This window comes from Glandiceps talaboti, chromosome 15 (genome assembly GCF_964340395.1).
Source record: "Glandiceps talaboti chromosome 15, keGlaTala1.1, whole genome shotgun sequence".
Lineage (NCBI taxonomy): Eukaryota > Metazoa > Hemichordata > Enteropneusta > Spengelidae > Glandiceps > Glandiceps talaboti.
Genome location: NC_135563.1, coordinates 12,894,684 through 12,966,772, shown reverse-complemented (window position 1 = coordinate 12,966,772; position 72,089 = coordinate 12,894,684). Strand labels below are relative to the sequence as shown.

Sequence of the window (72,089 nt, the reverse complement as noted above, 5' to 3'; positions counted from 1 at the left end):
ATAGTGCGAATTACATTATAGAAATACATATAGTTCTTCGATTTTACTAGGTGTCTCGATTTTACTAGGTACCTCGATTTTACTAGGTATGACCATGACATCAATGACATTGGATAATACTCACTGTTGCCTAATCAGACCATATCTTGGATAATCAAGGGACTCCAACTACGATTTCTCTTCTCCCCAGCCGTAGAATGCCTTATTTTGCTTAAAATATAGATTTTTTAAAACTATGATCTATCAAACTTGGTACGCACAATAACATATATATTGTAATTACCTGCATCACAGCATGAAGATCTGCAAATAATATAGTCTTACCACAGAACATAAGATGTGAGACATCGCGGCATCCATGTTGATAATCTCGACCGTTGATGGTAAAATAATCATAAATACATTGGTAACTGTCAGCAACACATGTACCATCTTTGCATTTAAGATCATTTATGTCACACTCTGTATTGTCATAGTAGGCTGAAATTGTAAGTGATGGAATGATGTTACAAGTTGGTTTACAATGACACATTGGTAGTTGATGTAAATATGTCGTGTGATTTAAGAGAGACTAAGAATTGCGAAAGACGGTTGGATTGAGTTGCCAAGTTAGGAGTTAATACACCAACTACACAGGTTTTCATGGCACTGGGGTGGGACTGTAAACATGTTTGCTTATTTTTCCTTTGTGGAACTGACTTGTTACCCCCCCCCCGCACACTATCACTATAATTTTAAAGAGAAGGTGCCGTGAAGGTTTGATAGTAGTAAATTTTCTATATTTCGATATAGGAATAAGAAATACAGCTACGATGAAACAGTCTTACTGGTGTTGTCCTTTAAAAACAGTTTCAGACCTGAAAATGCTCTTGTGTATATACATTGATTACCCTAGTTAATATAGTGACATCAGGTTCATGTAATTCGTTGCCATTTAAGCTGATGTTTATGATTTGGAAGCTTTAGCCTGTGAGAAGACTAAACAGTAAATTACTACTCACCGCATTGTGTATGCTCGTCTTCATGGTTGCTTCCCTGGCAGTCTATCATTCCATCACATTCAGCCGACAGAGGTAAACAATGATTGTCATAGCAACGAAATCCAGAACAAGCTTTACAACAAATGGAGACATGTAAAGTTCTCTTATGAGATATCTTTTACAATTGATTATGAAAATGATATCCGGACAACGACAAACACTCAAAGACTCTTCACATTCAAGTACAAGACATTCATGAACAGAGACCATGCCTAGAGGATATTACAGAAAATCAACATACGATGAACAGTACTTGAGTGAGACAGTTTAGAACAATTAATAGTGTTTTCCACTGAGCCTTTAATTACTTATTGCCTGTGGAGTGATTACTTGAATGAAACATTAGATGGTTTGTTTTTCTACTTTCATGACTGCTTGAACGGAAATATCGAGTTCTTCATCTTAAATGGGACATATGAGAAATTCAAATAAGGTAATAGAAATCCAATATTGTCCTCATACGAACCATCTGCACACAGATAAGGATTCTCGTCTGATTCATCTACGCAATTAGATTCTAGATTACACTGCAGACTTTGATTGATGCATTGACCATTAGTACACTGAAAATCTTCGGAAGAACACGCAGGATAAACTATGGTAATAGAAAAAAAAGACACTGTCAACAGCTTCCATAATCTCTCCTGTCAGTAGGGTTTTAGTACACAACGTGATTTGACATTTAGATATGAAATCATTAATAAGCTTCTATTACTCATGATTTTTACATATCAGGAGATTCAGTTTTGAATGGTGGCCATGTTGGCTATATTTGTTTTCATAATCAACACACTGAATGGAGTGCTCTTGCTAATCATCTTTTGAACGATTATGCCACCTCATCATCTGCTGCACTATTTCAACACAAATAAAGAGGTTTGAGGTTAGGCAGTTCCATAATTAATCGTGGAAAACAGTCAGGGAAAACACTGGAGATTAGGTAAAGAACTTGCTAGATGTCCAATGTGGCTCGCCGCCAAGTCGTGCGTCATGGGTAAACTAAACTATTTGTTTGTCGACAAACAGAATGAACCTCGCAACTGCGCATGCTCGAGGTAACACTTTAAATTTTTCCTTTTGAAAGAGTGTATTCATATTAAGCATTTAATGTTTTTTTTCTTGACTCAGCAGAGTCAACTTACCACAATTGTGTTCATCTGTACCATCGTCACAGTGTTGGATAAAGTCACAATAGAAAGATATAGATATACACTGACTGTTGTCACAAGTGAACTGTGTATTTCGACACTGAGTGCCTGAAAATGATGAGAATGTGGGGAAACGTGTGGTGCAACTAACGTGAAATAGATCTGTTAGTCTCACATACGGGGTACTATACGACTAAATGCAGAGCAAACTACGAGATCCAATTAATTAGACAATATAAACCAACTTCGTTCCCATTACTAAAGTAACACATTTATTTTGTAAGCAATCTCAGAGGTCAGTAAGCAACCATTCGCTTTCACTTTACTCGAAGTACTGATTGAAGCAGTAAATTATATGTTTGACATCACAGAAATCAAGAACAGAATATGAAGTGATATACGTTATTCAGAACGCGAACGTACCACAGTTATCTTCATCCGTAGCATCTCCGCAATCAACAATACCGTCACAGACAAAGTCGATGAGAATGCACTCTTGAGTTGTCACACACTGGAAGAGCGTATTGGGACAGTCTGCCAGGGTATGAGAACAATGTAAAAAGATCAAGACAAACTTGCACCATAAAGTTATTCAAATTCATAGACAGATGCAGAAACTATCAAATGTTCATAACTACTCGCAGACTATTAGTTGTAGGTTGATTAAGATAATGTAAATAGCACACTAGACGTTGGTACAAAAAGTAGATAATTCCAATGTTTCCTCGTTGATTCAACTTTGATACATGTATATGTATATACTACCATGATTATCAATCACAAACATATTTATAGCAAATGTATATATATGATGCATTATGCAGGATAAACAAGAACATTTGCTTTTGGATGAAACTCGGCTTGTATGTCTCATGTATATTTAGTTCCATTTTATACTTTACTTTTGTCCCTCGGACAGGACGTAAAATGGAGTCCCGTGTATCGGAGTGCAATACCAAATGCACGTTAAAGAACATGCTATACTTTTCGTAAAGAGTAGGGTGTAAACCCGATGTAGTGTTTTAAAACCGGTTTATGATTATTTATCTGTATTTGTTTTAAAATTCTTGCAGTCACACACTTTCTGTTATTCTGCGCAGTAGCGAACCAATTTGATTAGCCATTTAGAAGATCTCTTTGTCATTTGTTACCTGAAGTGGCTATTGTTCGTACTTGCACAACATATACGAAAAAAATAGACAATCACAAAGGCATGTACATTGACATAGGCCCTAAGGATATCAAGATGTATGAGCCATTAATAGAAGGTACTGCATGTTACTACTCACCCTCAATAAGTACATCTTCAGAGACTTTTAGGTCATCCAGACTTCCAGAAAGATAGCCTGAAACATATAACACAGAGAAGACATATGGTGAGCATTGTAATTATGACGTAATCATCTTTAATACATAACGTCGAGACATGCACTCGGAAAACCAATTCAGTAGTAATGACAGTGAATTATCTATATTTGTCACACATACCCTTCATAGGTGCTTTGCATATGTACTGTCTCACGTGATCTGTGCCACAGGCTATGTCGTGCCAATTGTTAGTTGAATGAATGGCGTCTAGTCGGATAATTGTGCATGCCTCGTAAACACCGCCAGATGGTTGTCTTACAGGATTACCTCTAACGTGGGAGACTTTCCTGAAATGTACGTATAGAACATGTAACATTAGTTTTTACGTTTAATTAAGCAACCATTAGACTAGATTCAATAAAACCTTAGTCGAATTATATCTTATCCATTCAACATGGTTTCTTGCGAGGAAGTTTGAACCCATCGACTAAATGTCTTTGTTCACTATAAATGCAAATAAAGATCATTGTAGGTAAAGAGAAGAGAACATGCAAAGGATTTCTACACGATATATTGAGTAATATGTCATTGAAAAGCTTTATTCAAAATAATAATTGATTTATGGACTAGGGTTACACAATAAGTAATGTATTGCATGTAACTAATTCACTTATGTAATATTATTAAGTAAGCTAATGGCTTAATCGAATTTAGTTCGTATGATATTTAAATATGTATCCATTCAGCGTTAACCCTGTTCGTTCATGCTTATAGAGACATTTCATAGTCTAGTTAGTAGTGTGTGTTCTCTGTTGAACATTTTTATGTATTATTCAAAGAAATACATATCAAAGAGTGGGATACTCACTTGGGAAATTGCTTTACTTTCATAGCAGTTGGAGTTACATCTTTATTGAACACTTGTTTGTAGAGTACCTTTCAATGTAATGTAATGTAAGCAACTCTGCGAGTGCTTGTGGGTTGCTTTCTCTTGTGCCAACACAAAAAACCGCACGGTGCGTACCTGTTACTTAACACTGACATCATCACCAGCTGCATGCCATGTCACAGAATTTAGACCACCACGAAAGTTACTTTGTGAGCAACTAATCATTAAGATATACAGATTCAACGAGTGAATAAAAAAGTATTTTACATCAAAATGCTCTAGCTCATTCCTTCATAGCACTACGTGCAAGCTAGTGCAGGGTATACAACATACTATAAATTACTGCAGTACATTCAGCATTAACCTGACCGGCAAACTTACCTTACCTTTGTAATTCTTATGATATGGACCTATCTAAACACAAAACACTATTATTTATTCACCCATTTCTGGACAAATCTGTCCTAACTGCTATTCCTATAAGTTGCATTTTAACCTTAACATTTAATGACAAATTAGATACATGTTCGCTAATAGGCAATGTTACCCTGAAATGGTCAACCAGGAAAGGAAACGGTTGACCGTTTTAAAGCAAGCCTGCGTAGGATGGCCGCGGTTATGAAATGCATGTCGTTATTCTACTTACCAATCAGTATAGGTGAGAGAACTGCCATCAGTCCAAACATATGTGCCATCTCTTTCATCATGCAGACCTGCATATGAAAAACCCCATGTGATGTGATTTGATATGTGTGTGACATTGCGGCTTGTGCTTACATTCTACACCTGTTTGGAAATACCTGCAGATTCTGTGAAGTGTAAGTTATTGCATATGGGATCCTTTTCCCTTTTCGTCGATACTAGTATCTCTCTGTACACAATACTGTAGTGTTCGAGTGAAGTTATGCATACTATGCATGGCTACTTAAAAAGCATAATGTCCAGATGGATAATACACAGTTCCATCTGTAGCAAAATTTCACCGACGTATCAAATTTGTTGTTCAATTCACCAAAACGTGTGAGTTTTTGCATTCTAGTAAATGGAAGTTTGATTAGTTCCCATATTTTACCATGGTAAATTAACAAGAAGTAAATGGACCCGAACATAAAGAACTTCACTCCATCCGCACATTAGTAAAAAGTGAGGCAATGAACCAATTAACAACAGCATAAAATAGATCTTACCAATGAATGTGTTTCTGTCATTACTATACCAATCTGTAGTCATCCTTTGGTGAATGAAGACTGTTTCTTTGTAGCGTTTGATGCTAACAAGGTGTCCACCGTCTATTACATGACGACATTTCTGTTCAGCTTCAGGCCAGGTTAGGGTTTCAGTGTTGATGAAGAACTTATAGCAGTATTTGTCAAAGAGTGTCCATCCTTCGCCAGTACACATTTCAGCTGGGTAGTAATAATAGGATCTACTTTGATTTTGTGAAACGAAAGATCTGAATTGAAAGTTACTCTTTAAATTATATTCAAACATTGTCGTATATAAGGAGCAACCCTTGAGGTTCAGGATATTTTCACTAAAACGTAATCAAACATGTTACATCATTGCCACACAAAAACAGCAAGTAATTACATGCATGTGAAGCAGCTGGTATCTTAGGGTGAAACGTTCGATCGAATAAAAGTTAAATCTATGAGATTATATCAATCGGTTCGATCATTTGACAGACGAGTCCATTCATTGAACGACTGCTCTTTCTAAAATGCGATTGATCATTGAAATATCAAATATCATCATGTAAGCAGGGAATATTTTAAATCTTCCCACCATCCTAATGATTAACTAACTAGTAAGACAACTAACCAACCATCGGAAACCAATCAACCAATCAACCAACTAATGCATTCCAAACAAACAAACAAACAAACAAACAAACAAACAAACAAACAAACAAATACGTACCATCATTTCTTGAAAAATCTACAGAAAATGGCGCCACAAAAGTTTTGAATTCGTAAATAAAATAGAATCCATGTTTGTGACTAGGAACATATTTTTGATCTATGTTAACATCATGTGAACATGTTGAAAATCGAATTAACATTTCATGAAGTGAAGATGAAATCGTTCTGGGTTCATTAGTCCCGAGGTAATATTTTCCAAGACTTAATGATTCTTCTGACAGTCCATCAAAAAATTCCACAAAATCCATGCAGGCTTCAAGAGATTCTAGAGTAGTATTAGGGTATGAGCCGACGGTAGCATACGTTCCTGGAGGACCACTCAGTTGCCATGTCCACTCCGTATGTGAAGGATAGAGGTAGGGATAGTTTGGTGAAGTGAGAATACCACAACCTATGTCTGTAGCACAGCGGACATTAGCTGATCTTACCATTCGTCCAACATAACAACCAGGGCAGTCTGAAATGAATGAAATGCATAAGACTTTGTTTGTGATTGTATCTAATGTTTGTAACAGTTTCAAACAGTGCCATATATTTAAATGGCAGGATGGTCATATTACTTAGGACATATGCATACATTTTGAGAAGGATGGTTCAAACCAAATTTTCAACCATAGATTCAACAATCATGTTCGATGAAAGGACATGAAAGGGATGGATTAGTCAGCGAGGATAAATGATATTTGTACTCGATATTTCTTTGCTCAGATATCGTGATTTTAGGGTTGAAAAAAGTGATGCATGAGCCCACAGCAAAATCCAGCCACACTCCTAGCTCGTGTTGATTGTATATATAGTATGTAAAGATACAACATATATCATATTATTTCAATAGTATACAGGCCCATATATACATATATACATATATATAGATAGTTAGTCATGATTTTAAAATGAGATGTCTTACCGACTGTGTGGTACTGTATCGTGAAATTATACACCGTTTCCTCAAGATCACTTGGCATACGGGAACTTGTGAGAACAATCATTACGCTGTTTGTTGGGGAGATAATGACAGGTGGCTGACTGACGCAGTAAGTGTCAATTTTCGTGTTTTCGTCAATACGGCTTCCCGCGTAAACGGTGATGTCATCGACACAGCGGCCATCTTGTCTCAGTTTTGGTAAATTCGTCTTCACGAATTCCAGGTGGAGATATCTATTTTCTTGGGTAATAATGGTCCATGAACATCTACTATAAGCCAGATAATTTCCACTAAAAATCTCCCCATCTTTATCAGTCCGAATACTTGGTCCAAAACAATGAGAGTCTTCAAAATTTGTCGCGTTACCATCTGACAATCATTGAAATTGAACATATGCATAAATTAGTGACAAATAAAAAACAAACAACAATGTCATACCACATGCACAGTGGACAACAGTGAGTAAAACTTTCAAAACGTCATTTAATGTCAAGTGTCAAGAATATGCCAATATAAATATCTATAGATCTTCCTTGGTAGTCGACTTCATTTTCCAAATAGACATAAACATTGGATGATATAATTGCACTCTATCACAGCCAATATGGACGATGGAAATATTGCTACAACAGTGTTTATTGCGACCAATCTTAGAAATTGTTGACCTCTGATCTAGTTGGATATTTAGAATTGTATTAAATACCTGCTTCAAAATACACAGCTTGAAAAACAAAGTCTTGGTGACTTATTAACTCGATGTTCACGTCTCCAGAACGGAACACCACATACATCTGATTTGTTGACGATGTTATAGTCAGCTGTCGATCAATCCTTCCGCAGTACGGTCCGTAAGAGAACGCGCTATCTGAAACACCATCGTAAACGTGTAAACTATCTAGACAGTCGTATGTCGCCATGCGAAGGTTGAAAGTCAGAAACACAACTCTGTATTACAAAAAAGATAAATAGACTGTTAAGATTTGTATGCAGAACTTGTACATTAATACACATATTTAAAACAGTCAGCTATAGGGTGAACATTTATCAAAGATACACATTCTATCACCACACATACGAAATATAGCAATGATCACACTAAAAGTAATTGAGGTTACCGAAGTTCACACGTTATTTCATCGAACTGTCAAAAGTGAAGTATTTTTCATTTATCCATATATTCGGTGATCAATCATATCACGTCCTTTCATCTCTAGAATTGGACATGCTAGATTATGTATAAATAGGCGGTGAATGCATATCAATTGCCTCCTGGATATCTTCTAAATCCTTACAATGAAAAATACATTCATGATATTATTTTGTTTCCTGAAGCAATCAATGTAGAATATAAACTTCTTGGAATATTGCCAGGTGTTTCCATATAAGATTGTTTTCTGTCATCAGTTTTGCAAGTGTGTTAAACTATATTGCCACAGCGCATATCCGGTATTGTGAAAGTATGAACGTTGAAATGCCCCTTTAAAATGGTCATGAAATTTGATAACAAACTTACTTAATGTGATATGTATTCCGAACTTCAATGTACCAGCTACAATTGACATTGCTATCATATCTATACGGATAACTAGGTGACACTAGGATTCCATATGGCTGTCTAATATTCTGATGACCATCTCCTATAGACAGTGTGTACTCTGAAATTAGGAAAATAGTTACACCTCTACATGCAAATGGCTTATAGTTTGAATACTGTATATCATGCTGGTTTTGGCTTACTAGGCCGATCAAGGTATATCACTAGTTAGATAAACAACAAGATATTTGTTGAGACATAAATTACTCTTAGAAATCAATAAAGATATTATTATATTATTAATATCGTACTAGCTTATGGTAAGAAGGAATCATATAAGATATATAGGTGGGGTAATGGTTACACAATGGATAGAAGTGTGGCTGAGCAATTAAAACCTTATGCGTACACTTTAACTAACTGATAAATGCTAAGATAAACATTGGGAATAAATTAGTACTGTATTTCTTGAAAATTTAAAATTATGTGTAACTCTTCTTATACATGCCTCCAGTTTTCTGTGGATATATAATGAATCTTTCGATTTTCATCTAACTCATCACACACAGTCATAACAATACCGCCATTTTCTAGTATTTTAATCTTACCAAGATAGAGTTTAGCAACTAACATGAATGTAATAGCGTATACAGGATGTTAGGAAATAAATTGTTCCACATTCAAAAAAGATTTATTTAGTAAACTCCTATGACATAATCTGGTTTAAACAAGGTATTTTGATTTTCAAAGGTTTGACTTGTACAATTGTTTTGGAAAATGTTATGTTACGTACCAAACTCGCATATGTATGGCAAATCTATATTGCAGGACTGCTCTTCGACACCCTGTCGGCCGACAGATATACAAGTGTCATCTTCGAATCTACTTTTCGAGTTTGACACCCAGAATTCCTCGCTGCTGTTGATCGATATTCCAGTTGACAGGACCTGGTTTAGGGAAATCGCCAATAAAAACGGATAAGAATAGCAACGTCAAATCTCATGAATTCTAATCTACTTATCTTGCCGGCATCTCAACATAATAAACAGACTGAAATACGCCTTACTTACGACGGTCTTACCTTAAAGCTATTAGTAGTCTACAAGTTGGTTTGCACAGCTGATTTCCTGATTATCAGAGGTCTTTTTTATAGGTTATTTATCTAACTCTTTATAATTAAAAAGATCGCTGATTGTCATTATCGTCATCATGTACATACATACTCGTAATTCTTCTCATCTAAGTGAACGTAAGAAATGTTCAATATTTGTAATATTAGACTATGCTACAGTCAAAACATTAGGAAACTCAGTCTTTGTTTTTCAGTTTATGATCGTAAATCAATATTATGCGGGCATCGATTTAGTGTCATTGTAATTTATCATTTACATATAAGTATACACAAAGTTCAGATTCAAATACAAACACAACTGAAATCAAAGATTTCCCCTGATTCCTTTTACTGACGTTATATATTTTAATAGCAGGGGTTAACATTCTTGTTGTATTCAGCTTTACTACCGAATGACATAAAATTGACATCGAGTAATTACAGAAATGAAATGATTTAAGGAAACACTCCAAGCACTGGCTCACTTATTAACTATTCTGAATCCCTTAAGTGTTCCTCAATATAAACCGCACAATATCTACACAAGATCTATATTAATATAACCAAGTGTACATACACACCTGTTCAATAACGTCCTGTGTGACTGTTAGAAGTCTAGCACTGAAGCGTTCACATGCGTCCACAGCTTCGTTCCACGAAACTCGCTCCTTAATGTAGACCACACAAGATTGGTTTGGATTGATTCTGAGATTCTGGGACATGTATGTGTTATTAGTAACGAACCATATCATATTGGTACATATATCTGAAAACAAAAATGAAATCGTCATTAGAAATATATCAAAGACTTGAATTCCCATAAGTGTTGTCTATTATAGTTTAATTAAGCTATACTTATATAGCACAGTAATAAATCTATGAACCATCCATAAGCCGTTCATTATTTGAGATAAAAGTCTATCACAAAAGGTGGATGTTCAATTCTGTGTATGAAACTACTGTAATTCTGTCAATGACCTAGCCAGGTACTGTGTTTGTGATTATTGTATAGTATCTAGTTATCAACAGATGGGTAACTTTAATTAAAACATTACTTGGCGTTTTAAAGACAATCACTCATTGTTTCATTACATAGCAATTGTTGTCAAGCTCTTACCAGTGCATTGTGAGAAATCTTCCTGGGAATTCATATAGCCTTTTGGACATGTACAGAAGTGGCTACCTTGAGTGTTGACACATGTGTGTGAGCATTGGTTGTCATATTGACATTCATCTATGTCTACAGGGGAAACATAATAATTGTGAAGTAGCTAGGTAATGAGGTAAGGTTTTGCAGCTTTCTATCGTCAGCTGCTCCTTTGATTACAGAAAATCTAGTCCGTCTGCTCCTCCCGACAGACCTTGCCTGTCCACAGGCATTTGCGTTGATTGTGTATAGCATTTATAAAACCCGACGATAATATGTTATCTTTTATCATTTCGCATGCGATGAACAAATATGAATAATATTTATGCAATCTTTTGGTCAGATTCTACACAAGGTATAAAACGTCATCTTATATACATGTATCTGAAATGTATTCAAAAGAAAGGTTATTAACCTAAAGATCATATGCATTTTCCGACAATTTTGTAGGTTGGACATAGTTGGGGTTTTAGTTTAGATGTAAATTTTCGAATTTACGAACGTCAAACATGACAATATTCGACCATCTTACGCCACCATATTGGTGTAATTGATAATTACACGTTTTGTTTTATTAAATGGGAATTCTGTTTTTAAAGCATATAATAACTGTTACATTTGATAATGTCAGTTCGAAAACAGTTTTGCAATTAATTGTTTCCCACCGCTTTACTTACATATAAAAGTGTCTGCACACACTATTTCAATATAAGGCATACTTGTAAACATGGCCAGAGATACTAAGGCTTTTTACACATTATGACAGCTAACTTGGAGCAAGATAGGTGAATGACAAATCCTGCTCATGCGAATACACGTCGAAAGTCTACAGGAAGCTAAAATGCAGTCCCTTCCTATGGTAGACGAAATTAATCTCAATGGTCTGACCGATATTGCTATTCTACTGTAAAGCAAACGTGGAAAATGTCTGTAGTCGACAAACATACCTTTCTCACACAGGTAAAATCTTGAACATGTGTCCTCCTCGTCTTCTGGCCATGGTATGCCACATTCCGTTTTAGCCCATTTAAAGTTTGACATGTGAGATTTGGTGAAGCACACGTCGTCCTCCACGACATCGAATGAGTGACTATCAGCAAAGTTTGTATACACCAATGGTGACCCATCTGCCCATACGAACTCGCCGTCACGTGATTTTGTGAGTCCAATTACATACGGTATTATTCTAAGTGTTGTAAAGATTGAATCCATCGGTGGAAGGACAGCATTAATAAAGCGGTCCGCTTGCTCAGTTCTTATTACTAATGCATTAGTTGAATTTCCGTAAATTCTCGGGCAAATGTCAAAAACATGACCATTGTTAAATTCCTCGTCATTCGGTTGTAAGTTTTCATCCACCACATAATCCATATAGTAGTCACATAGCGCTAAGGGAAGTAACGGACCAACACAAAAACCTGACGATGCCAAAAAGTGCGACCCACATTCCTGAAAAACTAAGCGAACATGTTGAACGATTTATCATTACTGATCATGGTATAGTAATTTATGAATATATATTGTTTATATTGCCGAGCTCATCTAGCGACTCGTAGTGACAAGGCCCCTTAGGTCACCCGAGTTTTCTTTGGCTGAACGAAGAAATACAAATATTAGGGAATAACATCTAATTATCACAAAAAGGACCACAACATGTTTAACATACCTTTACAGAGTATTTCTGTGATTATGAATTGACATGACACATTTGTTGTGTGTTTACAGCTAATTTGAAATGAACAAATTACCACGTGAATGTGTTAAAGGCACATATAATATACCATTTTCTCGCATTCGCGTTATGTTATCAGTCGAGTTATAAAGACTAAATATGGTCATTCTTTTGTTTATGACTAACTATTGTTGTTGATCTGCCAGTCAGCTGTTTGTAATTACCCTTATGTAATTACTGTGATGAAGGAAACGTAATCTATTGAAATGGAATTTCGGTACTATCGCATTCATATACATACAGCCTAAAATGACATTGGAAACATTATTCTTAGTTCATACCTATATGAGTTTGGTAGATGAAAAAGAATTTGACACTGTGGTTGACAGCCGTATATGATGACTGCAATTCAATAAACATATGATTTTGGCTGCTGACGAATGACACTGCTTCATCTTGGATTGGTAGATCAGAACAAGACACCTGTCCCAGACTAGGATCGCTTTCTGTTTTTCCGTCGTAAATGGTAAAAGGTGTACCTTCATTACACTGTCTCGTGATGTAGTGTTGAAAAAATACCTCAAGAAAATGTACAACGACCGTGAAACCTTGTGGAACGATTATTAGCCATCTACATGGTGTGCGCTGTAGCTCGGCAAGGTTTGTGTGTACTGGGTAGTCGAGATTCATCACAGCCCCGCTCTGACCGTCAAGGGTGATGTAACAGTCTGCAATCAAACATATAGGTAGTTGTGAACTAAACGGTACCCGTAAGAAATGAAGTTTTGTGCCTCTTGTGTCAGTGCGTATTACTCTCCAGGACATTCGAGCGCATTAAATGCACAGTGAGCTCCCTTTATAGTCTCGTATAAAGGTAAACCATAATGTAGAATACTTCTTTATGGTTCCAAGAATCAAGACGGATCGAAATATTGCATTCGTTTCTAATTTATCATTCCACAGTGATTATATTTTACTTAGACCATATGATAATCTAACAAAGTTTTATTTCATTTGACTCCCTTTGTGTGCTTTTGAGACGTCTCGTGTTCTGCTGTGCAAAATAGGAAACAACAAATATATCCACACATACATTCATCCATCCATCCATCCATCCATCCATCCATCCATCCACACATCCACCCATCCATCCATCCATCCATCCATCCATTCATCCATTCATCCACCCATCCATCTATCCATCCATCCATCCATCCATCCATCTATCTATCCATCCATCCATCCATCCGTCCATCAATCCATCCATCCATTCATCCATCCATGCGGACTGGATCGGTGAACAAACTTCGTCTCAGTGTAAGCTACTTGCCTACACTTGAAAAGTCTGCACTAAAGTGTGACGATCCAATTACGGTAAATACTAGTAACTCTTGCTGAAGTCAAGAGATCCAACATCTATTACGTAAATGGCTTTACTGAAGATGTCTCTCAAATTCATCATATAAAACCGTATCTTTGTCATTCCTTAGTCGTACGTACTACTAAGTCTCTCTATCCAGTTTTTACCGCAGTTGACTACTTAGGTTCCGAATGAATGTCTGTCAAAGCCTCGAAACAATACGTTGACTGTGATTGAGGTTGCCACAAGTAAAGTAGAAGAGTGTATATATAGATAAATTGCAGGACTGTCGTAGGTCCGGCGGAAGAATTAATCACTTTCCCCCTAAAGTATAACTAAGGCAACGTTCGAACAGCGATTATTTAGGACTGTCAAATCAACTTCATTTAGCACGCACAAAAATAATCTACGTAGATGAAATTTGTGAAGCAATAATTCGTGAGAACAAACATGCAACTTGAAGACGGATTTCAAACATTTCTCAAACTAAAACATTTATCTTTTATCATTCAATTCAAAGTTTTCATACTCTCGGGTACAAATGTTGTAACTAAGACATAAATCACGCAGATAAATCACTATTTACCTTCAAGAAAACACGCTCCCTGCGTCGAACATCGATCATCTGGGTAACATGTACCGTTGTCATGACTACAAAGATCGCCTAGGACGACTACAAGAGAGTAAAAGTAACAGGAACGATAAGAATGTATTTTGGATCATTATTTTATGATGAAGCAACTCAGTATACTATGTTAGCAATGTTACTCAAATTGTAAGCACAAATCATCGACAAATATATTCCATAGCTAAGATGAAATCGTAGTTGTGAATTTAAAACTTGGCATGGTACTTAGCCTGTTAGCATGATACTTAGTAGTGTTACAGAGTCAATGGAAGCAAAAAACAGGAGAGACGGCAAGCCTACGATTTAATACTTAAGTCATTAGAGACATAATTACTGGTTTGAAGTAGATTGGTTATATGCAATATCCCATGTCACTTGAAGAACTTCAGATATTAACTTTTATAAAATAACTTTGACGTGATTTACTACCAAACCAGAAAGTCTATAGAGTTTCAATTAGGCTGTTTCATCTCGCACAACGTTTTTTATTATAACGTCAAAAGGGAGGAGGGAGAGAGAGAGAGAGATTGGCAGGCAGACAGTCAAGCAAACAGAAAAACTGAAGGAGACAGACAGAGGGCGACAAAGAGACAGCGACGGACTGAGTGGTACTAATGTGTTTGTCAAGTATAATATTAATCATATTGATTTGAAACACAACATGAAATGAATTTTAATTAATGTACATTTTCCATTCCCAATAAAAGTAGCCTAGAAATTTGTTATTGGTCATCAACAGCATGGCACACCACAGTAGAAATTGATTCAAAATGTTACTTTACTAGTAACAGTTGATTCAAATTTGCTTTTAGTCACATATTTTGAATTGTGAGCAGAGATACATGTACAAGTTTGCCATACAAAGCCTTACTTCACTATGTTGTCACACAAATAAAGTTGCACAAAAGAGGCAGTTACTTTATAGTTAAAAAGTTATTCCCTGTAAACTTTAGAACCACTGTAAAAATTTACCATAATGCAATGGTAAACACCTTTTGATCTTATAGACGAATTATCACAAAATCTTCGTTTTTGTATGGGCAATGTGTCATTTACTACGACACAAAATACACGAGGTCATGGAATGCCATGGTATGGTCATATTTATTTCATCAAGGAAGTACTAGTCACAATACATACTATCGTACCAACAATCTAAGCTAAGAACTATTGTACAAGAAATGCACATGTAGTTCATTAAAAGCTTTAAGGGGTATATTTAAATTTTCAATTACTTGAGGTCTCCGACCTTTAGAGTCGCTCTCGTTAGATCGTCTTGAGACCGAATGCGTACACATTGAAAAGCTCAACCATTTTATCGATGACATGTAAGGCACAAAGATGTGTGCAATAAATTGTGTCTGGAACTTCTTTAATCAATGTCTGCCATTCTAGCAGGTGAGTGACTGATTTATTCTTCCCCATCATAGCTTATAGATTCATTCGATGCACTCATGTATTTTTCAATTTTGTCCTTTGGGAATGGTTTACAGTAAACATGCACAGTTAATGGAATATTGCATTGTATGCTTTAGCTCAAGATAGAGACAGCTGGAATGCAAACTCTCTGACTTGGGAATATGACGCAAGGTTCGAAAAGAATAGTGTCAATACAGTTATATAGTTTTCGTTCAGCATGTATGTGTTTACAGCTGTCAAATCTACCAGTCAGTCAGTCAGTCAGTCAGTCAGTCAGTCAGTTTAATGATGACCACTTGGCAATACCATAACACACCCAAATACGATACGTATTATCTGGTACACTCTATCGTATTCACGCCTGCAATAGCGTATAATCACCTGTGTGTTTCCAGAAATATGTGTTTTGTATTTAAATCAGAATTTCAATAATTTGATTTAACGAAAGAAACAAACTAGTGGAAATATAAATATCTTGTTACATCACCGTGAACAACTCATATGACGAGTAGCTATAGGGCAACACTTTTGATTTCACTGTGATAACTTGAGTGTAGGTGGTCGTTTCTAAAAACCCACTTCAGCATGCAGCACTCGACGTATACTTGGTTTATTTTGTTAATCAAGTACGGTGCTAGTTTGGTTTTATAAGCACGTACTTTCGTTAACAGAGTCCGGATTTGAAAAAAATCGTGATATTTTTTGGCAATAATTCATGATTCGAGTATTAGTCTAAATAACCTACTCACCTGAGTGGAATAAACACACTATGTGAAGACTCAATAACAAACAGGGCACTTCCATCTCTTTTCTAGGATTGCGTCTACAGAATAGAAATTATCAAACCAATGCGCACTGACGTCTTGAATGCTTGTATGCATGCTGTGAAAATAGGAACGAAAACCAAATCATCAACATCTAATTAGACAGCAGATTTACGTTGGTGGATGGAAGGTTATTAAAATTGGTCGCAGATCTGTAAAACGTATGCATGTATTCTCGTACCGATGAAGTCGCGCCATTTATATGTCATCTTTACCAGGTATATACTTAACACATTGACAATCAATCACAAACACAAAATACATACACGTACAAATTTTACTTCAGAATCTGCAGAATGTCCATTCAGAATTCAGAATGTCCATTCCCATGTTTCTCATTCCTATGATTCTTGATAATCTTGAATTTTGAATGAAATCGTCACAAGTAAATCTATAAAGTAATCACTTAAAGTAATTACTTCAAATCACTTTCCACTCCACTCCACTCCACCGAGTAGGTAATGTCGAATTAAGATTGTCAAGGATTGCAATGACACAACGTAATAAAGATAAGATAAAAATACTCACAAGCAGACAAAAAGTTTGATTGGAACCTAGTTCGTTGAGTACCGGAATTCTCGTAAAGGACGTCGAGTACTCTCACTGTGTGACATTACTTACTAACGTTCAGTTCCTTAGGAAATGAACCAATATATAACAGACTTATCAAATGTTATGTATTTGCATGCAACCAATAGAGTCGTTCAACTCCCAGTGTACAAAATAGCGACGAACTGAGCACATTTTTCAGGGATGTTCACTTGAATTAAAGGACGCCCTCAGCGTACTATTTCTCTCTTCTTTGTGCGATAGCTCCGAAGATAACATGTTGTTATAGGAATGGCCTATCTGATCATTCCCAGAACGAGAAAATCAAAAACAAACGATAATATGAATATACGAAGTGTAAATAAGTTAAATAAAGGAATCGAGTCGTACTCCTACATCAAATTGACGAATAACACAATCACGTGTACAATAGAAACCGTAAATAACTTGAATCTTTTCGTTATCACGTATAACCCTACTTTTATACGTTGTATTTTACCATAGATCATGTTCATAACCACGACTCTTGCAATTGACGAAGCTCATCCTCAAATTTCATAACTACCACAAGAACGGACAAAATTACACGTCAAATGAGATACACGATGTAGAAGGTTGATTTCTTGGTGGTCTTGAGCACTGTGTCTTGAGTGGACACTTTCATGCCGAATCTTATGCCTTTAAATTATATTGAAACTCAGTGAAAGTCAGGCTGTGTTGAAAAGCATCGTCGTAATAGCGCCACTAACAGTCCGATTCGTGATGAAATCGAGAGCTAGGGAGAAACAGATAGATCGATAGATAAATATATAGATAGACAGATGAATGAATAGATGGACAGACACACCGAGAGATGACGTAAAGCACTAACCATTACAGACACTATTTGATGTACACGTATGAGATGCTGTTGATCAGGTGAGAAAATAATTTCAATTCCTCCTCAGTACGTACGGTAAGACCGGCAGGATTCAGAAAGTAACGATTTGCTTACGAATGCGATTTTAGAGATAGGTAAAGAGAAGTTACTAGTATATTGCTTCATTAAGACAGTGATATCAATATTACAATACGTATGTTACATGATCGATGATGTAGAAGAAAGTCATGGTCGACAAGATCAAATGTTAAATAATGCGCAGGTCTTTACACGATCCAGCTAATTTGACTACAGTAACAAAGTTTAGGTAGGTGGGCAGATATAAATCTGTCATTTCCAAGTTCTGCATATTTTACTAACTTTTAGACTTCAAGTTGATTTGCAAATTGGGATTACGCCTAATACTTGGCCAGTTAGAGAGTATTTTTCACATGAAAAGCTTAGTTAGCCTGGATGGGATATTCAAGAGGGAGAACTTGAGTCTTCAAGTTGTACGGCATCGTTTCCGATTCAACCAGTAACAGTTCACGACACGTACGCACACAAATCAAATAGGAAAATGACGTCATTGGGTTGCTTTATTCCACCACTGCACGATGCACGTATAAAGTTGAATACGTACCATGTTATCCATATAGTAGTAATAAGGAGGGGTATTATTCAACGAAAGTTTTACGCAGGTTGAATTGCATCATCATACTCTTTGAGGTGAAAGGTCAGCAGCAACGCGCGAACTGTAGGCATGCGCATTGATCAACAGCTGCTATCACAGTTCAGCATGTGCGTTGTTTTGGAGAACTCCCGGTCTATTCAAGCCATTTAAAAGCATATTGTACCAACTAACTGGACTTCTCAAATATCACACACGACTACAGTTGAAGATCTTACTATTTTGGAGCGTGCTATCAACATAATTTATTCAACTTTTCAACGTGGCATCCTTGTTTCTCTTTGGTTACCATATTGACATTCCGACTTTGAGTCATTCATTCATAGACGGTTTGTTTGGGTATTTATAGTGAACGTAATCGGCCTGACGGAAACCACATTGGCACACAAGGTGTTAGGAACGCAAAGTACTGTAAGTTTTGTGTACGTGGCGTATTTTGTAATTGACAAAATCGTGAAGATAGTTTCAAGGTTTGACAACAAGCAGTCCACGACTAGCGACTCGAAAGACGTTTGATCGATCGGATGAAAATGGCTGCTCTGAATGTCCTCAGAAAGTGTAAGACACTTCAAACACATGCAGGCACAACAATCGTAAACAATCATCTTGGTTGTGCGTATTTTGGTAATTCTGTGTATTTTCGTAGATGGTTGGGATCACGTACTATTGTAAACAATGATAACTCGCACATATTTCGACAAAGAAACGACAGACTTATTTCTCACAGAAAATTTAGCACAACAAGTACGAAGTGCAAGGCCGCATCATACAGATCACAGCTTACAAACTCGAAAAGGATCGTCGTTAAACTTGGCAGTGCTGTTATCACACGGGGAGACGAATGCGGTCTAGCGCTTGGTAGACTTGCTGCTATCATTGAACAGGTAAGATCATCACTCCCCGTACCCTACCATATGATATGTTACCTAATGGAGTAATGCATGCCACATCATGGCTACAGCATTACAGGTACCATGGAATAGTCCTGCTTGCAGACGGAGTAAGTCGGAACTCGATTGACGATGTCCCTAAACTTCTCAAGAATCACGTCTGCACACCGTCAACAAGCAGACCACATGTACATGTAGCATGGAAACAGCACCGACTCCATGCATGTATTCTGCCTGTGTGCTATAGTAATTTACTTCAGTACAGTACAGGTCAATCACCACAGCAGGTCATACCATGGAGCATGAGGTACTGTGTACATGTACATGTACGTATACACCTGTATTTTATGTATACAGTGTATGGCAGATGTCATAACCCAATCATGAATCTTTGCCCTGAACAATGGATGATGTTTTGACATGAACACACATCTTTTTGTATAGGGGAATATAAATAAACAGTCAAATTTATCATTCTGTAAACCATACACAGAGTCCAATGTCTATGGGTAAACTAATGTCACTCTAAGGTCTTGACTTTTTTTGCTGAGACTTACTGAGAAGTGGGTCCACTCCAACATTTCAGAAATCTCTCAAACCACTCTCACCCTACTCAAATTCATCTTGTAATTTCTACATGTATAATATCAAGATTACCTAAGTCCTTCTTTAATATGAAAATCGGTCAACTTCTGTAAAAAGACAGTACAAACAAATATATCAGCATCACAAAACGTAGATCTGTCAATGTCATCCTTCTTATACATACATGTGTATACATGGTACAGTACGTGTATATGTGCAATGTATAACCAGCACCCCATACTGTAAATGTATAACCAACACGCCCCATACCACATTGGAGAAATGCTGATGCAATCATTGGTTTTAAACCATCTTGCAAAAAACAAATGTATTGTAGAGAGATTGATCAGTGGTCAAAGAGTAAGGGTATGTGTGTTTTCTTCCACTGTCCACATTGAGCTCTGAAAAGATTATGAGGGTGATCTATGAATAAAATAGATTTTATTCACAAGATACAAAAAGAATAAAGTACATGTATGTATATCTAATGAGAAAATAGTGATCTGAAATACATATAGTTGAGTCTGTGACTCTGGCAAAAGAAATATACAACAAGAAATAAAGTACAAGTATTTAACTGCTGCAATAAATACAAAAGCAAAGAAAGAAAAAGAAATGATATCAACATTAATACTTAATAAATAAACTAATGGATATGATAATAACAATGATGGAAAATAGTATTGATATGTCAACCATTTGAAATAAAAATTGATACTTTCATAAAGAAATAAACGTGTTTCCTAATAGAGTTTTACATGTTCATATTTCTTGTACCATCGACAATGCAAAATATTCTTTATTGAGCAGAGGTAAATGCAAGTAACTTAAGGGGCTTTATCACAATGACTCAAAAACATGTAGTGACAAAACTCAGGTCACAAATATTTTGTGGCTGAATGGAGAAAAATATTTTGGAATAATGTTATACCTATATGTATGTACACAAGTATACTTTATGAAAAATTGGGGAAAAATAATGTGATTTAGAATGTTTTGACTCATATTTCAGGCATCACAGAACAACTAGGATATAATTTCCATATTTTCTGTGCAAACACATTCAACTTGTATGATGGACAAGATGTCGTAATCATATACATGTATACGTCTTTATCATTGTACATTAAAGCATAGGGTGGAGAAATATCTGAAAGTTTTAATGTTTTGGTTTGTCCCTCACAGGTGTCAGAATTACAGAATGTGGGCAGGGAGATGCTGGTTGTTACAAGTGGAGCTGTTGCATTTGGTAAACAACGATTACGGCATGAAGTCATGTTATCACAAAGTATGCGACAGACTTTGTCCAACAGAGCAGACACAAATGGGGTAAGTTGAAGGGAAATTGACACTTATATGAACAACTTTGAAAAGTATGAAACTTGGTTCAGGAAATGAAGTTGTTCACATAATGAAGTCCTTTTCCATAATGGTAGATAGATGTAGATACTGATTCTGCGAGTGTCCCAATAGCCAGTTATTTTCAGATTAACATTTGGTGTAATAGCACATTACATGCTAAGATATTGACTGTGGTTTTAAGCCCCCATCCATGCATTTATTTTGTAATACTTCATTTCTCAGATTTGCAATATCTAATTTCTTATAAACCTTGCACAAAGGTGACATGTCATATGGGGACATACACAGCTTGACTTTGACCTTTAGTGTCAATTATGAAAATTCAGCTGTTTCCTGTATGTCACAAGACACTTTTTAGTATTTATTTGTTGGCGCCAAGTTTTTTAAAATCACATCATCGTTCAGTCACATAGAAGTAAGTACATGAACACACATGAGGGGGAGGGGGAGTAAGTACATGAACTCAGGTTGGGGGAGGGGGGGGGAAACAACACTGTGTTTTATATGAAGATTTGTACGCCAGCATACTGACAAAATGTATATGCCAGCAAGTCACATGGTTTCTTTTTCAGCAGATACATGTGCGCATGAAACCAGTTAGCAATTCTAACTAATTCTAATCATGAAAGTCCTTGTATAATCTCTATATTCATAATTCAATTAATGTATCAATGTCACAATTGTTAATATACATGTAATGAGTATTGTATAACTTCATTGTATGTGTGTATACTATAAGGCAGGATTTCCTTTTGTAAGAAAAATCCATTATTATTCAATTTTAGAGCAATCACTGTTTGTATAAGTGGATGTCTGTGAGACACAATTGAATTAGGTGATGATAAAACATAGGAACTTGGCCAATAGCCATGACATTTTCATACAAAATATATAGTGGAGTGCTCCTAGCTTCATGTAAATTCTAATTTGTTTCTACATTAGCTAGAGTTTGAATGTTATTGTCTTACATTTTGGTAGACATACCACTTGATAACATATGATGAAAGATAAAAAATTATATGGAGAACACCCAATAATCAATATGTTGCTAAATGTGAAAACTTGAGCCAATAATTTTAGAACAAAAATAGGAATTGATTTACATATGCATTCACAACCATGACTATAAAACAGTAAAATATAATTTGTTTTACTTGTTTCATCGAGAATAAAAAAATATGAAAATAGGTAGTGGATAACTGAATACCAGAGTCAATGATGTGCAAACATTAGGTTTTTGGAACAATTCAAACATTTTAATATCACTAAATTTTCTCCAAAAATATCAAGATTTACAGTACATGACCATGTACATGTACACTCAGTGTTTTTGTTAAGTGTGTTATTAAACAGATAAAATCTACCCGAGTTCCCAGTGCATTTTACCTGGGTTCCCCCCACAAATTGTGGTACATGTACATGACGTGTCATGGACTGTATGGACAATTTTGCAAATTTACTAGGTTGCCCTCTTCTGTTACCGTGGTCACCTTAGTAAAAACACTTACGCTGCCTAGTACATTGGAACACTCAGATGCAAACTGTACATACATGTAACAAGGCTAATGTGTTGCAATCAAATGATCAGTCACGAAGCTGAGGCATGATTGTTAGTGTATATACTGACGTCAAGATCCATGTATTGAGTGCATGCAATCATTGTTTAAGTTTCTCTAAATTGAGAAATACTGCATGTACAATGTACAATGTATGTGATTTTAGATGCAAGATTATCTTTAACACACTGTACATCATGTAACACTAAACTCACTTTATGACTAGAAGCAAAAAGTAGTTACCGGTATACAATGTACATGATGATGTTTTTATTAGATAAATGAAAATGAATATTTTGATTGTGCACTGTCACTGGTTACATGTCGTGAGTTATTACTTCATTCATTCTCAGGAATAGCTTGAAAGTGAAGTTACCATGGTAATAAAAGGTCAGTTGTTTATAACAGTAGGTTAATATCAATTAGAAAGGAGCGTTGTGAAGTATCATATATCTGTGTCCTAATTTTTTCATAATTTGATTTTTTAAATTTTAACGACAGAATCATTCTTAGTAATGCTGTAGTCTTTATGGAATTAATGATATCTTGTGGATTCAAGTCACACCATTCTTTTCTTGTAATTATCAGTGTCACTTGTCTAAAATATCTAACCATACTGAATGCTACAATAGACACATAAATTTTTGTAAATTCATGACGGAAAGAGAAAATATCAACATTGTACAAAGTACACTTCTCCAATTATTTGATGTATGTTGACTGATCATGAATTAATGAGATATTAAATATAAATAGTGTGTAATTATATTAAGTGCAGTCACCAGGTAACATATTGTTTACATTCATGTAGCTTAAATTCTGCTGAAGGGGTATGTCAATGTGCTCCATATGTTTAGTATGTATTTACAGCTTATATTTTAAAAACAATATTGTTATGAAAAGATGGTCAGTCATCAGTGACATTTTAGTTTACATTGTACATTTAGTTTATGAGTTTGCCTTAAGGCCTAATAAAACAAATTGTGTGGTTCCGATTACGCTCAATTTTAGAATAGGTGGGGTAGGTAGATTTTTTATTTTATTTGATCATATTTTTTTTTCATATGTGAGTGTCTAGTTCAGGTTTTCCATTGTTTTCCAAATGGTCTCTGTGTTATTTATTTCTTCCTATCAGATGTACAGCCATTACAGAGTGGAAGAACAGTTTCATATTGTCTTTTCAGTTGATGTCAGTTTCTGCATCCACTATTTCTCGTGAGACTTCCCAATTTTTGCAATTTTATTTATTTTTTTCTCGAAAAAGTAAAAAATAGTTTAGGTCGGCAGTGAAAAACTAGGTTGGGTCTGGTAACTGGAACCAAACCATTATTTTTTTTTAAGGCTAATATAATTTTATAAGGCCAAAAAAAGAAATAGTGTGTTACATGTAGCATGGAATCTACATTCCTGCAATGTTCTACAGTATTTCAACCCTGTGTTTCGTGGTGGAATTACATTTGTACTCCATGCTGTCATGTTCTACTGTATATTTTATTTAAACCCTGCATTGCATGCTGTCCTGTTCTACAATTTTTTTTACCTGGCGGTTAGCATGGAATCCATACTTGTCAGTACATGTACATATTTTGTATTTCATTCCTGCAGTGTAGAGTGGACTCCATGCTGTCCTGTTCTACTGCAATAAAAAACATGCTACATGCACTTTTTATGAATGTCATTTCCAAAAGCAATTTTAACACTACCGCCATACCGGTAATGTCTGTAGCAGCTGTGTATGCATATATTATACCTACATGTACCTTAGTTTTATTTCTTGCAACATATTTATCAGGTTTGTATACCATACACTTAATATTCAAAATTAAAAAAGAGCAAATTGAAATGATGTAGAAGTGACAGACATTGCAATATACATTATATGAAGTAAACCGTGATACATGTCTGTGTGTAATGAGTTGTAACTAATATAATAAAGTATGTACTTCAGTGAACATTGTCTAGTTCTTTAAGGTAGCCAATACATGACAATGAACATGAATTGATTGAATTTTTAGAATCAATCAAATAAAATACTATGCTACGTTGTTGAAAATTATTTTGTACTATGGAGGCATTCAGTATTGTGATCATATAAGTGTATGTAGATTGTGGGGTAGAAGATGGATATTCATTGAATAAAATATATAAAAAAAATATATATATAAAAATTTAATTGAAACCATTTTATCTCACCGTGAACACAAATCAACAGAATTGTCCAATGAAACAAGGAAGTTTCAAACACAAATATGTTTTATGTGTGTGATAGTGAGATAAAATGTAGTGTGTGTGTGTGTGTGTGTGTGTGTGCGCCATCAGTGTACATTTGTACATGTAAATTTTGTATTTTGTTTGTGTAAATTGTAACAACAGACCCATGAGATGTTAAAAAACTAAATGTGGTGTCAACTAATTGAAACTGTAGTCACTCTGGTTTGATACATGTAGTACATTGTACACACTACTTTAAGTTAGAAAGTTATCTGTGTGATAAATTTTAATGGAATATGTATAGATTTTATATACTTGTGCATGTACAATACGGTGACAAAATGTAATGCATGTACATGTACATTGTACATTTTTACATATTATACATGATGTATGCATACATGTACATGTATGTACATCTGGGAATGTATTTTGATATCTTGCCAGTTCACACACTAAAATAGCTCCATTTGTGAAACAAGGCAGTATGTACATGCATACATGCATGGATATTTTCTGTGCAGACAGGAAAATCATGTTTGAATTAACCCCCATCTACCATTAGGTGACCTTCAGGTCAAGATATATAAGTGCATGTGAAGTATTGTACTTTTATCTATGTACACTTTGTAATCACTTTGTAGCAGAATAGATGACAATTTATCAGACAAATTATATAACATGAATATTTTTATTTAATGTAACATGGAAACATCTACATTTTTGTACCTACGTTCCATATTAAAGCATCAATCATTTCCTTTTTCTATTTAAAAATGTGAATTTTACAAGTTTTACACTTTCTTAAGATTCTTGAAATAAAGGAAAGATAAAGTAAATTTTTAATGTTCATAAATACAACCACTTATTTTTTTTAGAGAATTCCTTGTACTTGAGAGAACCAAATTATTAGAGATTCCTGCCATGAATATGTTAAAAAAATGTAGTGTAGAATGTATTGATACTGATAATGAATATTAATTAACTATTTAATAGATACAGGCGGTCTTTGTAAACTTCATCTGTATAAAAAGACAAAAATATACCCACAGCTGTGACCACAAATAAAGTGCCATTACTAACTGTCGCACACTTACATGTACATGTATGTTCATATCTGCAAGGATAAGGGTACATGTACCATACATATATAAAAATGTATGGTGTAAGTCAGGCTTAGAATTGCGGTAATGAAGTGTACAAGCTTGCCCAAATTTAATTATTCTTTCTTAAAACCCAGTTTATTGTTACATTCACTTGTATACTGTTCGTATCTAACATGAATTATGTGCAAGAGGTTTGAAGTTTTCAAGTCATGATACAAAATGTACATGTAGCTACATGTATATTTTCTTGCCCACATTCAGTACTTGTACAGGTGTACAATATAATAATATTTTTTGTAATAAATTAAGTTTTTATAGTACTTTCCCATGTTGTGCTCAAAGTACTTCACAATTATTAACCCAGGTACAGACCTATAAAGAGACAACAGCCCTTTATACACAAATGTACTTCCTCAACTCCCAAGGAGACTACTTTTTTGTACATATACAATCTATTGCAGCCTCTGTGAGTGCATACATGCATTGTAAAAAGGTATTCACATTGTCATCTGTATCCTACCAGGTCCCCAATTATACATGTACGTACATCTGGGTTGACTGGGACACTATCATGCTTCATATCTTGGACGAGGATTTTAGCCATTCAGAAACAAATGACAGTGCCAAGACTTGAACCTGCGAATTGCAGATTCTAAGTCGGCCATTCTAACCATTCAACCATCATGACCCTGTGACATCTTGAAACCAATACAGTATCTTTTACCCCTGTGTTGATTCGTGTGTCTTTTAGGGTCAAATCATCCTTGAACCAAGAGCATGTGCTGCTGCTGGTCAGAGTGGACTCATGTCATTGTATGAAGCAATGTTCTCTCAGTATGGAGTCACAACATCTCAGGTTAGTCACTATCATGTCTTTTGGACCCCTGTCACCCCAATTGTATGTTCCCCCTTCCCAAAACAGTTCGGAGTTCAATAGCAATGTCTCACAGAAAAAAAACTTTACATGTACATGTACCTCTGACAACAACACAAGCATGTACAAATGTACACCTCCTGCCCCCTCACTTTGTATCTTTCCAATTTTATACCCTAAACAATCCAGGAGTTAGACATTGCAGATCCACTTATGAATGCAGCAATAGTGAAGTAGAAAAAGAAAATAGAGAGTTCTCCTCTTAAACTGAAGCATGCTGTAAGATGTAAGGGCAAGACTGGGGTTACATGTATACCCTTGCTCTTTTATTTTGCAACAAGGTTATATGTACATGTATCTACAATGTATGTATAGTAGCCAACTTTGTACATTTCCTATCAGAATTTCCTACAAATGTATCACATTAATTTAATGTACACGTCAATCATCATTAATTAGTGAATAACCCTAAAAGGAGAACAGCCTCCTCTCCAAAATGTCCCTTGTATGGCTGCCATAAACAGGTTTTGACTGAATCTAGCATTTCTTTTTCAATACTGAAAAGTCCATGTACATGTAATCATGATTTCTATCCTTTGAGCAGGTCTTAGTTACCAAACCAGACTTCTACCATGATTACACCAGGAATAACTTAAGAAGTACAATGAATGAATTAGTCAAGATGAATATTGTACCAATTATCAATGCTAACGATGTGGTTGCACCACCCCCTGAACAAGATAAGGATTTGCAAGGGGTACGTATATTGTATATTGTGTTAATCTACACTTTTATGTTTACATGGAAAACACTGAAGATGGAACAAATTGAAAACGATGCTGCTGCATATGTGCAAATATAACACTACCATTTGGAGCATGTGCAACTGCGTCATTTATGGGGGTCATCTGAGATCAAATATATGCTTTTTCGAATTGTACCATCTTCACCAATTTCACATAGATTCTGTTTTGGAATGAAAACAGATCATTTTGAAAGTGATTCACTTTCAGCAGCATTTCAAATTGTTGCATTTCCTTGTACGTTTTTTGGAATCTCCATGTAAACAGTACGTGTAAATGCAACAAACCACAACTGTAGTTGCAGGCATCGTATAAATTGGGCTTTAGTGTGTCACCGAGTGCAATGTAGTTACAAGCTGGTGTGTAGATAGACAAATTACTTTCACACATACACATGTAGCTGATGATGTAGACCTGACTGAGAGAGAAGGACTCTGGCCAAGAACAACAATTGTACTAGAATATATTTAGTTAATTCTGTTGTTGATTTTCAGAATAGAAGTGAATTGGCTGTGTTGCTTGCTTGCTTTCTTGCTTTCATTTCATGGATTTTGGCAATTGCTTATACACACACGCTATGAAATGCTTACATGGTTAGCACATTCACTCGCTCTTTAGATACATGTACATTACCTGATATCCTTGAAAGTACATATACATACATTGGAAATTTAGTGGTGAAAAATATCGTTACCTATAAATTTCATTATTTTCAAGAAATGCTGGAAAGTTCTTTAAATCCTTGAAAGACTCCTGATGATATGAAAACCAATTTTCAATAAGGCCCCCAAAAATTGTTTGGTTCCAGTAACCTGACCCAACCTGTTTTTTTTTTTACTGCCATCCGAAACTTTTTTAAGGTAATTAAAAAAATTATTGAAAAATCAAAAAAATTTGCAAAGTTGGACGAGAAATAGTTAGATTTGAAGACGTCATTGGCTTGTGTGATCAAAACAACATCATGGTGGAATCAAATACAACGTACCACACGATGTCTACTGTATATAGTACAGAAAGTATGATTACATTGATCAGAATTCTCTCTTGACCTCTGTAAATATGAAGAGAACATTTGAACAGATCCTTGAAGGTAAAAAAAAAGAAATCCTCCCTACCCACCGTATTTTGAAATTGGGTGTCATCGGAACCACACAATTTTTTTTTGGCCTAAGAATTAATGTAAAATATATTTTGTACTGTTGGCTCCACCAGTGTACTGTTATGCGTGAGAGAAAACAATTTCAGATTTCTGAAAAGTATAACCACTTACAAAATATGTGCATGATCCTACATTGAAAAAAATATTGATGATTGAATTTGGGTGAGAATTTAAATCGTTGTCGTGAAAGAGATCTTGAAATTATTATCTCGGTTAATGAGTACTTCGTACGACTCTCTAAAGTTACTTCTACCCCTGCAAATAATACCTTCATGATATCTTGCTGATAATGTCATATTTTATTTTTTGCTATTAATGGGACCATGAAATGATTTTTGGAGTTCTCTTTTTTGTTTTGTTTTTGTTTTGCCTTTCATTTCTGCAGTTGTTGGCCTATGAGGGTCTAGACACTGAATACACACCAGAGCCAGAAGAACCAAAGGCACATTCTCCCGAAAAAGTTGGTGTGCATTTTCCAATTTTTAACTCAATCCCAAAGTCCATGAAATTCTCACATCTGTATCTTCTCTCATCTTGCTTTGGGATGCTCCATCTTCCTTTATTGTAAGGAATGAAACTTAAAGAAATTCATCTCTCTTTATCATTCACTTGTACCTTCATTCCATTCTGCTTACCTTATCAAAAAGTCAAAGCCTGAATTGCAAGACCATAAGTTTATCTGGCCAGAACATAACTGACCCACCAAACAAACCAACAGACTTTTAATTCTTCGAAAAAATACCATTTTCTGGTCACAAAATCTCCAATGGTATCCCTATGTACACAATTTGCCCTGATATCAGTTCTGTTCTCTTAATTTTTTTGTAAATATTCTGATTTTCAGATGTTAAAGTCTCAAACAAGAAATTATTATCTTAAGGTTGATAAGCTTGTAAGTTGTATGCTATCTTACAATAAAGAAATACAGTAAAGCTAGCCTAAAGGTACATATAATATGGCTTTAAGGTTTGTAGTTTGGGGTCAAATGTCAACGTCAAAATTTATCACTGATAAAATGAATTTTAAAAGTGTGCAGATAAGTTATAAATAAAAAATTGGCAAACATTTGAGAACGACTGATTTAAAAAAAAGATGGTTTCAAATCAGATAGATACAAAATGTAGAATTTGACCAATTCTCTATGTCCGTAGTCTTTCTGAGATATTAGATGATATAATTCCATAATACATGCGTATTGTCCCAAAAAATTTAACATTATTGTCCAATTGATTTGCCAGTGCCAACACAGGTACTATTTCATATAACTTATAGGAAAAAACTGCAGTATTGGTATCCATACAATGTTATTCAATATAATGTTATTAGTCTGATGCACATATTTGTTGTAAATTATAATGCATTCATATGTATATGTGAAGTCTTTGACACCATGCAAAGTTTCTTAAACTTTAATGTAGTCTCCATAAATTTTTCCATGGCACGAAAGATTGTAGATAAAGGAGTTGACCGATATGTGAGGGTACCCTGTTACAACACACCTTACAAGCTAAGGGATATGTAGCTAGGATGATATTGAAAGGTGTAGATTTGTATTCTAAAAGTAAACCATTCACACATTATCTGGCCAGTAAATACACAACTAGCTATCAACTTATTTCTCACATTTTTTTGCTTGTTTACTTAATACTACTTTCACATTCATCACTTGCTGGCTTTGCTCATTGACTGGACATTTCTTGCGTAACTTGCACTGCTTTCTTCTTATTTAAAAACATTTTTCCTTAGCTGGCCAGTTTGCTTTACTTATTTATCAATATTTAACAAATTCATGCACTGCACTGTATTGTACTGGCTGCATTCAGTAAGATGTGAAGCATTTATAAGGTTCACTGTGATTGGTTTAACAGTTGTCATGACTACTGTTACTGACTATAACAATACAGTATAGTTACATGTATGTTTACCAATCAGTGAGAATCATGTAATGGCTTCACATCACCCATTGTATTCTGGTGGAGGTGGGTATATACATACATAATTTGTACTCAGATATATCCGTAGATTCCTATTTGTATCATAATGCATGTATTCGTAACATTACCTGGTTGTAGAATGCATCATTATGTTGAGGGCGCTGTGTCAAAACAATCTAGTTCAAAATTGTGTATGATAACAGTTTCTGTGTACTTTGTAATATTTCCCTGTATAGATAAGTAACATTACTTTTCAGATCATATGAAGGAAAGATTTTATAATATGTAGATAAAGTCTTTTATATCACTGACATTGATTGACTTGCATTTTCAAAACAAATGCTCCCCCTCATGGATCTAAATGAAAGAGAAAGTTTGAAGAGAGAACAGAAATGTCTGTGTATTGCAGTTTGCACTTCACTGATAAAGTTTATAAACATGATGCATATTTTAGCTTGAACAAAGTCTAATAGTAATTCTAGGTTCACATGTTTAATTACTTTGAATAGAGTGTAAGGAATACAATATTGTCCAAAGTAAAATATGTGTTTTAAAGCCAAATTAGGACATATACATGATTAAGCACACCATTCAATGAGCCCCCCCAAACAAACAAACAAACAAACAAACAAACAACAACAAACAAACAGACAAACAAAAAAACCCCCAAAATTCCAACTAAACAATATAAAGCAAAACAAGAACAACAAAACCCCCAAAACCAAACAAATTTACTTGTATGTATGCTTGTTATTGTTTTTGAACAGAAGTAACTTGTCTGTTGAACAGATGATTTAAAAATAATACAAGTACATTACAGAGATTCATTTTTTTCTCCACAAAATATATAGCAGTTGGATATCCACATATTCAAGTGTGTAGCTGTTTTATCACCTTGTGTCCATTTACAGGGATACACTTGTTACTAATGCATATTCACTTATTCTAAAGATCTCATGTTTCTCTCTCTAGGTTATAAGTGTCAAAGACAATGACAGTTTGGCAGCTCGTGTTGCCGTGGAGATGGATGCTGATCTTCTTATCATTTTATCTGATGTTGATGGTATTTTCACTGGTCCACCATCATCTGAAGGCTCACAGCTGATGCACACTTTTTACCCTGGGGATGCCTCTGATATTGTCTTTGGTACCAAATCAAGAGTTGGATTGGGTGGTATGGAGTCAAAGGTCAGTGTTATTTAGGTCAAAGGTCATGTTTAGGTTAGAGCTCACTTGTCCTGTCTCATATCCAAATACCACCCCTGTACATGAAATTAGACAAGAGAATAGTTGAAATTTGGTGAGGCACATGTATGTGTGCGTGCATGCATGCATGCATCCATGTGTGTGTGTGTGTGTGCGTGTGTGTGTGTGTGTGTGTGTGTGTGTGTGTGTGTCTACTATATGAACAAGTCTCTGTCTTTGTATGTATGTGTGCATTTATGTAATGGTGTGTATTTTGGGAATAAGTGGGTAATTGTTCTAATGTCCATGTCCACATTATGCCCAGAGTTAAGAAAACAAGTTTTAGTGAACATTTGGATAAAAGTGACAATGCTTGTATTTCTTGACAGTCAAGGGTTACTATTGACCAGTCAGTGTAATGGCTAAAAAAAGAGAAGAAACTGTACAGCGCAATCTCATAAAAAGTTTAAGATTCCATAAAATTGATATAGTCATTCTTGCTACATTTGTACATTCACAAATAATCATTAGACTAGTATGAAATAAACACTGTAAAATATCAAAACATTAGAACAATACATTTTGTTGAAATTGAATTGTAAATGTCATGAAGATATTCTCAGAGTACTCCAGTAGGTACACAGTTATCAATGAAGTTTTGGCCTAAAAGTTACCAGTTTGATTGATTTTCTATTCCTAGGTCAAAGCAGCACAGTGGGCTCTTGACAGAGGTACATCTGTTGTCATTGCTAACGGTACCACCTTAGATCATACTATAGAGAAAGTTATACGAGGTAGAAAAATTGGGACATTCTTCACAGAAGCTAAACCATCAGGACTGTCTACAGAGCAACAAGCTGAGAGGGCCAGAGATGGTGGACGCATGCTACAGGCACTCACAGCTGAGCAGGTAAAAGGAATGGGATATAGATAATTGTGGTAAATAAATAGTGCCCTCTAGTGGCAGACTGATTGATGAATTAAAATTTTTGTTTATAACCGTGAGATTACAATTATGAAGCATGATACATGATGGGAAATAACATGAATACTCACCTCCCTACATATATTTCATAATAGATATGATAAGAAAATTTTTATTCTATCTCTAGAGAGTGCTGTCATTTTGAAAATTCTAAACATTTTTGAAAAATCAATTACATTTTCGAACTTGACTATTGAAGAATAAAAAATCATCAAAGTATTGATTAGAGAAAAGAAGTAGACTTGCAACAATACAGATACATGTGTCACTCCCAACACATCAATTATTTAAATTCCTTGTTCATTTGCAGAGAGCCGATATCATAAACCGATTAGCAGATCTGCTATTGGAAAGACAAGATAGAATTATTCAAGCCAACAGGAAAGATATTGATGTAGCAAGACGTAGAGGTACGGCTATCTTATACAACAATGGCATTGGTGCTGCATCAGTTGAAAGAGTTGGGTTAAAAAATGGTTGGAAGTTGCATCTTGTTTCCAGCCTATCCCTAATCTTGTCGATAGACCCTACAGGCTATTCTGCTTACTTTAAAAGTGACTGAAGGTTGCCAAGACATAGGGACTCATTACCTTTCAGCTTTATTCAACAACCACCAAAGCACAGATCCCCAAGGTCTTACTATAAGAGTAGCTAATTCCTTGATTAGCTTTACTTGTTAAAGATAACATGATAGATATCAGAAGCTAACTTTCATGCGAGATGTCACCCTGTTACGATACTAGTAATACTTACAGATAAAATCAACGTCTTATGAACAAGTCACTGTGTAATTAATTTTAACTATTTTCAGTGAATGTAAAATGATCACATTACAGCTGTTGTCATATATGATGTAGTATTGTCTATCAGAGGTTAAGGTCAAGGGCATTAAAGTGGCCATATGGATGAGAATTTGGTATTTATTTTGGATTTTTATTTGATAAAACAGCTTCACCATGTTTTTCTACTTGAAAAAATAATGTGAAAAACCATATGCCAAGTCCATGGTCACATCTCAATAAACGGCAAAATATTAAACAATGTGTAAAATGTTTGTTATTGTACGTATAATAACAAACTTTTTACACTTTGTGCATCTTTTTGCAATGTATTGAGTTATGAACATGGACTTGGTATATGTTCTTTTGCATTATTTTTCCAAGTAGAAAAACATGGTGAAGCTGTTTTATCAAATAAAATCCAAAATAAATACCAAATTCTCATCCATATGGCCACTTTAAAATACCAAAAAGTGAAGATACTTCTAAGAGTTTAACGATAAAGTGCTCTCTATTCAGTCATTGAAAGATGGTTGTCTCAAAACTTTACGTGTGCAGTAATTACAGAAAATTTCTTGTTTTGGTAGGTGGTTTATCAGGTCCGATGTTGGCCCGTCTGGCACTCAGTCCCAACAAACTAAAGAATCTATCTGAAGGTTTAAAACAAATAGCTGCCACATCTCATGAGAATGTTGGCAGGGTACTCAAAAGAATCCAGGTAGCTGATGGTATGCAACTTTGTCAAGTCACAGTACCCATTGGTGTCTTGCTAGTTATCTTTGAATCTCGTCCAGATGCTTTGCCACAGGTACGGTATGAATTTCCTTTTCTGTGCAATATACTACAGTGATGGGGAGCTTTAGGAATTTTTATTTGGAGGGTGGAATGGTGTTTTACACTCAATTTGCATGGTATGGTCAACACAAAAGTTGTACACCAGTTCTATATAGGACAATCGCTTAATAGTAAGGTTTTTGTACATGTATCAAAAATTATCAAATGAACCTGTCAACCAGAGAATTCATGACCAAAAATATTCATCAGGCTGATAGATCAAATGAATTAAAAAGTTATAGTGCACAAGCAGTTCATCTTGTAAATAACATTGAGCTTTCAATCTGCCCTGGTTGACATGGTCATCAGAATGACACATTCCATAGTTGCAGCTACCCTCTAAGTGGCGGTATTATCATACATGTGGATATTGCGTAGTTCCGGTCTCTGTTGGTAGTGTATGAATTCATCTTATCTTGCACGATTCAGGTTGCTGCCCTGGCTATCAGCAGTGGTAATGGTTTACTTCTGAAAGGAGGCAAAGAAGCAGCTTACAGCAATAGTTATCTACATAGTCTTGTACAAGAAGCTTTATCTATGCATGCCCCTAAAGACTCAGTACAGTTGGTAAGTATTATTCAGACAAGCAACTTTGTGATGTTACAAGGGTGCAAACTCAGTTTATACGTAGTTTGGTGTACATGTAGTTTGCACTGCATATTTAAAAGGTGCTTGCAGTATTTTACTTACTGAAGCACACTTAACCATAGGCCCACCACTCACAATTGACTGATATCAAACCTGGTATTGTGATATAACCAGTAAACGATCCACGATCCGATGATGTAATTATTATGCATATCGAAAAATGTTCATGAAGTCTGTACTAGCAATCAGCTGTTCTAACCATGCCAGAAGACTATCGTAATGGTGTAGAAGACATACATCAACATGAACAAGATATTAGAATGTGGTTTTGGTTAAATAATTTCACTTCAATAATGTGCTGACAAACTCAGCTCATGCCACTTTAAAGGCCAGAGATTTGATCCCAGGTTCTGACATTAGTGTTATCTTATACATTATTTGAGTAATTATAAATGAGAATATTAAGCACACATAAAACCGTGATAAGTTGTATCTCTGTGTAACAGCATAAATGCCATATATGAGGCTGGTGTCACGCAACAAAAGCACATATGATGAACAGCGCCATCACACATACAAAGTGAAATACTTTTGTCTTTAATATAGGAATAGAGTAAAAGATCAACAGTATTAACATACTAACCCAAGTTTTGATAACTCATTGAAATGGTCTGATTGCACTAAAGTATTGAGTGAACTCATCGACTAGTTTGTCAATATGAATCTCTGAAAAACCAAGCAAAATCTTTTTGAACGACTTCAACAGCATTTTGGGAATGGACATTTCAAGGATGCACATCTGTATTGGGTCTTACAAAATCATTTAAATTTGACAGCAAGTGTATGCAGAATGTTGACTAAATATCAACAATATATTTATTTATCATGTCAAATTACTGAGAATCACTAACGATGGCAAAGTAGCTAAATTACGAAAAATATTGGTTGTTAAAAATTTACATGCACATAAATAGTTCTTTGGTAAACAAGACTGCAGTGAGTACACAATCATAATGAACAAATTGGATGCAAAAGTTGGCCCCCCCACCCCAACCCAACACACTCATAGCAACAGAATGATGTGAATGTTTCCCGCATCTCTGTATGATGTGTTAATTCTAATTTTGTACGCTTTAAAGTTTGTATGTCTATCATCCGCTAACTAGGCAAAATGTCCTTTTCTGTGGTCTATCATTGTCAGCAATACTGAATTAGAGTGAACAGCACCCTCTATAGAATAAATTCTCATTCATACATTTGAAGCTCTTTTCATATCATTTCTTTTGAAAGCAATCATGATTTACTGTATCAGCGTGTACTCGTTTTTGTTACCCATCATTAAATGACCTGCCTTGGTCATTTGAATTCTACAATTGTTACATACTGTGTTAGGTTGATGATATTTCTAGTAAATGGAATATAGGATTCTGAAGTGAATTACTGTAAGTGTGACCCTATGTTTTTTCCTGTTTTTCATTACCTGACCAACCCTAATTTTCAGCTCCGACATCAATATAAATCTTTTTTGCCCACCCCCTAATGTTTTGTAGAACAGCTCCCTCTCTGGCAAGAATAAGCAAGTGTATGCACTGTTGACGTCATCTACAGTTGTGGCAGCAACAGCGACGCTTGTCCATGAACAGAGCATTTTTGTCATGACGGAAGTTATTCAAATAGGGGGAAGGATTTTAGAGGAGCAACAATGCCAATTGTGTAGAGAAGCTGGGAAAGGGTCTGTTATCAGGAATCTAATACAAAGAAAGCAGAGAAACATGAAGATAATTTTTTTTTACATTTAAAAAAAAAAATTGACTGACCGACCTATAGTTGATATGAAAAAGTAATGAGAAACATAAAAAAAATATGATCACCCCAATGTAAATGTGTGTGTTTGATACTAATAGAATAAATAGTATGTCTGTACATATAGACAGAAAGGACAAGTGTTCATGACATCGACAGTGCAGATTTATACTCACTTTTTTGGAACCATGGTAACATAGGGAAAATATGATAAACTGATTTTGAGATTTTGTACACATGTAAAAAGGTACCGCTGTGACTGTTGTTGGAACTCAAGTAGATTTTATACTTAGTGTGGCCTGGAAATAATACACTGCTGTGAATGTACATTAGCATGATAGTCTGCAAATTTTCCACTTGTTCCAATATATTCATCGTATTCATAGCATTTCATTTGTCTTATTCTGTGTTGAGAGGACTATAGATGTGATATTTAAAAGAATTCTTCTTTCAAGAGCTAAAAAAATCAGATTTTTAAAAGAAGGTTATTATATACATGTACATGTACAAGAGGTTTGTCACATGGTTGCTAGGTACATTGTAATATGATGGAAGAATTAAATTGATATTTATTTCTTCTGCTTAGTATGTATGGTTTAGCAGTAGTTGGAAAATTTATTTTAAAACAGGGTAGTCAGGAAACAACAATAACTGATTTCCACCTGGGACATTTTATCACTCGAAAAAACACAGCATACCAAATAAAACAAGATAAACAACAAGGGAGTAAAGTTGTACAGTTACATTTCATATAATATAAGTTAATGCACTTTTAGAATTAAGTTTGAAGCGTGGCAGTTCCCATGTGGTTCAAACCTGTTAGGAAGATTACCATACATGTACATGTACAGTATTTGTTGAGTAGACATCAGCAGATATTTGCATGTGTGAACAGACTGTGAAAACAAAATTGGAATACAATTATGGGATGCACATGTATGCAATACAAATGTAGTGTACATGTAGATGGATAGTTACACCGGGGTTGAAACCTTTCTATAAAACTTGTTCCAATATATTCATCTTATTCATAGAATTTCTTTTGTCTTATTCTTGATTACAATTTTTTGCCGACTTCGTTATTTTTCATTTCTGTTTGAAATCATGAAATCTCATTTCTCTTCAGATCAAAATATGAAGATGTTTTATCATGTTCAGGTTGAAAACCTGTTGTCTACATAGTATTGTAATGATATCACTATGCCCTTTTCACGGTGAATTCGAGATAAAACAGTCTCTTCCAGTTTAAGAAGTAATGAAATCTGTCCATTTGATGTTGAAATTGATCAGATCTGCAATTTATGACGGAAATAATGAAAATTGAAATCTGGCATTTTAGGTGAAAATGATATTAGATAGTTTTTTTTAGAATTAAGTTTGAAGTGTGGCAGTCCCCATGTGGTTAAAACCAGTTAAGAGGATTACCATACATGTACATGTACAGTATTTGATGACATCAGCAGATATTTGCATGTGTAAACAGACTGTGAAAACAAAATTGGAATACAATTATGGGATGTATGCAGTACAAATGTAATGTACATGTAGACGGAGAGTCACACTGGGGAGAACACTTCAAACTTACTTTTAAAAGTGCAAGTTTTATAGAAATATGCTAAAATGAAATATTAGGTGAACATAAAATGTGCCAGCTCGGAATTTGTACTGTTGAATTATAGGACAATTATTAAAGCTGCCATAAATTAATGAAAATAATAAAATGCCTTGAAATGACAAAATCCTGCATTTTTGGCTGAGAAGAAAAAAATCAAGCATTCTAGATTTTAAATATGAACATTTTCCTTTATTTCAGGTTGAAACTAGAGAAGAAGTAAGTGATTTACTAGAACTAGAAGGACTGATAGATTTGGTTATTCCCCGTGGTTCCAGTGATTTGGTCCGAAAAATCCAAACAGAGAGTAAAGGCATCCCTGTATTGGGTCACAGCGAGGGAGTCTGCCATGTTTATGTTGATGAAGCAGCTGATCCTCAAATGGCTGTTAAGATTGGTAAGAATACATTCTTGGATTATTACACAACATCACCCACACTGTGATATTTAAACTGATCCCCCAAAGATTATCAAAAGTAAGCTTATAAATTTATAAGTAGAGGATTGGAGAGCCTACAGTGTATAAAAGTATTCTGGGTATTGATGAGATAGTTGTTGAAATATATATCATCTTGTGATATTAATTCTATTATTTATGTTGTGCTTTGGGATTCATATAGATTTCTATAATAAGTCCTTGTGATTATTGAGGTTGCACACACTCCAGTCCTTCTGAGTTCAATCATTGGACCATAGTCTCCCAATGGGGCTTTTGATACTACTATTTCATTTTACATCTTGCCGATGACACTGCACTAGTAGAATATGAATTGTATATGTATAAATGTTATGTCATGAATTCCTTAATTGGGTGCAAGTTGAGATTATATGTTTTGGGGATGTAATTTTTTTCTGCACATTGGTACCCGAAGTATTCTACCTACTGATGTATACTTAACCATCACTTGCAATTTGACTGAACTCAAACCTGGTATTATGATATAACTTATAAATGATCTGATGACGTGATTTATTCTACATATCAAACAATGTACTGGAAAACCTATGCAATCAACAGTTCTAACAATGTCAGAACAGAGAGAGTACATGTAATGTGACAGAAAACATGCATCGACATTAACAATATATAAGAGTAGTTTAATCAAAATTTTTTGCAAGTATTTTCACTTGAATAAACAGCTTATAAACTCAGCATGTGCCACTTTAAGTAAATGCTGTGCATGGTTGAGGAGTGTTTACTCACCAAGTTCATGAAAATTTGATATTGAGGTCATTGATTTTGTTAAACCTGGGTTCATAAAATCTGTATTTAAGATGTTATAACTAGAGAGTATACATGTGTTAATGTAATGAAAACATCAATATAATGATATTGTTTTGACATCATATGCAAACTCCGCTATGATAATGTGTATTATGGATTGCTGCACAATTGCTAAAATATGGGAAATGTGAGTGTTCTACTAGTACTGAGTCAACATACTCTAGATGTGACAATCAAGGTTTTAGGCACTTTTTAGTACGACTCATGGTTTGTTAGAACTCATTGCTTTTGAGTGTTCGTGGAGTGTTATTCAATACATACTATTGATTGAGGAGTAATTTCAGTTTGGGGAAACTCAATGAATGAATTACTGTCAAAATGTCGTGAGCTGTGAAGGAAACACGTTCATGTAGGTTCTCACTACCTACAATAGAACATGTAGGACATGGAATAGTAGTAGGGCTGTATAGCCTGATGTAATGTTCTAACTTCTATTTCCATGAAGGATGTGAAGGGGAAAAAGGAAATGAGGTGTTGGAGCTTGCATTGAAGTATAGCTGCTAGAAATTGTAGGAAATCATTTCAGATGAGATGGCGATTGATTTTATTTTATCTCGGTAAAATTTACTCACCTGAAAATTGGGATGTAAATGAGATTGAAGACGTGATGGAGAAATGAATCAACAACACTCAGTGGACAAGAAAGTCTTCACTGATCACGATGTTGATTTGTGTGTTCCCTCCAGTGTTTACGTCATTGGCAAAATGTAGCTAAGCAACCATGTCTTCAGTCTGACAGCGCAACCCAATTAGCAAAATCTGCATTACTGTCCATACTGTAGCCTTAGACTGGATTTCTGTGAAACTCGGCATGATATCCCAAGAATTGCAGTATTTGAAAGCAGAGATATACTACATGTACAATGTACTGTGACATTATTAGATAAATGTATCATATGTGCTGTAATATTATGACACTGGGAATCCAGCCTTCGGTTTACTGTAAGATAGGCGCAAACTAAATCTATTGTTCTTCAATGTGGTAGATTACACAAGTGGATGAAAGCAGTTCTTTAGTTGTGTGATTTTAATCATCCTGTGATCAACATAGCGTAAACATTGGAAGTCTCAAAACAGCACTACAAGTTCATGAAACTCTAAGTAAACTAGTTTTCAGAGACACCTCCATACTGCAACTATAGTTAAACCAACACATCCATTCAATAGCTTATCACTTTTGTATCAACATGTTGCAACAATAGTTGTAGTTTGTGTCTATCTTAGTAAACTGAAGGCTCAATTAGCAGGGTAATATATGAAAGCATACATACAATGTACATGTACTTAGATATAATTTGATACTATGTGATACTACAGAATTGAACTGTCGCGTTAAATTTACTAACTTTTATGAAATAGAATTTTGTATAATTTTTAGCTCCTGTATGGGAGCTGATGTTGTTGCGATGTCTGTCTGTCTGTGCAGAAATTTTGTTCCACTGATATGTCAAAAAGTACTGAAGCAAATGTTCTGCAATTTACTATGTGACATTGTCAGGCTGTAACTTAAGGCTGATTAGTTTTTGGTGGGAGTGGTAATTAATGTTAATTTGCATAATTAATGATTTTATGAATGGGGCTATACATGTACAATGGCTGCACCTAATTCAATGAATCTTGCTACATCTATTGATCAAACAAAGATATACAGGAGCATTTTCAGTTCATCTCTGGTTTTTACTGAAAGTTACAGACAGTACCTCTTTCAACAAAAGTAACCACCAAAGACCATATAGTTACAGACAATGCCCCTGTAAACAAAATAACCACAAAACAGCACAAAGTTACACACTGCCCATTAAGCAACAGTAACCACCAAAGACCACAATGTTACAGGTTGTATCCCTTTAACATACATTTGTATGATTCTTAGAACATTCAGCTCTTTTTGTTGCCATGACTTCCATCATTTTCATGTAATGAAAATAGTGAGTATTAGTTCATAGTTGAATTGTCATGAGGATTGTGGTACTTAGATAGCTTAGACACCAGGAAAACCATTGTACATATACATCAATTTAATAGGGAATGTGTTATTTGCTTAAGCTTACAGGGTTAAAATAGAGTCTCCATAATTGAGGAGATTTAAGTTTTATGTGATGTCGTAAAGATGGTGTTTGATGTCTGTTGCAATATCATTATTATTATGGTTTACATGTACTTACAGTAACCTTTACCTGGTAGGTCAAAATCTGAAGAACAAAATCACGCATCAATCTACAGAAAGAAAGTATATGAGGGAGAGAGGATATGTGTGTTATACGAAGACTTGCTTTACAAGAGCATAACTTGAGTTGTGAACCGACGGTTGCATGTTTTAGGAAAGGGTGGGGGATGGAGTGAGTAAAGGGTGTACTGTTTGCCTGATAACGTGTTTTAATGAAACTTTGACATAAAGAGTTGCACTTGATGAAGGTGTCATATTGCGTTATTAGAATGTTCATGAGATCAGTATGGCTTTGATTTATGACAAACCATCTTCGTGCCACAAACAAGGGTGCACAGAAAAAATCAGTCAGCTGAGGTTGTTGGTATTCAGGAAATATGTTGTCACGATTAGCCTACATGTGTCATCTGATCTTTGTGATTCTATTTCAGTGCGAGATTCAAAGTGTGATTATCCAGCAGCGTGTAACGCCATGGAAACACTTCTCATACACAAAGCTCATCGAAATACAGCATTATTTGAGGATATTCTAGATATGCTGAAAGCTGAAAGTGTGAGTTTATTAATATTTTATTACATGTATGTACATATATATTTCAGTTTCTATCTGGGTTTTAGATTTCATTTTTTTCAGCACAGCTGAATTAAGAGGATCAGTAGTGCTGTAGGCACCTGGAAGTGTGTCTGTCTGTCTGTGTCTGTGTCTGTGTCTGTGTCTGTGTGTGAATCACTTAAAGTAAAAAAAACGCCAGACCAATTGTCTTGGTGTTTGATAGGGACTTAGGATATGCAATGTAAAAAATTTTTCAAATGAAAGTGATCAGGTCGGTAAAATGCAAGTTATGCCCAAAAGAGTGATATCTCATCTCATCAGTTTTATTTTCACTGTAGCTTTTCAGGGTTGTTATATAGTCACTGTCAAAGTCCCATTGCCATGAGCTCCCAGTCCAATGTCCACTTTCTATAGTAAAGTGTGTTGCCAGATTTAGTGGCAAAGTTACTCTCAAAACAAAGAAGTGTCTTTTCAATAATACCAAATGAATTGTGTGGGGAACTATCTGGCCATTTTATCAATTAAGTGTCCAGGTTCCTTACGTGTGTCTAATGTGAAGATTGTCCGAACCAATTCTGATGATGGCCTAATCTCGTTCTAATACATCAGATTTTTAGAAATTGTTATTTGGTCAACAATTCATACACCTTGCAAAAGTAATGTGCAGATTCATCTGAAAATTGATACGAATGTATGTAGATGTGTCCAGATGAAGAATTATTGAAGACAATACATTTGCATGACCTGATTGTTGATATTCAAATAAAAGCTTTAAAAATGTGATTTCTTGTCAAAAAGCTAAAACTGAAAAAATTACTAAATGGCAAATTTTTAAAATTTGGTGATGTTTCTGGGGATAGATAAAGAGCTGTTGATGAAATGGTTATACAATCGTTGATATTTATATTATTTCTGAGTTTTTGTAAAAAAGTAAAACTTCAAAACTGCTTGGCACATCTATGTACTAAAAGGAAAACCATCTTTATAAAAAAACAGTTAATAACATTAAGTTCTGTCGACAAGCAATTCAATGTATATTCACCACTTGTAATATGCATATGTTCGCAGTGCTTTTCTATTAGAAAAAACAATTCTCTAATTATGAAATGTTTACAATATTTGCTTATTGAATGTGTAAATTGTGTTCCAATCATTTCAAATATTGGAAATGTGTGGTAAGAAATGATTATTTCATGATAAAATAGTCAAAGCAGTGATCTACTGTATTTTGGGATAACACAACTACATCTACTATCTAACAGATTTTGTTCATAAAATAGTAGCGAACTGATATAAGTAAGTGTTGTCTACCTATTATCATACTCTGAATCTGTAGCACTAGTAAAATACATGTACATAGCGAATTCAGGTAAACTTGACCTACTTGCCATTCGTAAGAAAAATACTACAAAGAGTAGTATTCAATATAGCATTGATATTGTGACTTCACAAACATACATCTTATTGTGTGTGACATGTCGTGGACAGTGTGTCTGGACACAAACAATGAAACATTGTGTAGAAATGAAATACGTTTGTACACCTGTGCCTATCATAGCATGAACATTTGATGTTGGCACACCTGCTAACTATATCAGCTGAACGTGGTTTGTAATGAGTGATTACAGGCTTGTACACAAAGACAGATTTTTCAATCTAATGTCTATAATGGCTAGCGACTTGTCTGATCTAATTACAACCCAAGACAAGAAGTAGAGAAATATGGTTATACTGTACACAAGCCAAGTTGTATAAATTTAAACAGGAAATATAGGATTTATTATTTGGCTAAATTATATCATACCAATGCGTGTTGACGTAATTGATCAAATGGTATTCAAAATGAGGTGAAATATCTAATATTGTCATTATTTCCACAATTTTTCACTTAGTAGCTTGCGCAGGTGTAATAACATTTCTGTCCTTTAAAATAGTCGTGACATAAGACTCAGAGTGTTGACTTCTACACAAAATAATGAGGATGTTTTATGTCACTTGTCTCTTATCTCAGCAGAACAAATAAACTTGTTTGGAGATAATCTGTTTTACAGGTTGTAACTTGACAGGAATGTACGTCATGTACCTTAGACTAGTAGAAGTCTGCAAAAAGCTAGTGTAGAATCATAATGATGGCACTAAATGGTTGTGTGGAGGAATAACAACAGAACAGGTCTAGAATTTAGCAGTACATGTACATGTAGTCAAGGGCATGTAAACTACTAAACATTGTATCTTGACTACCTAATTAGCAGTAGTCCAGAGCATGTAGACTTCTAAACATTGTATTGTATCTAGACTACCAAATTAGAAGTAGATTGGGGCACATAGACTATTACACATTGTATCTAGACTACCAAAGTAACAGTAGTCCCAGACACATAGACTATTAAACATTGTATCTAGACTACTGAATTAGCAGTAGCCCAAGGCACAGACTACTAAACATTGCATCTGGACTACCAAATTAGCAGTAGTCCAGGACACATAGACTACTAAATATTGCATCTGGACTACCAAATTAGCAGTAGTTTAGGGCACATAGACTACTAAACATTGCATCTGGACTACCAAATTAGCAGTAGTTCAGGGCACAGACTACTAAACATTGCATCTGGACTACCAAATTAGCAGTAGTCCAGGACACATAGACTACTAAACATTGCATCTGGACTACCAAATTAGCAGTAGTTCAGGGCACAGACTACTAAACATTGCATCTGGACTACCAAATTAGCAGTAGTTCAGGGCACAGACTACTAAACATTGCATCTGGACTACCAAATTAGTAGTAGTTCAGGGCACAGACTACAAAACATTGTATCTAGACTACCAAATTACCGGTAGCAGTAGTCCAGGGCACAGGCTACTAAACATTGTATCTAGACCACCAAATTAGCAGTAGTCCAGGACACATAGACTACTAAACATTGTATCTGGACTACCAAATTAGTAGTAGCTCAGGGCACAGACTACTAAACATTGTATCTGGACTACCAAATTAGTATTAGCTCAGGGCACAGGCTATTAAACATTGTATCTAGACTACCAAATAAGCAGTAGCCCAGGGCATGTAGACTACTAAATATTGTATTGTATCTAGACTACAAAATTAGCAGTAGTCCAGGATACATTGACTACTAAACATTGTATCTAGACTACCACATTAGCAGTAGTCAAGGGCATGTAGACTACCAAATATTGTATCTGGACTACCAAATTAGCAATAGTCAAGGGCATGTAGACTACGAAACATTGTATCTAGACTATCAAATTAGCAATAGTCAAGGGCATGTAAACTACCAAATATTGTATTTGGACTACCAAATTAGCAATAGTCAAGGGCATGTAGACTTCTAAACATTGTATCTAGACTACCAAATTAGCAGTAGTCCAGGGCATGTATACTACATGTATTAGACAATGTTGACTATTGAAGGTGGAAATCAATGGAATTTTGTAGCTGAAACAGTTCACTAGTCAAAATCTGGCAACCAAGCGTATAAATTAACTTCAAGATCTGAATGTTTAATATGCAATTTTTCTTGAACAACAAATGTTGTAGGATGATTCAAAGAGTTATGCTGTTGAATTGTGTATATGAGTCCTAACTAGTTTTATGCCTGGCTGCCACTCCTAAATCTCTTTGGCCTCTTGGAAAATTTGTAATTTAATAATATTGTCACAGTGACTGAAAAATTAGTAAGAATAATCGTAAAAAGGAATTGTGTGTTATATGTTGCGTTTTACATGATCAATCATTAACCAAGTTTTTCTCATTCACAGGTTAAATTTCATCCAGGTCCCAGACTAGCTAAATCATTAAAGTTTGGCCCAGGAGAAGCTCGATCAATGAGAACAGAATACAGTGCACTAGAGTGTGCTGTAGAAATAGTGGACGATGTCAACGAAGCAATTGAACATATCAATAAATATGGAAGTTCTCATACTGAAAGCATTATCACTGAAAATGGTGAGTCCTAGTGTTGAGTATGCATAATAATTATCATATACACGCATGGTTACATGTAAAGACACCCCCTCCCTCATAGAAAACATAATTTGTATGGTACAATTCTGTATAGAACAGATTCTGATCTGATAGTGTTTTTACACGTAGATCATTATTATTATTCCGATTTTCTGTATGTCAAGAAGATTATTTTTTTTCAACATAAATAAATTTGATTTCCCAGACAGTCCTGAAGTCTTTCACTTCTGTGAGAAATCATTTTTTTTTTTAGCAAGATGAACATCAACAAAACAAGCTGTCATGTGAAAAAAATTGAACAGTGATAGAAATTCAACCCTTTTTGTACCGTTTCAAATGTCAAGTCCCCAAATAGACTAAAAGCAAATGTATCAATCATTGTGTTCATAACACGGTGCTGTATATACCTAATTGCTTTAAAAATTGGCCAGGGGTAATAACACAAACCCTAGTAGTATATTTGCAAACTGCCTGGAGATAATAACATAGTTCACTAATGTAGTGAACTTTGTATGCACTTTGTAGCAGGTAAATCATACACATAGCTACTAATACTATGCATCCTGAAAATAACCAAATTGATATATTTCTAATGTACAATTGTAACAAATGAGTCTGTGGCATGTACTGTGAACTGCTTACATTACGACACAGTTGATTAGATCCTGTGGAGTATAGATGTCAATCTCAATTCTGTTATCTCCAGTGTGACATTGATGACTACAGGGTATGTAACTGTACTACGTGTATGTATACCTGATTGTGTTCTATAAAATATACTGTAAATCTGGAAATTTTTGCTGAGCTTATTTTCTTATAGTTAAGCCTCAGAAATCCTCTTCCCACCCCTTCCAATTAAATTGGCCAATAATTGTTTCAGCCTTTTAATCAATTTAAAATCTGTGTAGTAGTATCATGTAGTACTATGAAATTCAAAGCCATGTATGTAGTGAGGAAAAATAGCTCTTTTACTAGCACTTTCTGTATTTGAGTGCCACCCATTTATGGTGAAAATTCTCCCATTTCTCAATTTGAAGACAGTTTTTTTATAGAAATATTTGTATCTAAGGATCCATTAAAAGTAAAATAAAAAATAAAAATGAAAATTTCATTTTTTTATCCAACATTGAATGATTGATCTTGCCCCTTAATAACAATGCAGAACATAGATTTTCATCCCTGATTTGCTGTCCTGTAGGCTGTATTTTCGTCTTCAGTATTATATCTCTCGGTGTTATCTTTCAATGTAAGCTGTTACTGCTGCGGTTTGTCAATTTGTTTTTCACCTTTGTTGTATGTTGAGAAATGTGAAGTCTTTTTCAATTCATTGGTATTGTTAGGTATAGCATATGCAAAATCTAGCTGAGTTTTTATGATGCTGTTGACTACAACTTGCACTCAACATGAAACTTGTTATATTTTGTGCACCAGATTATCTTCTTACAAAATAGTTGATATTTTGATAAAGCCAGTTTAGATGCAAACTAATCAGAAAATTCCAGCTGTTTTTGCATTCAATCACTTTAGAAAACTTTCACAATAAACATCGTCTTTGTTATGGAGTAACCACATCACAGGTTGATAGTTCATCGATATATTGATGTACATTTGTATGTGTTATATTCTTTGGTAAGAGGCTTGTATACAAAAACTACATGTACGCATGTACAGTGAATGTCTGTAAGGCCAAATTAAAACAAGTTGTTTGGTTCTGGTTACCCAACCCAACCTAGTTTTTCACGCCGGCCTTAAACTTTTTTTTTTACATATTCAAGAAAAATAATAAAATAAAATCGCAAAAATCGTGAAGTCTCGCAAGAAATATTGGCTGCGGAAAATGACATCAAGTTAAAAAGACAATATAAAACTATTCTTTCAATCTGTAATGGCTTTACATCTGATAGTAAGAAATAAACAATACGGAGACCATTTGGAAAACAATGGAAAACCTGAACTCTAGACAAAATATATAATAAAATAAAACAAAAAATCTACCTACCCCATCTATTTTAAAATTGAATGTAATCGGAACCACACAATTTTTTTTAATGCCTAATCTGATTCTAGACTTATATTTATATTAGCTTACTCAGCTGAAACGATTGTTCCAATGAAACAGCATTACTTTAACTACAGACACTAAGGCAGATGTGTAAATTTTAATATAATATTGTAGCAACTTATTATAGCTATAAATACACTGTGGCTGAAACTTTTACCTGCCAAAATATTTTTGAGTCAAAATGTGAGCAATTGTGTTGCCGCTAAATTTTTTGGCTCCAAAATTAAGAACATTGACAGACTTTAACACCAAAGTAATGTTTTACATTTTTTTTGTAATTTCTTTACACAGATGCAACAGCTGAAAAATTTCTCAAGGAAGTTGACAGTGCATGTGTATTTCATAATGCCAGTACAAGGTTTGCTGATGGATACAGGTTTGGATTAGGTAGGAACTAAAATTGATTTATATATGAAAGCATTATCATGGTTTTTAGACATGTCAACTATAATAAACTTACAAAATAAGTGTACATGTACCAGAAAGCATCTACATTGCCAGCAGTAATGTGATGTAAAACTTAGATATGACAGCTATCAATAAGCATGATAAGTTAACATCAGTGATGTTGTAAAAATATGAATAAAAAAAGTTTAAAAACCCACATAGGTATGACATTAAGCTTAATGTGATGTTATTTCATAATATTTGACTTCAGTCAGCTGAAAAATGCTTGTCTCCAACCGATAATGATAAGTTCCCTTAAGTCAAGAATGACGAATATTTTGGAATACTAAGTCCATGTAATTGTTTTCGTTATTCTGCACTCATTGTGTTACAATAACTAGTATATGCATTTAATATTTGAATCGATATCATAAACCCTGAGTGTTTCCTTAAAGCTAATCTTTTTATTTATTTTTATTTTATTTATTTATCGGATAACCAAAGGGATCCAGCCCATCTTTATAATTCTAAAGCTTAGGTAAAATCTATCTGTATCTCCCCTCTCTCCTACAAACAGAGTGGGGGCCCATAGCAGATATACAGGCTAAAATAAACTCTGGTCATCACTCTATTTTCTTAGGTGCTGAAGTTGGTATTAGCACATCAAGAATACATGCCCGTGGACCTGTTGGCGTCGAAGGTCTTCTGACTGCAAAGTGGATCTTAAAAGGTGACGGCAACACTGTGCAAGAATTTGCAGAAGGTGGAGAAAAAACATATATCCATGAAAGACTTCTGTAGACTGGAACCATTAAGTGACATACTCGGTCATGTATCATTTATTGACTAGATAGATAGTCTAATGTCATGACCTGAAGGAATCAATATACATTTTGGTGAAGAGGAGAGCATGATCTCATCCATAACTTTATCTTCATGAACCATCAGCTAGCATATGCAAGTTGTATGGTTGAATGCTTTCACACTACTTATAAAATCTAATCTGACAAGATTTCTTTCCTTCACAGATGTTATGTCACCTTAGTTACACCAGGACACTGAATTTTGAATATGTTATCACGCATACATCTAACATGCAAATCACAAGGAGTAAATGACAAATTGTAGAAACCTCAGTTAGAGTTTGATACACAGTGTTACCATAGACCCTCCACATAGGTTAAGGGTCTATGGTGTTACTAACTACATGGTTATGTGAGAGAGTTTCAATAATTTGCATGAAGGCAGATTCACACATGACTGAAACAACTGGTGACATATCAGGTTTGTCATAAACTTGCATATGAAAATCTAATTACTGAAGTTTACAATCTTTATGTTTTAGTTACCAGAGTTCAAGTTATCTAATTAGTTGTTTCACTTGGTATGCCAAAGGCATAGATTTTATTAGTGTTTAGAGCAGCACATTTTTATTTATTATGGACAATAACTTTGAGACCTGTTAAAATTCCTATCTGATGGATCATCTAGTCCTGTCCATATCCCTATTGAAAGTATTTCCGGCATGTGATGTCACAGTGTTTGTTTAAACATTCAAAGAAACGTGCATATCATTATAATGTTTACTAAACATTGAATAGATTGAAAAGTTGCTGTCTGAAAATAGGCCATGTATAACGGCTTTCTGGTTTCAGAATTCTATTGCCCTCAATGTGTGATATACAGGGTAATTCATGGACTATAGAAACTTTCCTCTATTTCATAGGCATCATTATGAACTAGACCATAAACCTGTAAAGTTTTGTAAGAAGTAGAGTGATGCAAACATAGTATTTAAAGATCTTGGCCTTCCCTCGGTATACAGAAATGATACAGGAAACATGAAATTTCACAGTTCGAGTCAAATGATATGAAGTCTTTGTAAGATGACTGAGAGCATACATATCTCACCAGAAGACATTCATGATCAAAGCCTAATGTTTTGTAAGTTCAGGTTGCAAGTTTATTATATAATAACAGTGCTTTTATTGCTGAACACAGTAGGGTTGTATTTGAGGAGATAGTTTTGTTTTACCTTAATTCCGCTATTAAGACTCTCCTTCATTACAATCATGTGGTGTTCAACAGTAAAGTGATATTAATTATCATTATTAAATAAAACAGCATTACAGCAAGGTTATCAAGAATGCCTTTGATTGTAAATGTATATGTTACATGCAATCTGAAGAAGCGCCTGTTTAAATAATTGACTTTGATTGTGAATGTATACACATGTATTTTAATTACAATCTTTTGAAGGAAGCTCCTGTTTCATGCTGTCACACTTATCAACAATAGAGGCAACAGATTGAATTTCTTTCTGCTATGTTTGACCAATCCAAACAAAAAACCTTACAAAAAGCTTCCTGTTCTACCCACAGTTCTCCACTTACCGACATGACAGTTTTCTGTATAATAACTAACGACCCTGTACAAGTCCTTTAAAGGACATTAACAAATTAGAAATAATCCCGGGTTGTGTTGGGTCTCCGGTGTCTTAATTCCTGACATGAAGAGCTATTAGGGAACGGTATTAATCATCATTTTCTATTGCTCACTCCAGTCTGACATAATTGGGACTAAAATGAAGATATGTTATCACTGCAATACGAGTGCTCCTACATATATTTCCTTAAACCCATCAAAATAAGTAAACACCTCATTAATATTGGGATATGGTAAAGTGTTATACCAGCATCTCAAAGTTTATCTACAAAAACTGTGAAGAGAATGGATAAATGCCAACAATCAGTATAACCAGTGAATGAATATAATTATCAGACCAAAACGGATGCCATTTGAACTTATGTATCTGCAATAAATGAGTGCAAATCATCTGCTCATTTTGAACCCATGAGGGTTTTTTGTTGGAGTTTCGTTTCTATCATATTTGAAAACAACAAAAAGAATGTTCATGAAGCAAAAACACATGAATTCTAAGTAGAATCTTAACGTAGATACAATATTAAACCTGAATTGATCAGATGAATAAATAAATAGATAAATAAGTTGAATAACGTGATGCAGATAAGAAAAATAGTATCAGCTAAATGACATGGCAAGTTCATCTCATCAGATTCAGACCATGGGGCTCAATAATTTACAATACAATACAGTGTATACAATATAATACAATACAATGTATCTTTGTTGTCAAAAAATAGTTAATTATTTGTGTGACCGTCGATAAAAAGCAGAGCAGGGACACATTACACATTAAATAGGAATACAATATTACAGTTCAAAAAAACCAATAGACAATTGAAGATTAAGACAAGGGCAGATACATTAACACAAGACAAGTTACAAAACCCAGTAGCTCTCTTTACAAACAACAATCATGTTTTGTAAAAGAAGTTGTTAGGTGTAATCGGCAATCCTAATGGACTTTAGTAAATTAAGATCATCTTTCAATCATTACTGTAACTGATTGATGGCGTCCTTTATGCCGGCACACTACTTCTAGGTAAATGATCTCATTAATTTCCTGGCTGTTTTAATTGAGAAGTTTACAACCTATGTCAGAATGGCTTCCTTAATTAAACCAACTCATTAGTGTTAATAGGTTTACTGTTAATACACCTTCTCTTAGAGTGATCATTGTGATTGCGCCTGATTCTGTTATTTATCTTGTCTGTAAAATGCTAAGCCCACAAGGTATCCAACTTTGTTTTTCATTGTTGTTGCCTTTCCAGTGCACATTTAGACATATCCATTACTCAGTGAGCTTATTAGGATAAATTGTCTTGTCAGAAACAATCATGTGCATGCAAAAACAAGGTGTTGTTTGTACAGGCAAACACATTTTCTATTCAATCTCTCCAGATTAGACATACACGATTGAGTATCAGTTTTCATGTTATATAAAATTAATTCAACCTAAAGGACCCAGAGGGGTTCAGCTGCTCAAGAATTATTCGTTGGGAGTATTTATATCTCAAACCTGTGATCTATCTGGAGTGCAGGGATACAAATTATAGCAGTGTGAAAGGTGTGTAGAAAAAATGATTAATTTTGAAAAGACAGGAATTGGATAAGATTTTGCACATCCCATGCATTACGTCTTAAACGCGTAAAGAATCAATTCCACCCGACATTAATGTAATCTTATCAGTGGATCTATAATGATTACATAGTTGTATCATTCTCAGTTCTATGAAACTTTCGGTATCTCTGCCAGACAACTATAAATTTTAGTTCGAATTGGAATTTGGCCTTTAAGGAAATATCTGTGGAGATGCAGATTGTAAAATCTTGTTTTCTATTAAGGTAGATTTTACTTTGAGCTTGAAGAGAAGGAATATAAATGTGGTTCTTCTGATGACGTGGGCATCAAGGTTTGCAATAAAGAAAATGCCATTTCATGTCTTTACACTGAATTTGTTTAAAGTGGCACATGCTGAGTTAGTAAGCTTTGTGCTTGGGTGGAAAGAGTGATATATTACCTTGATTTAACTATGCTTGTATATGTTAATGCAGATGCATCCCTTCAGTGCTATTAGTATTAGAAATCTTGTGTTTGCACTGTTGTTGACATAGCAGGGGTTTCCTTGATGTTTTAGTACAATATACTAAATCATGTCATCCAATATGCCTGAATACCAGGGTTTAGTGTTGTCAGTTGTCAGAGAAGGTTAAGCATGCATCTAGCCTTTTCACTGCATTGTTGTGTTTACAACATTAACTGTTGTACTAGTCTTGCTGCTAGACGTTCGGGCTTTCTTTCGATGCTATAACTATAAGCGAACGTCTAGCAAATGTCATTTTCAGACCGGACATTCCATTGAGATTACGATAAGCGGTGGGTTGGGCCATATATGCATATATATACTTTAATATATTCAATCTCTGCATGCAGGTGTTGACAAACACATTTATGTCATTACTATGTCTTATCAGTTTATGGTAATTGTGTTTGATGAGTGTGTAGACGTTGTCATTCACACATTTTAGTTAACGCATTGGTGGTTATTTTTACAAGCCCCTCCTTAAGATGAATATGCATGAAAATTTAGCTATTGTCCTCTGTTTGTGCTTGTCGCTAATACGGTTCTCTGATTGGCAGTTATTTATATCCTGATGACATTCGCTAGACCTCGGATGTCCCATCCTCGATAGCGTTGTTCGGCTGTGTGTCGTATTTTATCGGAAGAACATCCGAGGGCTAGCTGATAGACTACTGTTGTACCTGCTAACTGTTGAAACCAACGTTTGTCTTGATATCAGTTAAAGACAGAACTGCCCTATGTAAAGAGGATTATGACTAATCTATGCAAATGTGGGAAATTCAAACTGCTGTACAGAGCACTAGCTTCTGGGTCTTGTTTTCAGCATTTTTTCTGTACTCCGAGAAACACACAGGTCATGTATCATGCACAAATTGTTTGTGAATGTCGTAGGATGGTAACTTGATACACAAATTAGTTGAAAATCAGTCTGTTTGTTCCATAGAATGAAAAAAACTTTCCAAATGAGACAAATTCCCCTGCAAACAGCAGCTTAGATTGTGTGTCATTCAGGATTATTCAAATATGTGGCATTTGCATGTGAAAAACCCAGATAAAGGGAATGTTTATATTTTGGCGATTACTTGCTAGTGAGTCATCACAAGTTCTCCACCTCCAAACATACAGTCAGTCATATGCAAAATAGGGTCCCAGGCGCCGCCAGTTGCATGTTTAAGACTGATTCAGGTAGCCACACCTCCAACAGTTGTTATAAAACACTTGTATGATAAATTTGCATAATTATATGTAAATATCATGTTGTTTAATGTTAACTCCCTGTGATCATCTCAGTAATGCATGTACATTTACATAATGACTTCATTTGAATAATGATAGTCTGATGTTGTCATGCTTATACACACTTCTAAATCAAGTTATTGGGCACCCATTTCCAGTGCATAATTACCAGATTATTAATGATAATCAAGAAAAGGTAGTTGATTTTGAGGGCTAGGAGGTGTGACAGCTAACAATGTAATTGCAATAGCGCAGTGAACAGGCCAGCATGCATCAGTAAGTAAAATAGTACATGAAACTTTTAATATGGTACAAAATTGTAAGAACTCAGCAATTGTTGTAGACTTGTGGTGATATTTGATGCTTCAGGCAACCAGTGCAAACCTTGAACTTCATCTCACTAATTCAAGGAACTCGGAAAAGAATTCTAATTTGATAATCTTATATGTATCGAATTTCAGTGATGGCCATGACACCCAAGTAATGAGAAATGATCTTGTTTAATATCCTGATTGGGATAATTGTATTAACAAACTTGAGAGTAGTTGACGTGTGGCTTCAGTTACTTACAAACCATGGATAACTTTAAAATGTTCACCACTAAAATATTGGTGTAGACGATGATTTAATATGAAAAACATGGTAAACTTTAACTGAAAGTTGTTTGTATGGAAACCCTCAACTACAGTTCCATACATACCTATTATTTGGCTCACTAATCTTTTCACTTGAACTGACATGTTAAACTGACAGAGTATTAGAATACACAATATTTTTACTGATACTTGGAAAAAAGATCTTTATTTGTAAAATACAGAAAATAGAGCCTTGTGTATAGGAATCCTTAAATCTAGGTATTTTGACAGTCCTTGTCCTTGCACATGAATACATGGTTTATGCACAGTTATGTTTAGATATATTGTTTTAGCAAGTTAACAGATATGTCAGCTTTGCAGGGTAAAAAGACACACATTTTTAGCACAACTGAACACTAAAGTAGTTCAGTAGAGTTATAGCGCCACAAAGTGTGTGTGTGTGTGTGTAAATGACTTAAAAGTCAAAACCGCCTGACCGATTGCCTTGAGATTTGGCAGAGACATTACATTGGGTGTCTAGATGAACAATCGTTCAAATGAAAGGGATTGGATCAGTGGTTTTCAAGTTATGCCCAAAGGAGTGATTTTCTATCAAAACTGTCGGTCCTTTACACTGGAAGTCTATGAGGTATGGTTATATACAAAAATGTGATATTACATAATCACTTGACCAAAGTTCATGGGATGTTCCATTATCCTGTAGGGGGTGTTTTCATGTTCGAGGTGTGTTTGTCTCACTCCATGTGTATATCAAACATTGGATTTCAGTTGTGCACATTGCCATTGTTAATATTCTTTTCTGATGAATTCTATCTTTCATTACAACAGAATGGGAGAAAATTGAACCTTCACATAGTAACCCTTAGATGTATGTTTAAACATCGCTATACTCTAATTCGCTATTATTTGCACATGGGCAGATGTATCAACCTTGGAGAGTACCATGTTCAAAACACGACAATTTCTTTATCAGGAGAAAGCTGTGCTTCAGCTGAAAGTGTTTTGTATTGATTTAGGCAATGTCTAAACTTCGGTAGAAATATCACGTACTACAGAATAAATTAGTTTGTAATCCTTAAGAGTCTGGATAGATCACTCTACACTTAGTGTTAGTGAGTAAGAGTGGTTTAGTGTATTTGTTCTTTTTTTGGCCACAGCAGGCAAGGGTTATTAGATCAATTCAATTACTGACATACTTCAAAGACAGGTGATTGATAATGGTAATGCTGGCTGACATGTATTATCCAGCTTTCAAACCTGCAAATGGTACTAAAGGATAATTAAGAATAACCTACCCGTACATTTGAGGATGGTTCTTTGTTCACAATAGCAACAGATCAGTATTTGTCACCTACAGGGAAATCACACAGCCTACATCTCATTCTAACAAACCTAAGTAATTTGCCTTCCTTTTGCAAAATTAGTACATATTCAACTGTTATCTCAGAGACAGAAAAGAGGCCGTGATGTTTTCCTTTTCAGTGTATAGTCTTCTTTTCATGTCATGTTGTACAAGTGTTCAGCTTACTGCCACCTTTGTAAAAGAGTCAAAAACTTAAATTCAGTACTGTTTAGAGGCACATTATCAATAACCTTTGCTCTTTTGTTTCATGATAATGTCACCCTCTTTGTTTTAACTGTTGTTCCATTGATGTAAATTTTAATATAGGCGTGCAGAATTTATCTGTTAGACAGGAAGAGGGAACATACTACTTTTAAGTGAAAATGTGTTCTAACTAGTACTTGAGGAAAGCCAATGCTGCCACATTTTTTTCACCCATATATAGTTACTTGTACATTTTGATCCTTTTTGTAGGATAGCTAATTTTAGTCTTGAAGCAGACTTCACAGAATATCAAAGTAAAATTGAATCTGCTGTAAAAAGAATAGAAACATATCCTTAAACTTCATATATTAATTAATGGACAACATATGATATTATAATGCCATTCTTGAAAACAGTGTTTTAAAACTTATTTACGTATTTCTTTATGAGAACTCTTAGAGCATAGAGTAATAGGTTAATTTTTGTCTAGTTTTCCTGTATTTTATTAGTAATAATCACCATTTTTCTGTGGTGACAGTTACTTGCGCTGGACTTTGTGTTTAATAGTTCTGTAGCACAGTTAGAAAATTCGTTTATGAAAATTATATGTTCATTTCAATCGCATTATTGTACATTTCAGTGTGAATAAAAGCAATGAAGTCAAATCATATCACATTGTGACCTTTAGTTGTACATTGCTGTGATAGCATCCCTCGTCAGCAATACTTGATTTATATCCAAGGTAATAGTTAATGCTGTGCTATTAGAAGACCACTGTATAATAATATTGCAATATTTTATCTCTCTCTTGAGGTTTCATCTCAATGTTTTCATTTGAACTTTGCCAGATATTGATTTACACATAACCCTATTATGTTTAATAATGTACATTGCTGACTTGATGGAAATCTTTGATTATTTTGGTTCACATCGGCATGTGTTTTTGTAATACTACACACACACACACACACACACACACGCACGCACGCACACACACACACACACACAAATATATATACACATACATGCATGCATACATACATACATACATACATGCATACATTGCACACACACAAATACATACATACATACATACATACATACATACATACACACATGCATACATACATTGTACATACATACATACATACATACATTGTACATACATACATGCATGCTTGTATTCTTTGGGCTCTTTGAAGGGTTAGTCCAGAGATATCAGATATTTCCAACATTTGTTTGTACTGTTATCTCAGCAAGTATTTATTGTCTTCCTGTCCTCATGGGTTTGAATATCTTTCAATCTTTACATACATACATACATACATGTATATATACATACATACAGTGATTATAGGTGGCAAGTTTTGAACGCAGGCTTATGCATCATGCATTAAAACTGTACATTCCTCACGGCATCACGAGTACATGTGACGTGATATTAATGAAACAACTAGTTTTTCTTGCCAATGAAAAATGAATGTTGCCAACTGCAAACGGGTTTTTGTAACCGAATGTCTACTTATGTCTGGGCATCAGGGAGACATTGTTTTCCGACTTTAACTGGCATGTGCTCAAAATACAGACACAGAGAGTTATACAGTGAAACAGTTTTGCTGGAGGTAATGCGTTTACTCCATTTATTGCATCGTTTACTCTAATTGCAGTTTGTCAACCATTTCTGTTTGGTGACGCACATTGTATCTTTTGAATTGTAAATAGGACATTGAATGTATCTATGGAAAAAAATTCAAGTCAAAATCATGGATTCGGAAAATATAGCATAGAAGTGTAAGCACTAAATGACATTTGAACTGCTTTGAAAACTAAACTTGACATATTTACCTATCGATCTTTATACATGTATTACGTCTATGCAATCACGGAATCAGAAGTTGGAGACAATTATCTACATGTACGTTACTCTGTATGTCTTCTTTTGATATAATTGTGAATCAGTTTGACCTGGGGAAGTGAACAATGTACCAGGAAAGTGTGTAAATACATGAAGTTAGCCCCGAACGAGGGTGCTGCTACGGTGGGCTCCGTCCATCCGCCGCATCGGTGTCTGTCCTACCGTGCCTCCGTCCGTAATATTACATAATTTCTCTGACAGGCAATATCTTATTCACTGAAAGCATTCTCAAACTCAAGCCACTTGTTGCACATCGCATAACATTTTCTCTGTTTTATTGCTGCCAATTTCTTATAGATAATGGTTGCAGGTGACACAAAAGAAGAGTAATGTACAGAAGTGTTACTTGTAGTGATTATGTCACTATTTACTGAATAGTGACCATATATGTGGTTAAAAATCAACATTTACGGTATAACTGAAAAACTGTAATACATAGCGACCCCATACAAGTGCCTGCCCCTATTTTTCAGGTGCAAGCGTTCTTGACAGTTGACCTTGACCTTGAATTTCAAGGTCATATCATGCTATTTCGTGCATATTACAGATCTTGTGGGTTTTTTAATGTACGATCCATTTTTTAAACCGTGGGAACATTAAATAAGAAACAATGGAACTCTACATTTGCATTTATTTTACCCATTAGTCACAGAGAGATATAGGTTTTGAGGGATTGTGTTTTCTACGAAGACTTGTGTTTAGAGATGACTGTTTACTTGGCCTCTGTATGCCCTGACGTTATCTGGCGCCTTTCTCTTTTCACATATTGTACTTACATTATTAAAACAACGCTTTCTGAGCAGGATAGTGCGTACAAATGTGTTACCACAGGCAACTCTTTGGTTGGTAGTTTCTAAGTAAATTTTTAATTTCCTGCCAATTCAACAGTGCTATTTTAAACGTGTTTACAAACCCCGAAGGAGCCTTAATGGCCTCGACATTCGGGTAATTACAGCATATACTGAGTGTCAGGATACCTAGTGAGTGATACCATATTGAACAAAGCAAATCGCGTCAATAAAAATAACACCTCAGTGTCTATATTACATGTAAGCTTCTCCTTTATGTTTCTGCTATCTTCCCATTGGGAAACAATTTGAGTGTATAATTAACACCAGCTGGCCAGATTTGTTGACTTGTGATAATATTAATATGTCGTAAATCCATTAGTCGCTTTACGGCGGCACTTAACTGAACAGACACGCCTTCAAATTATTTTTCGTTGCGTCAGTAGAAAAATGTTCTCTGACTTGTGATACTATTAAGGATGCAGAGTACCACCACGGAATGTTAAAGGAAAATGTAGAATTTTAAAGTGTCGTTGGAATTTGTATTTATAAAATTTACTAGAATTACCTTCAGCTAGAACAACGTCGTAAACTATTAGCCCTTTTTGCGGCAACAGGAAAACATAGCCAACCACGCGCGTTGTATCAGGGTCGTTGGTAACATTACAGTTGTTGTGTATCAACAGTATCAGTGAAGTATATAATTACCCATTTGCCTACCATCTAGTGTTTTACTGTTATCGGTATTTGAGCACGATACTTCAGAAAGCTGGACGTTATTTTAAAAGAAAATACTTGCATTGGGACGCGTACTGGTGCCATTTTGTTGACGAATGGATAGCGTTGATGGCGTCAGGCGTTAATTCTGAAATTGCCGCCACTGAGCTGTCCTCTCAGCCGTGGTCAATTTGGGTTTATTTCTTCGCACGGTTTGATCCACTGTTGAACGTGCTTGTAATGGAATAACAAGTGTCAGACAGTTAAACCATGGTGTGTGATGATCTGTGCAGACTTATTAAAGTTAGTCAGGTAAGTCAGCCATTATAGTATACGAAATTATAGATTATATGTAGAATAATCCATCGTAGGCTCGTAAATCAGCACTGCCCCTGAGCTTAGCCATGTGTTTTTAACACTTGTCACTTTTGTAGCTACTTTAATTCCGCGAGTCAGGTTGACAACTCCAACTCGGTTCAGCTCAGTTCGAACATGAGATCTAGAGTGCAATGTTCTCAACCAAAGAGTTTTCATGTCAATACAGGCCTAAAGCAACACATACAAATACGACGAAAACAGCAAGGAAATAAAGAAGTCTAAAGTAAAAAATCAACAAAAGACGGATTCAAAATTGATCTTTTATCTTACTCCATTCAGTCAAATGTGTTAATGGCACATGGTATCGAATATCTATATGTGTTCAATGCTGCCAGATCAGCAACGATATCTCTCGTTCTTTGCATAATATGAAATTCTAAACACAAACACGTCTAGCGTCTATGTTCCCATGTAGTTTCTGTAATAAATACGGGTACCCTATATGTTGAAACGCTGCCAGTCTTTACCAGTAAACTGTTGCATTTATAAGATAGCTTAACAATATACATCACGCGGGAAAGTGTTTTGTGTGACGAAAATATCAACATCTTCCACCTAGAAAAGAAATGATGTGACATTGCTTTTGAATAGTTTTAGGCGTCATATTGTATGATCGTCGAAATACTTCGTTTGACGGTAATTTAGAATAGTTAAAAACGGAAAAAAACTCCTAAAAGTACTGGATCTGAGACCCCCCCCCCCGCAAAAAAACCAAAAACAAAAAAACAACAACAAAACCAACAAAAAAACAAAAAAACAAAACAACAACAAACAAACAAACAAACAAAAAACCAAACAAACCAGTGTCAGATGATAATATACACGACAAACTTAAACGCTATATTGTATAAACGAGTGAATCAATAATCTAATTTAGCTTAAATTAGTAATGCACATATGCATAGCGGTGATACATGCATTGATAGAGCATTGAATTCAAGCCACCGACATTTATCGAGATTGCATATCAGCCATGATATTACATATGGTTGGGAGGCTTTGACCCTGTGGAAGTGATTCCCTGAACACTAACAATGTGAACTGTGTATCACGTTATCGATATCTTACCAATGATAGTATTACTGATCTGTTTTAAGATTATAAGAACCAGAGACACGTTCATATATTTTAACTCCCACCCCTTCCCCTTTTTACAATGGGATTCGTCCATCTATCCGTGCGTCCATCTGTCTGTCCATAATATGTGTCATTTCTCAATATTAAATTTCATTCAAACCTGGTACACTGGTGATAATAGGACATATGCACATCACTTATGTCCTGACATATGCAAGTTTGACAGATTGGTGGCTATATTTTGGTCAAAAATCGAGTACTGCATAAATACATAAAGTCATCATTAAAGTCCCCAGCCCCCATATTATTAAGTGTCAGCTTTCTTTTAAGGCCTCGACCTTTGACTCTGACTTTGACCTTTGGGGTCAATTGTAAAATAAATCTAATTCTTGAATATGTTGCAGACACTTTGTGTTATTTTAATATGGCCAATTTCTTTCAAATCTTTGTGCACGTGTAGTACACACAAGGAAAATATGCAAATCAGGTATGATTGAAATAACATAAGACAAAGCGTCTAGCAAACACGGAACAAAATGCTAAAGAAAGACAAGTCATCAACCAAGATATAAAAGAAATAAATTCTAACTGTAAATCTTGACCTATAGACATCAAAGTAGCGATTGAGCTTTATATCTGATATAGATAAAATTATTACTGATACTTTCCTCATTCCACTGTGAATTTGGTGTTGAGATTCAACTACATGATTGCATATATACTTCTGAAAATATTGTATCATATATAGGTATCATTTACATCCTACTTATCCCATTCAGGTCTTTACATTCGTTCAAAGTGGAATTGAAAATCTAAATGGAACGTATATTCACATATCTTACTAAGTCACTAGATGTATGTATGTATGTATGTATGTATGTATGTATGTATGTGTGTGTGTGTGTGTGTGTGTGTGCGTGCGTGCGTGCGTGCGCGTGCGTGCGTGCGTGCGTGCGTGCGTGCGTGTCTGTCTGTCTGTATGTCTGTATGTCTGTCTGTCTGCCTGTCTGTCTGTGTGTGTGTCTGTGTGTCTCTCTGTCTGTGTGTCTGTCTGTGTGTCTGTCTGTCTGTCTGTCTGTCTGTCTGTCTGTCTGTCTGTCTGTCTGTCTGTCTGTCTGCCTGCCTGTGCTTTCGCGCTAGTTATTGAGTGCCTTTTCGAGATTTCATAATATAGTCAATTCATACATATGTCAGTACTTTTGTTTGACACTTCAGTATACAATATGAAGTGTAATGAAGCTATACAATACAATGCGCTAATGTGATAAAAAGCAGAATGCAACAAGACTGTATACAGTACAGTTCAACGTCTCTACTATGATACACACAACCTCACAATATGGTATGTACAATATGTTATGACACTTTCAATGCAATATGATAAAACCCATGAGCGAATATCCCACTATGGTAGTTCTAATCACAATGTAAGTAAAATGTCCTTAATCACACAACAACTCTGTTTAGAGTACTTTATAATTATTACTTTTGACACATACTAATAACGGTATACGGATATCTCTTACTTCCTCAGCTCCCTTGGAGCTTAAAATACCTACAGTTTCTATAATCATATATTATTAAAAGCTTCACATTCCAAACTATTTGATTTCAAGTATGAAGTAAGCAACTGTGTAATAGAAAACATACAGACAGCATTTTATACAGTCATTTTAACTGGTCGTCTTTGTTAATGAATGCTCTTGTTTTTTAAAAAGAAAATCAATACAGAAAGACCATTTTTATTGTTACCCCCAAAATGATGTTATATTCCCATGAACAAATCTAAATAAACTCAATCCAAGCAACACATACACTCTTTGCATGGAACATATTTGAAACGAAAGTCTTATTATGAAATACAGTGATATTTCTATGTAGTAGCAACAGTGTAATAATATTTTCGGAATGTTTAATTGTAGACCGGGGTTATATATTTACACTTGTAACAATATTAAAGCCTATAATATATAAGCATATCATTGAGCTGTATCTGTATCGGCATGAGCTCTATCTTATGATGTATCGTCCGCTCTTGATCATGTATAAAAAGTAATTGTTTCAGCAATTCTTCACACTGTATGTTAGAGTGAATGCAGTGTCTTGCCATTGTAAAAATACAATCTGAGATGATTGTTGTTTTTTCTAACATGCTCACTAAATGGAGTAACGACACATATGTCTTATCATTTCTCAGTTGTGATATTTTAAATCTTTTAATTTATTTTCTTAATCATGATAAATTTTATTATTTTTTCAGCTTCATGTATTTCTTAAAGAGAACACAGAACTCGATATGAACAATCATTGAATGTCTCACAATCAGAGGAACTGAAACTACTCATTGCACATTCTTTTATTTTATATAATTTATCAATGTGTCTCAATTAAATGGTGGGTTTTTCTAAGAAAGCTTTTGCACAGTAGCGTTTTCCTTTTTGTTACATTGAACAATCTTTACATTTATGGCACAATGGGATGTAGACCATGTGTTCTTAAGATTAGTATCGCTAATATACCATCGTCTTCCAATTAACCCCATACACGAGGATGTAACAAATCATTCAAACAGCGTTACTAGTAATTACATTTTAAGACGTAAAAGATACTAACTGGGATAATAATAATAAACATCATATAATACATATACTGTTATTATACATTTATATCCGTGTGAAGGATTGGAAGTTGCAGGGTCATGACCTTTTTATACCATTGCCATAGTAAATAAAACTGTTAAAGAAAGAACAGGTTCTTTTTGCATTTACGACTCAATTGATGAAGGGCACTGGGCTGACATAACGAATTCACAAAAGGGAATTTGTAAGCAATATATCTTGTTTCGCTTAACTTTTGATATTTCTTCAAACTCTCAAAAGATGTGGTTATAATGTCTTTTTGTAATTCATAGCACAAATTCACTATTTGAAGGTGACCTCGCATAAATCACACGACTGTAAAAAAAAGTAAAATTGAGTTCACCATTTAGTCATACTGTGAGAGTAAGATTTTACAAGTGTCATTTCTTAGCATTCTTAGCATTGAATAGAAATGTTATTCCTGTCCAGAGTTCGAACATCCGCCAATGAATACACTAAGAAAATCAGCAATGGAAATGTAGGCCACAGCTTAGTAGCAATCTACTAATATTAGAAAAGAGAAAGGCAAACTCGTCTTTTTTATTTATATCATGTATATATCATTCCACCCACTCATAACATCAGAAATAGTTAACTCTAGCTATATAAGAACCCAACATTAACATTATTAGCTCTTGGCTAAATACAATATTACCAAGATGAGATGATGTTAGTCTCAGGTATTCATGTGTGGGAACAAATTCCACAAACATTGGTTTTAAGTGACCCCCTGAATACATCTCTGAAAAGTCAGTATGCACCCCTTTTAGTCAATTTGGTCTATCCCACCATTATTTTGTACAAGGAATAGAGGACCACGATCACTTTGCACAAGACTAAATATATGTTGGTGTCACAAACAGGAAAACATATTGTTCGACTGTTCATGGTATCAAGGTAGCTCTCTGTAACGAGTACTATTTTATTGAATACCTCCCACTTGCTTTTAGATACAATGTTACATGCAAACTATAAATCTCAGAAATGTTGTTTTTTCTTTATCGCGTTTATCACATTAATATGTCAAAAAACATTCCGAGTCGGTGCTTATGAACTTCGATTTAAATCGTACGCGAAAATTGAGCGCCAGTGCAATATATTTATTGGGACTTAGTATGTTGGAGTTTGAAGTATGCACATCTTATAATCATATCACCACCTGTGTAGTCTGTATGAAAACTAATCCATGTGTCATCTTATTTAAGGTAACATGATGACAGCTTTAGTAGCGGTTACTTAAAAGCCTACCTGTCCAACATAAGTTTAGTCTAAACACGTGTAACATGTGACGGATGGCTTTAGACTTAGTTTGTCTATTGACATGTATATTAATACTGAATGGCAACAAGAGGTTTAGTTGTAACAAATCTTACCTAACAAACCCTTGTCTGAGCCCCAACAATCAGAATCTCGCGTACTTACCCGTAAATTGTTAAAGGGTATTGCTGATCGGTCTTTCGAATCCCACCCTTCCGGACTCAACCTATCAAAGTGGTGAAACGTTTAGGACTACGCTAAATAATAAGTAAAGTATTGGAAAGCCAGTGGGCGTTGTGGCACAAAACAGAAGGGGGGGGGGGTGCGCTGTCATTAGCAGGATATATAACACATAATTTCCTACATGCATTGTCCCTGTGGTATATGCAGAATTATAGCTAAGTCACATCCACATCTATCGTTACTTTTCTGTATGCATTTCATCCAGAGAAGAGTCACAGTTAGGCGACATAAGAACTAGTTTAAAATGTAAAATATAGTTTATAGAGACCAGTCAGATAATGTGTTATTATCAGTCTCCTGAATTCCAAAAGTAATTCAGATTGACGGAATAACTTAGGAGTTGTTTTACAGGGTGCCGGGGCTTATAACAGAGAGGTAGTCATTGTGTCTAAGCAACTGGAGCGATTCATGCTATAGATGATAAAGTCAAACTAAAACCTCAAATTTTCAATTCAGTCCATTGGATTGTTCTCGAGACCATGGAATATTATCTTATAAACCCAATATGTTGAATGATCCGCAAATATCTCGGTTGGTGACAGCATCCTTACAAATTTGTGTCCTTTCCGTAAGGCTTGCATTACCACCAACCCTAACTATTCTGTACCACGCACATTCTTATCCACAGCAGTGGACACGTGTCGGTTTGGCGCAAGGTATTAAGCATAAATGATGGTCTGTCATATATATCGTATAGTTTGACTGTCACAAAGCATACCAAATTGTGTACGCCAGGTTGTCCCCAGTAACACTGAAGTGATACCACTATAATACAACATCACAACGCGACAAGCCGTCTCCATTGATAAATATTTTATACAACGTTTCAGTTTAACTTGTGAAACCTGCGAATTTCCAATTTTAAACAGGCACGTAATTTCAATGAAATTTTCTGAGGCAGACTTCTGTTTGTGTGAGTGCTTGAGTTGGTTTGTATTTGACTTTAGGATAACGTTTCAAAAATATTTCATTGTATCACATTGTAACCACTGTGAGATAAAGTGATAGATCTGTTGAGAAAATAGGACGTGCTTTGCACGGGGGATATATAGAGCCAGTGTTTGTTAGGTAAAAACTTATGTTTGCAGTTTTGTCTATCCGTGTGTCCGCACATGTCCACCTGCATCTCAAAATGGATATGTTAATATCAACTAAATTTTCACCAAATGCCAGGTGCTATTGTCCGCATATGTACATCACTTAGTTTTACAACCATCACCATAATGTTCAAAGGCGACCTTTTCTGTCCTAAAACATAACAATTTGCCCATTAACTTCGCAAACTTAACAGACAGAGACTTTATTCATGTGTCTACACCCATGTTTCCAATAACAAGCATTAAAATGATACCTTGACCTTTGACCATCGCAAGGTCAAATAAGCATAAGGCGTCATAAAACTTCACATTTTGCCAATGAAAACATAAGAAGCTTAATAGTCACCACCTCATTTGAGTGTCTAAATCCATGTTATCCGTAAAGAGCTTTCTAATGAGACCTTGTACTTTGACCTTGACCTATCTTCAAGGTAAATTGCCAAAAATGTCGAATTGCATATGTGCACCTAGTACCTCTGAGATGCTTGGCCCGATTTCTACCAGAACAAATGTTAGATACATAATCATATTGACTTGTTTCATGGCTTTCACAATAATGACCGATTGGGGTCTATATATGTCATACAACATTCAGAATATGAATGACTAAGTTGAAATGTTGGGGTATATGTCTTCGACAATGACTTGTTTTCAAATACAGTAGTCCTCCTGAATATCACTATTTTATTAGCAATCTTTATCACCATGTTCAAGGAATGTTGATTACAGATTTGTGAATATATGCTCACAATGCTATTTTCAGAAGTCACTAAGAAATGTTGAAAGCTGCGAATAAAGATTTGGTTCTCAATTTCTAAATCACAGTAACATAAAGTTTTGGAATACAGAACATAAAGAAGGAGTAACGCCGTGGAAATGGCCTGACATTGATTGACATTTATTACCTCACATATATTCATACACATCAGACAGGTAGTCATGTTAAAGTAATATTTCATTTTAATCTGAACTAATTTCAAGTCAAGAGAGTCTCTAATCCTACCGTTCTCTTAAAGTTTAACGGACATATATACGAGCTCATCGTCATATCTAAAGTAATAAATTCGTGTTTGTTTTCACTTGCATAAATCATTTTTACGAGGAAATTACGTTAACTAGAATATTTTCTGAATGCATGTACATGTAGGGTAGGTGATTTATTGTATAAGTAACGGTTCCCATGCCAATCCCTGAATAACGATATCATATATGAAGTATAGTAAATATTAAACGAGGTAGACAATATGTTACTGTTAGGAAACTCACACGCGTACGTCAACTTTGCGTGTGCTAATGACCTACCATGCTTAATAATAAAGAGTTAATTAAGGCCAAAAAGTGTCAAACCAAACATTATTATATTCTATCGTTAAGTCTAACGGTTTACATGTACTATTTGACTGCTACTAATTAACGTGCAGGGAGATAGTTTTCACACCTCTGCAAGCTGGCGGAGGGAAAACCAAATGCACCTCACTCTATAGTAAATTAATATAATATATTATTGATAAGGCAAATGTCGATGTTTTTCTAACTTGTGTTCTAGAATCCAATGTAAGAAAATATCCTATGAAAATGAACAAAGTGTAGATTCTGAATTATCCTTATGATATGATATTATATTTATATTGACTATAATAGTAAAATTAAAATCTTCCTAATTTCTTATTCAAAGTAACATTATACTTATTGTGCATTTACTTGAGAAGATAATTGTTCTGCTCAATCAAATGACCAGGAAAAAAACTTATAGAGATATTGCAGATACCAAGAAAGTTTAAAAGGACTATTTTTCTGGATATGTAATATTTCTCAAATTTACTAATCACATAATATCAAAACTAGTTCGTCTCAACCAGTACCGCTCGGGGTGGCTTACTATATTTGTAATCCTAAAGTATGTGGTATTGCCATTTTGCCGCATAGGCACGTTTACACATTTCATGCTTACCTTTCATTAATTGGCAAGGCTTAGTAACGCAGTGTGTTGAGTTGTGAGTGTTGATGTATATGTGTATGTACGGATATCAGGAGCTGAAAACATCTACATTATTTTTCTTCAATGCTTTTGTGCCGTTACACACGCTGTTATAAAGCAAATTCATACAAGTTGCCAGTAGCAGACGATCGCTACCCCGTCGTGCGTGAATAGAAGATGAAACTAACCACTATAATATAGACTTTGGGTTTTACAAGAAACGTCACGGGAAATTAAACGAGAACGTGGCCGTATGAATTTATGACTTAATGCTGCTGCCAGTTCATATAAATGCTAGCTGCTGTAAATTTTGCAGACAAGTTCCATAAAAAACCAAAGCACTTGTTTCCGGTTTTTCATCTAACGCCATGGCATGACGTATATATCCAGAATGAATTATATGTTTCATAACGGTTTAGATAGAAAATCCGACATGTCTTCGCAATATGATATATAACATGCAATTTTTGCACCAGTGTTACGATATGCCATAGTTGCTTGTCACCGACACAAATGTGTACAATGATTAAATCTTGTGGTTATATGCATGTGGAGATACGACCTTAGCTGAGATTCAAGGCCGATTGTGCACCAAGAAATGTTTACAGTTTCAAATGTAAAGGCAATTATTGATATGCTGTGATTTGGGATGTACTATACCTTAGGAGCGATTTTTTTTAGCAATGCCATGGATTAACAAGATCATATGATTCTTTTTCGAGGCATGGGTGAGAATGCGCAAGTGTAACTGCTAGGCCGACACGTACCTTGCGGACATCCTAATTTATTATTCAATCCTATCCACTAAAAATAACTCATATCTATTGACGTACGTAGACCCAACTTAGTTAATGGCCTAGTCTTCATCACCTGCATAAATTGTGGCACTGTATGGAATGATTCCTGCATATCATCGTATCCTTTCTTTTGCTGTTACATGCTTGATGCATTTCATCATGTCAAATACTAAGTAAATCATCATAATTTAATAATTTGCCTGTGTAAATGAGAGAAAATGTAGTCCTAAGTACGTACGGTGGAAACCATTTCAATTGAGATGGCTATTCTATCTGTTTTTCGACATAGATCGCTGAGAAGATGGTTTTAATAGTTTTGAAGTGATTTTTGGGTTATCTTTGCTTTAATCGTCATTGCTTCCGAGATGGTTTGGTGACATCACAGTGATACTGACATCTGATTGGAAAGTTTCAAATATCAAAAGTAGCACCAAGAGGCGACCACATAGACACTCACCTGAGCAATCTAAGCGTAGGCGGGCCAGAGTTTGAAAGCTATCATTCTCTTGATGTCAGTTTGACAGATAAACACCAAATGCTGAATATTCAATATTAGGGGGAAATTATCAGACCATTGAAGGAGGCTTATGACAACGACGCTCAGTTGACATACCATGCATAAAGACGGCGTCATTGAAGGTACGTGTGTAATGTTTTTTGTTTATTATACAATATGAAGCAATCCATTTACCTCCGAAATCGATATCATAGACGTAGTAGTTAGTATAGTTGCTAAAAACTGCACGAACACATTAAAACATCAGGGGTGATGAAGTCCTGTGTATGAGATAGTGGATATCATACATATTTTCAGATTAAATCGTCATTTGCGCACGATTTTTAAATGCTCATCACGAAATGTAAAAACATCGCCAGTTGATATCGTCGAAAAAATAGCGGAGTTTGATACTAAATCCCATACTTTGCAAAGTCTTAGTATGATATGTGAATACATGAGAAGGTAGCGATAACTTTCACTGAATTGATATGGCCATCAAAGAGTTTTGAGAGATGTAATCACAGAGTCGAATTTTATGAATTTCGCATTTATATCATTAGAAACGTCTGCTTTGTATTCAGTGTGTGTTCATACCAGCTAAGTTACAGCCTTGTTTATCTTGAATCAGCTTTATACAACATATAAAAGGATGGATTTCCAAGCTAAGAATGACGTAAACCTGTTGAGTATGACGATATGAGAGACTGAGTTTGGTTGAACATATATAATATGTGTCCAATTTTTAAGTATTCTTTTTTTAATTTCCTGCCGAACACAGCAATGCCTACTTATTCTACGGACAGTCAACCACAGCTATGTTATCATGAGCAACATGATTTTTGATAAATACAGAGCAGTTCTATATTTAACGCCTAATTTCGGACTGACGAAACCATTTTGAATGGCCTTTTACAGACAGTTTCAGACACCCCTGCATAACTGTAAAACGGAGAGTTTGGTATACAATTTAGGTTTACTTGTCCTTTTGCTCGGTGTATTAGTCATAACAATGTGTTATCAAATATTGTTTGTTGGACTCAAGTGCTGCCTGCCTAGTTTAGATGCAAATTATGTACAACATTCA

General features: G+C 35.0%; 1 protein-coding gene across 1 annotated transcript; it reads left to right on the top strand.

Annotated features, from left to right (window-relative positions):
* The first annotated feature begins 19,785 nt into the window (after window positions 1–19,785).
* On the top strand, window positions 19,786–54,650 carry LOC144446109 (delta-1-pyrroline-5-carboxylate synthase-like). Its single transcript, XM_078135819.1, has 15 exons — window positions 19,786–19,910; window positions 21,687–21,805; window positions 25,491–25,497; window positions 27,488–27,592; window positions 28,215–28,367; window positions 32,479–32,694; window positions 33,392–33,601; window positions 33,987–34,080; window positions 35,043–35,263; window positions 35,719–35,856; window positions 39,494–39,689; window positions 43,176–43,297; window positions 47,081–47,267; window positions 49,639–49,734; window positions 50,375–54,650. The coding sequence occupies exons 2-15, from the start codon at window positions 21,717–21,719 to the stop codon at window positions 50,533–50,535; spliced, it is 1,995 nt and encodes a 664-aa protein (XP_077991945.1). The 5' UTR covers window positions 19,786–19,910; window positions 21,687–21,716; the 3' UTR covers window positions 50,536–54,650.
* The last annotated feature ends 17,439 nt before the right edge of the window (window positions 54,651–72,089 follow it).

Excerpts from the sequence above, each read along its gene's own strand:
- LOC144446109 (XM_078135819.1), top strand. The coding sequence starts at position 21,717 with ATGCTGGTTGTTACAAGTGGAGCTGTTGCATTTGGTAAACAACGATTA. Across the intron at positions 28,368-32,478 it reads AAGATAAGGATTTGCAAGGG|GTTATAAGTGTCAAAGACAA; the intron begins GTACGTATATTG and ends TTCTCTCTCTAG. Across the intron at positions 47,268-49,638 it reads AAGCATTATCACTGAAAATG|ATGCAACAGCTGAAAAATTT; the intron begins GTGAGTCCTAGT and ends TTCTTTACACAG.